The sequence below is a fragment of the Rhinolophus ferrumequinum genome, chromosome 10 (assembly GCF_004115265.2).
Source record: "Rhinolophus ferrumequinum isolate MPI-CBG mRhiFer1 chromosome 10, mRhiFer1_v1.p, whole genome shotgun sequence".
Classification (NCBI taxonomy): domain Eukaryota; kingdom Metazoa; phylum Chordata; class Mammalia; order Chiroptera; family Rhinolophidae; genus Rhinolophus; species Rhinolophus ferrumequinum.
The window spans coordinates 25,521,242-25,593,330 of record NC_046293.1 but is presented as its reverse complement, the minus strand read 5'-3'; the positions used below and the strand labels follow the sequence as shown (position 1 = coordinate 25,593,330).

Below are 72,089 nucleotides of genomic sequence, written 5' to 3'. Positions count from 1 at the left end.
GTAACACAATGGTTTCCCCTGAGTAGTAAGAGTATGGGTAATATTTTTCTTCTCTATGTTTCTTTATAGTTTCAAAATATTCCATGACAAATAGTTATTTTACTCTTAATAAGAAAAGCTTATTTTAAATACACACAAATAAAGGATCATTAAAAAATAATTACATGATTTAAAGTACAACTTTATTTTTTAGTAATCAATTACAAATATTGAAAATGAGTTTCCTTCAAGAATCTGTCCTATGCTAAATTAAATCTTTTGGTTCTCTCCATGTAATGTGTGGCCACTCACAAGCTGCAGTGTCATCTAGTGGCTGGATAAATCATTGTACTTTTTGTTTTGTTTTGTCAGTTTCTTGGTCCAGAGATATATTTAGACTGAGAATAATTGATTTTTTTTCTTTGTAAACACAGTATTATGGATAATCTAATCACGTTATCTATCTATCAGAATAGAACTACCATAATACTCAGCAATCCCTCTCCTGGGTATTCATCCACTAAAAAAATCTGAAAACATTTATTATCTGTAAAGATATATGTACTGTAGTGTATTTTATTATAGAGACATTGTGTTTACTTTATGCCCAACAATAGAGACCAAAAAAACATGATCTGCACTCCAAAACAGTAATACCTAAGATGTATTTTTATTTTGTTTTCTTTTTTTACTGGGGTATAATTTTTATACCAAAACCCACACATAATTAAGGTGTACAATTTGATGAGTTTGAATATATGTATTACCATCACCACAATTCAGGTAATACACATAGCCATCACCTCCAAAAGTTTACTTGTGTTCGTGTGTGTGTGTGTTGTGTGTGTTGTGCAAAGAACACAACATGAAATATAACCTCTTTTTGAATTCAGTAAGGTTGCAGTATACACAATCAACATACAAAAAATCAGTTACATTTCTGCACACCAACAATGGACTAGAAATTAAGAAAATAATTCCATTTACAACGGGACCAAAACGAATAAAATACTTAGAAATAAACCTAACCAAAGATGTAAATGACTTGTACATTGAAAACTTTAAAACACTGATGAAAGAAATTAGAGCAGACATAAATGAACAGAAAGGTATTCTGTGTTCATGGATTAGAAGAATTAATATTATTTAAATGTCCATATTACTCAGTGTAATTCTTGTCAAAATCCCTAGATATTTTTTATAGAAATTTTTTAAAATACTAAAATTTATATGGAATGAGAAAGACCCAATCTTAAATCAGAAGAACAAAGATGGAAGCTTCACACTTCCTTATTTCAAAATGTAATACAGAAAGATACAGTAATCAATACTGGAATAAAAATAGACATATAAGCCAATAGAACTGAATAAAAAGCCAAAAAATAAACCCATACATATATAGTCTACCGGTCTTTGACAAGGGTGTCAAAAATACACAATGGACAAGGATCGTCTCTTGAATAAATGGTGTTGGGAAAACTGGATTTTGACATCCAAAATAATGAAATTAAATCCTTGTCATTTCCCATACACAAAAATTAACTCAAAATAGATTTAAAAATTGAACACAAGATCCGAAGCCATAAAATTCCTAAAAGAAAACTTTCTTGACATTGGTCTTCACAATGATTTCTTGAATGTGACACCAAAATCACAGGCAACAAAAGCAAAACTACATAAATGGGATTACATACATCAAACTAAAAAGCTATGCACAGCAAAGGAAACAACTAGCAGAATGAAAAAGCAACTCATGGAATGAGAAAATATTTGCAAACCATATGTCTGATAGGGATTCATTTCCAAAATATATAAGGAATTCCTCAAACTCGGTAGCAATAAATAAGAAAATACATACATACATACATACATATATACATAAAAGGGAATAACATGCTTAAAAAGTAGGCAAAGAACTTGAACAAACATTTCTCCAAAGAAAAATGCTCTTTGGTTTTGAAAAAGGTTGTCTTGGTTATTCTTTACATCAATATATCCTGGGGGGCGGGGCGGTTAATGACCAATAATATCTCAATCTCAGATTCATGAATGGAAGTAATAATAGTCACCACTCTCTCACCAATACCTTTCATATTTTTCTATTATAAAAGAAATATCTGTAGCCTACAAAAAAATAACTTAATCCTGATAAGACTTCACCCAACCACATTTCTCAATGTCTTTCGTTATAAATAAAAAACCTAATTAAAATAATACATGTAAAGTTACTTGTACATGCTCATCTATATGTACACATATGCTAACACACTTTGTATATGCTAAAGCACTATATTACTGTAAGCCGACATACCTCAGAATTTCCAGTGTTTGAAAACTGAAGGTCACAGTTCTCTTATTATATATTATATACATATATATATATTCTCTTATTATATACATATGTGTATATATATATATGATATATACAATGAACATACAGAAAAGTACATGACATATAATTGTAGAGTTCAGTGATTTTTTTTAAAAAACAAATATCTGTGAAACCTCTACCCAAATCAGGAACCAGAACACTGCTAGCACTAAACACACCCTCCTGCCTCTTCTTAATCTCTATCCCTTTTGTCTTTCACAGAAATAAAGATATATCTATTTTCCTAATTTCTGACATTGATATTTCAGATTTTTTTTGAGCCCTCTGTGAATGGAATCATGTGGTGTGTATATATCTATGTCTAATTTCCTTCGATATAATACCTTAAGTTTAAACTCATGGTAAATATTATGTGGGTGAGTTTCATCCATACTCTTATGTTACTTTTTATTACTATAGTTACTTTTCATTACTATATAGTATTTGTTTGTATGAATAGAAAATATTGATAGCTTTGTAGGTTGTTTCCTGTTTTCTACTATTGCAAATAATGCTGCTATTAGTATTCTTGTACCCTTCTCACTGTATATGTATGTACTAATTTCTGTTGCCTAAGTGTCTGCATCATATTATGTAGGTGTGTTTAATTATAATAGATAATCCTAAATAGATTTCCAAAGTGGTTTTTTGATGGGAATGTGCATTCCAATCAATTGTATATCATTTTTTGTAGCTCCGTGTACCTTGCCAAAATTTGACAGTTTGGCCTTTTGATTTTCAGCTATTTTAATGTGTGTATAGAGATATCTAATTATAGTTTAAATCATTTGCATTTCCTTTATTACTACTGAGATTGAGCACCTTTTCATAGGTTTATTATTCATTTGCCTATTATATTTTGTGTTATGCTTTATCAAGTCTCTTGAATATCTTTCAATCTTTTATTACTGATCTGTGTGAGTTTTCAGAGAGATGGATTGATAAACGATAGATAGATGAAAGAAAGATTCTTTTATCAGTTTCATGTGTTACAATATCTCCAACTCTATAACTTGTCATTTTGGTAATGGTTTCTCTTGAGAAATAGAAGTCTAATTTCAAGGTAATACAGGTAGGCATTTTTCTTTATTTTTGTACTTCTATCTTTTTAAAGAAATTTTTTCCTACCTTGAGATCATGTATTTTCCTGTTATCTTCTAGAGCTTATTGTTTTTTGGTTCATTCACACTTACATGGATAATCCACCTTGAATTATGTTTTTTTGTGTATGGTTTATGGGTAAATTTGCACTTCTTTCCAAACAAATACATAGTTGTAGCAACATCTTTTGGCAAATTGCCCTTTCTCCAATGCACTACAGAGTCCCTGTAATCATTAATCAAGTTGTTTTGTATGCACAGTCATTTTCTAGACTGTCAATTTTGTTTTATTGATATATTTGTCTATTTTTCTGCCAAACTACATTATCTTAATTACCATTACTTTATAATAAGCCTTGAATTTTAGTGGAGAAAATTTCCCCACTTTGTTGTTCTTTATGAATATCTTGATTGTTCTTGACTGTTTTGTTTTTCCATTAAAACTTTAGAATTGTCTTCACAATTTTTGCAAGAAATCTGCTGAGATTTTAGTTGAGATTCAATGAATTGATAAGCCAAGCTGACAAAAACTGACATCTTTATTAAGTCTTTTAACCCCTGCAAGAAGTCTTATATATCTCTTTGAATTTGTTCCTAGATATATTACTTGTGTGATGCCATTATAAATGATATCTGTGGTAGGTAAGATGGCCCCCCAAAAGATATCCACAACCTTGCAAAACGTGAACATGTGATATTACCGGGCAAAAGGGAATTTGCAGATGTAATTAATGTTGCAGACATTCAGATAGAAAGATTATCCTCCTTGTTGTCTGGGTAGTCCCAAACTAATCACATGAGCTCTTAAAAACAAAGAAATTTCTCTGGCTAGAGCTAGAGAGATACAATTGACATATAACATTACATTAGTTTTCAAATGTACAACATAACATGATTAGCTATGTGTGTAATTATGAAATGATCACCATAACATGTCTAGTTAACATCCATCCCTATAATAGTTACAATATTTTTTCCTTTGTGATGAGAACTTTGAGCAACTTTCAAATTTATAACACAATATTATTAACTATAGTCACCATGCTGTATATTACATCCTGATGATTTATTTATTTTATAACTGCAAGTTTGTACCCTTTGATTACCTTCACCCATTTCATTCATTCCCACCGCCACTTTGGGCAACCAGTAATCTGTTCTCTGTATCCATGAGTCTGTTTTTCGTTTTTTGGGGGCTTTTTTTTAAGATTGCACATATAAGTGAGATCATATGGTATTTGTCTTTCTCTGTCTGACTTATTTCACTTAGCATAATAGAGAATTACTCTTTGAGAAAACTGACCTGTATAAAAGACCTAAAAATATTGAAAATAAGAAGATATGAACAATCTCTACCTGAACATCCAAAGTGATGTCCACTGGTCCCAGACACAGAGCTTCCCACTGCTAACTCTTACATATTAATAGACACTTAGTGATCATTAGCCATCCAGGTAGAGCTCTAAAAAATAAAGACCAAAGCAAGCACATATAAGAGGAAGTTCACACTAATATTGAGGACAAAGAACAAAAAAAATTTTTTAATAGTTTTATAATTAATAACCTTGAGGGGGAGAAGTAGAGAAAAAAACTGCATTACTGAAATAAAAATTGTGAACCGGAAAAAAAATTTAAAGAACAAGAAAGAACGCTTGGGAATTAAACTTATAATAAAATAAAGAAAAACAAATTCTATAAAATGAGTGAAGGAAAAACTTGAGAAACTGTCCTAGCTAGTTGAATCTAAAGAGAAAGACTGAAAATTAAGAAAAAGTATAATGGTAGTAGAGCATCAATCCAAGAGCACCAATACCTCACTAAAAGGGATGCCATAAAAAGACATTAGAATAAAAATTGGAAGAAAATTATGAAAGAAATATGAAAAGAAGTTTTCTCATGTGTTAAGAGTATATTTCCGTTTAAAATGTTCCACTGAATGACAAACAGAAAGAGTGAACATAACCAAAAAGACACCGCATTATGGAATTTCAGAATTCAAGAAATAAATCAAAGATTCTTAACGTTTCCAGATAGAAAAATTAGGCCTCAGACACAGGATCAGAAATTGGAATAATATTGTATGTTTTAATAACAATTATATCATCTGACAGAAAGTGCCACTAAAATTAAGAAAAAATATGATTACCAAGCTTAACTTTTACATTCAGTCAAAATGTATTTCAAGCTCACAAGTATAATAAAAACCCATGTCGGACTAAATAATGAAAACTGTAGCCTATCTTTCTTTCTCTCTCTTTCCCTCACTCTTTTATATCATATCTTTTAGACCAAAATCTCTTGCCCCTAATATGAACAACTGTCTGTGTTGACAACTAAGTTAATGTCTCTGAGTTACTTTTCACATCACTTACTAGTTAGAGAATATTGGTTTCCTTTACTTTAGCTTAAGCATCAATTTCTTTATGTGAATATGAAGTTAATGATTGCATGGTTCTTGTAAGCTAAAATGTTCCTCTTTATTTTAAACCATATTTCCCCTTTTCATAACTGTATGACACTCTTGTTTTCAAAACTTCCCTTTTCTTAGACTCCTTTCTAAATATAGTTACTTAATATACTATTGTCTATTCTGTGTCTTTGACATTTTAACACTATTGACTTTTAATCTTTTATTGTGCTGTTGTGTCTTATTTTCCTGCATTGTACTTTAAAGATGTTGTTGGGGAAAGGGACTTTTCAAACTTCTTAAGAATGCTTACGATTTATTATTAACCATTATTCCTTAAGCATTACTATTTTAAGGCCTTTTTCTAAGCACAAAAATGCCTCTTTGTTAGAGATGGTAATCAAGAGTATGCGACCACTGGTTGACCCTCAAGCTTGACCTGGTCAGTTCCAGGTTCCTCACCCTCCTTTCCTGTCCTTGGAATGTACGCTCTGCCTATACTATTCCAAAGTGGGTGCTGTTCCAAGGACAGTCTTGAGAGAATCAGGTGTTGTTGAGACCATCTGGACTGAATATATAATGAACTCAGATAAGGTCTCTATATAAACTTTTGAGATTCTGGTGGAAAGGTCCAAAAATCTACTCGTTTTTCAGTTGCCCAAGATAAGTCTTATAAGTTCCTTTGCTTACTTATAAGATCTAAGCCCCCTATCAATCTGGAGTGTCTGCCTCTTTCTTCAGTCTCTCCTTGTTCTCTGTGTACAGGGACCAGTTTGTCAACTAACAACTGATGAGCCAGCCAGGAGACCAATGAAATAAATCTTGGAAAAGAGTCATCCTCAGGGGAAGTCTCCAACTGGACATCAACCTCTATGTGGAGAAACGTGGCCCATATGTTAGATGTTCATGGATTGCTGCATGAGTACAGGGTCATGCCGAAAACACCAGATGCTTTAATGCACTTATTTAAGCGACTGTGCAGAGCATACTGTACCTAAGAAGCTAATGGATGATGGCCACAGTGGTCTGGTTTCTACTGTGGGCAGTTCAGTTGGCCACTGAAACCCAACTAGAAGCTGAAACTCAAATCAGGAAGTTGGAAGAAGAGCTGAGGTTAGAGATGGATGTGTGGTTGTCCACTAGTCTGCTAGTTTCAGGGCTGACAGACAAGTGAGAGAGCAGGATAAGCTGGAGACCTTAGTGTGCTGCTTTGCAAACCTAAGAAGGTACACATTGCCATGGATTAAGGTCCAAGAGCTTGTGACAAAGACTGATTGTGACATTAAGAGGTGGGATCCCTGGGAAAGTGGGTAGAGGGAAGAAGAGGATGTTGTGATTGACAGTGAAATGGTCTAAATGTCCCATGCCCTCAACCCCTAATGCAAAGGAAAGCAAAAACTCAGCAATAACAACCCCAGCCAGCTGAGCAGCCCCCAATTCAGGAAACATTCATGATGAGAGAATATACTCCTATTGAGTTAGTTGATTGATACAGCTGCCAAGTTCCAGCAAAAGTCCAGGGCAAATGTTCAGGCATGGTTATGGAAGCTATGGGATACGGGGAGAAGAAGGGTGGTAGCATTTTATGACCTGGAAGGAAACAGAGAAAACGGGCATTGTCAACACACACCCTGCATGGTGGTGGGGAGCAAGAGATTCAAGGTGCTTATTTTCTTATAGATTGAATTATTCAGGGAGGTTTGGCCCAGGGAGGGACCTCCCCCTGGGTACATGGGAACCTAGAAATTTATAGAAGAGGTAAACAAACAATTAGGGAACTGGAAATGAGACAAGCCATCTATGCCCCTGCCTTTAAAGACCTGGATCGGGTCACATTCACTGCAGGAATTAAAGCCAAGATAATTCTAGTCTGCCCCCAAAACCTGGTATGGGACGCGGATGTCCATGCTGAGCCCAGTTGTAGTACAAGACAGTTACGCTGTTGGGCCATCCATTGAGGATCTGGGAGAAACTGACTAATCCCAGGAATGGGACAGGCTGTGGGAAAGGCCTGAGACAGAGAGGGAGCTCAGAAAGCCAAAAGGCCATCCCCATAAAAGGTCCAGTAAAAATAGGCCAGAAGCTAATGTGGTTCTTGCTGCGGGGACCCCACCTGAACAAATAGCCTGACGACCCAACGCTGTGTTGTCAGCCTATGCAAAGTCTTCAAACATCAACAACAGTTCAGACCTGCCCCATCTGTCTTATCATCCCTGATGCCCCTTCCTGCTCCAACAGAGGCCTCAGGGTTACAATCCCAAAGAAAATCTCTCCTTTTCCTTGACCCTCCCGAATTGCTTTCTACTTTAGAGAAAATTTTGGATGGTTACATTTCTGCCAGAGGTATGTCTGAACTAAGAAAGGAAGTGGTTTATAGGAGAAAGTGATGCAATATCATCTGTATATATTGAAAGTTAAGAAAGTATTCCAAATTTAAACAAAAAGCTAACCGAAGAGCAAGCAATTATTGTATGGTTAGTAGTTTTCTTCCATAACATGGAAGCATTCAACAATCTATTACCTTGATTGATAACACTGAACATATTGCCTTTTTATCTTATTCGTAGAAGTACGTCAAACCTGGGGGAGCGGAAGGAAATCTTCTGTATCAATTTAGTTAATAGAAGTTTGTTTGCAGAAATACGAGACTCCCTTCAGTGGTCTTCATCATTTGTGGTCATCACTCCCTTTTTAATACATGCAATGACTGAAGATATAGTCTATGCTGATATCAAAACTGCTAGGTCTTTTCATTTAAAACATTCATCTCCGCAGCCAAGATCTGGTAAGTTGGATTTAAGACTCCTTGTAAAGTTAATATTTTTCTTTAAATCTCATTTATTTCTGTCCTGTGTCTGTGTCTTACTGGAAATAGGAAACTGAATTCAAAGTAAAACTTATTAAATGCAAGAATAAGAGTGAATTTTTTCATGAAACAAAACATTCATAAAGCTAATTGTAACTTTAGTTTTAATATATAGAACTTTGCTTTTGCTTTTCATAGCCTCTATCATCTTTATATTTCTCCTGGTGAACATTCATGTCACACAGTGACATCTGTACTCATGACCCCTTTTTGCTCTTCAGCTTTACTCACTCCCTGATCAAATCTGACCTCTTAACGTAAGATGATAAATTCGTTTACACTGAAGAAAATATCCCTGGCAATTATTCACATTGTTATTTATCTTTTTGGAATTTGCATTTTGATAGGATAAAAATGTTAAGTTAAGGAGACATGAAATGTTAGTATTTTATTTCATAAAGTTTAGAATTAATTACTATCTGAGTAATGAAATATTTTTGGAATGTGAAGAGTTAGGCATATCGCTAAAGATAACATTGTACCTTAATCACAAACCACCTCAAAAATGGTAGATTTTCAAATCCAGTGTATTTTCTATTACCTGAAGCATTAGGGAAATTTCCATGTTGCATTTATATTCTTTCGTCTGGGTTAAGAATTTTTTTGTATTATAAAATTTATATAAAATAGTTCAATAATTTAGTCTCTTCATTGCACTTGCCCTTGTGAAACGAATCTGTTTTGCTTTTTTATGTTTCCAAAGAATGACTTTTTTTCTTTTATATTTTTAAGTTTGTAGTTATCATTGAATCTGATGTATGTTTTTCTTTAGTTGCAGGAGCATGTTATTTCTTATTTTTAAACATTACCTCTCTAACTGAACCAATAGAAGCTTATTTGCTTTCTTTTCTCCCTAGACTGGGTGCTTTTATTTTCTGAGATGAGGGAATTTAATTTGAAAAGCAACATGGATTAGAGTTGTATTCTTATTCTTCCACCCCTAAAAAAAATCTCATGCAAATTAGTCCATTCTTATAGAGGTTATTTTCACTCAGTTCAAACAATAAAACCAATATTTTTGATTCTGCCTTTTTTGGGGGTTGGGGGAGAGTTGATTTAATTTCCTTTTAAGGATAGAAATTTACTCCTTTCTTGCTTTAGAGATTTAGGGACATCTTTAATGCTATCTAGTTCAATATTCTAACATTAAGGATGAGGAAACACAAGCATATAACGATTAAATTACTTACCTTTTTAGAACCTCATGTGCGTTGAAACCATCTTGCTAATCTCTTAACCTTTGTATTCCAAGCACCTCACACAGTACTAGGTGCATTAAAAGACATTAATAGATACTTGGTAAGTGAAGGAATGTATAGATGAATGAATATATAAATGGATTTTATTAGATACTCAAAAATATTTTAAGTTCATTGGTTCTGCAAGATGTAAAACAAAGAGGGCTATCACCATGAGATGTAGCAGAATATCAATGAAAACGAAAAAAAGAATATAAATGAAGAATATCAGGGAACATTCCAATGAGAATATCCCAGGCTAAGATTCAGACATTCATGCTTTTCTGAAATCTTACTTCAGGGGCTGTCATTCAGGGCGTCCGGTGGGGTCTCTGGTCCCACTCCCCACATAAGAACGCAGGATATGGCTAGGCCAAAAAGGAACACCCACGGAGCCATAGGTAGGGGAGTCACACCACTATACTCTCACTGGCGGCTGGGTTGGAGACACAGGAACCAGGAGCAACACAATTCTCAACTCTCACTGTGCTGCTTGCAGACTCAGCCACCATCTTCTTGCTAGCTCCCCCCTTTTTCTGCTAGCCTAGCCACGGCAGTTATATTCATGGCCAATGGCTCACTGGTTACAGCTGACGGCCAACTAGCCACAGCTGCTGGCCATTTGATCGCAGTCGATGGCCATTTACTACCTGAGCCAGCACCTTTCTATGTGAGGCCGAGAGCCTGGAAACTGCTTTTTGGGGCTCTGTCCCCACAGGGGCCTAAAAAAAATGACCTAATATCCCTTATGTCAGTGCTTTTATCCAATCTGAAATTTTATTTTGTAAGTTTTTAGGACTCTAACCTCAGTTTTTCACATTAAACACATGTGAAGAGGTAGCGTCACATTTTTCTTATGATTATTGTGACTGGCACAATTTTCATTGTTTTACCTGATAAATATATGGTCACTTTTATGTTCTGAGAATTAATAAATTTCCTGTAAAAATGTTTTACCTGATAATAAGGATGATTTGAACATATGACAAAGCACTCTATAATAATACTCCACTAAATAAATGTTCAGGTTAATTAGTCTTGACACTTGATTTTGTAATTGATTATATTTTAACAACAGTTATTTTAGTACTTTCTCAGCATCATACATATGTGTGTATTAGATATCACATATCTAGTGAAACTGATATACTGCAATTATTTTTGGATTTGTTGGTCCCCTTTTTCACAAACTAGAAAAGCAAGTGTGTGTGTGTGTGTGTGTGTGTGTGTGTGTGTGTGTGTGTGTGAGAAAGGAAGCTGGGTCTATTTCAAAAGAAAGTAACTAAGGAGCATAACTGAGAAAGTTTATTTAGCCCTTTCCCACCTCTCACCACCTAAAGAATTATCTACTGGGCTTACTAGTGAAATCTGTCCGATTTTGTAGATTCTCACCATCATGGAATTTTCCTGAAAGTTGGATGTGCAATGACCATTATCCTCCTTGTAATAGTAATTGTGCTCAGCATTTTTGGTAAGTAATTGGCAATACTGTTCATTTATCCCAAGGTATTATTCTCTCATGACATGCTGTAATTGTGTTTGCTATTCAAGTGGTTCCTAAACAGTATAGTGCAACTTCACAAAAAGTGTGAAATTTGAAACACAATTAAAATTAGAGATTTTCCATAGAATTTCAGCATGTGACATAGTATATATTATAAATTCAGTTCATCAGTAAAGAAAAGAGATGTCAAGATTACATTTACATATATTTTATAATCAAGATCACATATTGGATTTCCCAGTGCAGTTTGATAGTGGGCTATGCACAAGCTTCTCTAAAACCACATTCAGATGAAAGCAAATTAAATTCGAAAGTGTACTTCTGTGAAAATATTCCTATTAACTACTCTTGGGCATTATCAATCTTGTATCCATAAGTGAGAAATTTGTTTCAAATTAATTCAAGCAACCATTTTAAAATTGTACTCATGTACTTTAGACATAACTGAATATAATCTAATTATTCACATGGCAAATACTTTGATATTTTATTGAATAAATGCTTGGAGAAAAGTTATTCATGAATATCTATAGAACTAAGGTAATATACAGATAGTATATATATCCCAAGGAATTTAGATTTCCAGATTAAACTAAACCCTAGAACAGGCCAAAGCATATCTGAACCCTTGCCAATGATAGTAATCATGAATCATTATTATTTAATTATAAGTAAATAGGCAGAGTGATAGAATCCTAGAACTGGAAAGAGCGCTAGAAGTCAAGGTCAAACCTCTAGTAGAGATGAACAATCTAAACCCCAAAGGGGTAAATGGTTTCACTATTTTAAAATAACTAATCAGTGGCCTAACTGAGGCTATAAAAATAGGGAGGAGGGAATCAAAAAACAATTAGCATTAAAATTTTCTTTTATATTTCTTTTTGTTATGTTAAGGTCAATAGATTTGTTACTAAAATAGTAATTTGTTAGTGATAGATATTTGTTTGTTACTAAAATAGATTTAATTGCTTAATACAAACCATTGTGTAAATTACCAAAAGTAACTTCAGTTGTATAAATTACCAAAAGTAATTTCAGTTAAATGGCCATCAGAAAGATATCCGCTTCATTTCAGAAAAAAGGCACCCTACCCTTCTATATGCAGCCTTTACATGCAGAATCTCGAAAGGAACAGAATCATGAATCGAAACCAAAACATAAAATCCCCTGTCAATGAATCAGGTGACACCTGATATAATTAACAGGAACTCACTAAACATAAACTATCTAAATGAGACTTATATCCAGAGCTGGTTATTTTGTGTTTATTAAAATAAGTATGAAAGCTCCAGGGCGGGGAAATATCAAGTGAGTATCCCTCTAATCCCAGATAGTATTTTTCCAATCCCCTTCAAGTTAACATTAATAAGATTAATAAAAAGTGAAAAGTAAATCCAAATCTTAAGAAAAATGTTGTTTTCCCCATAAATTTTAATAATTTAACTTACTACAAATTTTCCACATCAGTGAAATTCTCAGAATCACTAGAACCCAGTGGTTTTGTGCTTTGTAATTAATTAGGAAAATATGTTTTTTTTCTTTCATTAGTTATCCGTTTCAAATCTGCAAGACATAATGAAGTGGATAATGAATCAAAAGAGAAATACTGCCCTGGGAAAAGTGAATCTGGATCAATCACCCCAATGGGTAACATTATTTTATATTGCCTATTTTTTTTTTTTTTTATATTGAGTAACCAAGCCTGAGCAGTGTGGTAGAGACAAATGAAGTAGATAAAAATCAAAGTATGTAGAGGCATAGAGTGTGAGGTTCTATTTTACGTGTAAAAGGCAAGGGAAAACCCCTCTGGGCAAGTGACAGCGGAAGAGTGAGGAAAGGCAAATGAGAAAAATGAGCTAATGTAATGAGTTTTGTTTCTCTATCTTTGATTTTAAGTCTAACTTTTTCATTCTTACATATGATTTTTTTTTCATATTTATCTTGCTTTGGGTTTGCTGAGCTTCTTGAAAGTATAAATTTATGAATTTAAACAATCTGGGGAAACTGTAGCCATTATCTTATTTTTGCTTTGTTTACTCTCTCCTCTGGTTCTAGGACTTTAATTTCATGTATGTTAGATATTTTTACATTGTCCTGCAAATCCTTGAGGTTTTGTATACTTTTTCAACTTCATTTTTGTTATTTTTTTTTTATATTAGACAATTTCAAGTTCACTAACCAGATTTTCTACTAATTCTCTGTGTTTTAAGCTTATCCAATGAAGTTTTTATATCATATGTTGTATTATATTTTTCAATTCTAAATTTCATGTAGTTCTTTTTTATAGTCTGTATTTCTTAGCTGAAGTACCCTATCTTTTCATTAATTAAAAGCATGTTTTCTTTCACAACCTTGAGTATGTTTATAAAAGCTACTTCAAAATACTTGTCTGATAATTCTAACATCTGCATCATTTTCCTGATAGGCTGCATTGATTCCCTTTCTCTTTAGAATTGGTCATATTTTCTTGGTTTTTCTTATGTGAAATGATTTGATACTGTGCTCTGGACATTTTGAAAGTTAGGCCGAGAAGTCTATGGATTCTGACATATTTCTCCAAATAGTGTTGATTTTTCTGTTTTAGCAGGTACTTGGTATAGTTCGAGTCAAATTTAAATTTCTATTTTTTGGACAGCAGCTCAAATCTCAATTCAGTTCTTTGATCCTTAGCTGTAATCTAGCTTTCACACACAAAGACTTGGAAAACTTTACATGCAGAAATTGGTAAAAACCCTTTATGTTTTCTCTTTTATGGGATTCACTCTTCATTTCTAGCATCTGTTGTTTCCCCAAATTCTATTCTCTGGTTATCCAGGCTAGAAATACTACAGAGTGTCTATTTAAATTTTATTCATTCTACATGGCAGCAACATTGGCTGTCTTAGGCTAAAAGTTGTAAAAATTGGCAACTTTTACCTTGCCATACCTTTCAAGCGTCAGCTCCAAAATTTGCCGTTTTTGTTCACTCTCCAATGGTTTGGGTGTATGTACGTATGTGTGTGTTTTCAAAGAATATTTATTTGACAGGACAATAAATTGTTCACATATCTAGGATGCCTGTGTGTTACCATCTAAATCTACTGACAAATATTATAAATGAGAACTATCTGCTACCAGCATGCTTTTGGATGTCAAGACCCTTTTTTGTGTATGGGAGGATTAATCTATCTGAGTTTTACCTATTACACAAATTTTTTCCAAGAAAGATTTTTCCAATGTAATATATGACTTCTAAAATATCCGGTTCATTGGTGGACCACTAAATAAAATCACTAATTTCTATTTTTCCTGTATAATTTAAATCCCTATAGCTTGGAAGTTTTGTTGTTTTTTTTTCGTAGTGTCTGGTGTTTTGCCTACTCATAGAGAAAATGATATATTTCTAAGAGAATGAATTAAATGGAGAAAAAAGAATGAATGAATGAACACACGATTGCACTTTTGTATAATTATACTAGGGCTACAGATCTACTTAATTTAATTACCTTTTTTCTCCTAGTTTCTTCCAACTCTTCAACCGCTCATAAGTCATGTCCCTCTGATGACTGGAAACTACATGGGGGGAAATGCTACTGGGTTGCTGAACATAGGAAATCTTGGAATGAAAGTAAAAATGACTGTGCCATGAAAAATTCACACCTTATGGTGATTCAAGACTTAATTGATATGGTGAGATATGAAACAGAGATTATAGCATCCCCCACAATCACAATGCATTTCTTGTGCTACAAATTTGAAAATTTCTGTAAAATGGTTTTCTGAAACCTCATTGTTATTAACTATAAAATATTGGTTGAATGAATGATTGAACTACATGGCTATTTGAGGCCTCTTTTTGGCAAAGGATCAGAGGAATTTATTTGGAATTGTACACCTAAATTATTCTTTACAAGGGATCCCCCCACTGCTTACCAGATTCCATCTTAAAATGTGAGACCCAAAATATCTTATCTCATCTCCCATGTGTATTGCAACGCTCACAAATTAAGGATGATGTTGGGAGAAAAGAAATATAGCATAGTTCTTCTCATTAGTATTTTGTTATTTGAGGAGAACTACTATTTTGCTAACTCTGGCTAAATTTAAATTTGAATTTTTGCTGCATGAAGGTTGGACACTAAATCCTATACTTAATAAGTCTAATATAGGTATTAATTGGCAAACATCAAATGAGGATTTTCAGTCTCAGTGTTGGGATGTTGGAATCACAAGCTATATGTCAAAGGCTCCATTTCTGAAAAACCAACGAACAGTGGTGCTTTATAATCCTGGTTGAACAGCCCTCTGGGGTGATATACAACAGGGCAGCTATTAAAACTTCCAAGAAAGAAAAAGAGAAAAAAAAAAAAACCTTCCAAGTTTCACAGAAATCCACAACACCAAGAAACACAAAAAGAGAAGTAAACTATCTTGAGTGTAACTACTGCATTTCCCCAAAAATAAAACCTAGTTGGACAATCAGCTCTAATGCATCTTTTGGAGCAAAAATTAATATAACACCCAGTATTATATTATATTATATTATATTATATTATATTATATTATATTATAGCCAGTCTTATATTATAGAAGACCCAGTCTTATGTTATAGTAAAATAAGACTGGGTCTTATATTAATTTTTGCTCCAAAAGACTGGGTTGTCCAGCTTGGGTTGTCCATTAGAGCTCACTGTCCAGCTAGGTCTTCTTTTCGGGGAAACACAGTAACATAACACCAAATACCAAATTGTGAGACTCTTTGTCAGATGCAGTTCAAATTGGTTCAAATATGAACCAAATCTAGGATGGATTAAGAATAGAAAAGAGACCTTTTTTCTTCTTTTAGAGGTCAATTTTAGGACAAGACAAGGGAAGCAGGCTCCGAAATGAATTAAAAATAAATCATTGCATAGAGAAACTGTGCAATGAAAAACTTCACTAAGAACCTCACCTATTTCCTCCTCACCATCAAAGGAAAGAATGCTGGAAAGTAGAAAAGACATGTCTCTCAGACAATCAATAAACCAGATTTTGGAGAACAGTAGACTGATGTATTTTGATGAAAACATTTTTTCTCCAGTTTCGGTTATAACTCTTTACAATATTCCTAAGCAAATGAATGGGTTAGACATAATTGTTCCCTTTCTAGAATAGATAAGAATCTAATAGGAGTCAGCATAGGATTTATGCATAAATATTTCCATTCTAAACCTCTCCAAAAAAGAACAAGTAAAAGTCAGATAAAATATATATTACAGGAGAATAATTATTCCAAGAAACAAAATAAGTTTCAAGCAAATACTTCTCCAGTTCTCAAATAAGTTAAAGATAAAACAACTCCAAAAAAAATGATTATTAGTCCATCTAAAATACCCATGTGTCATCATGGGAAGAGTAAACGACGAATGAAAGGATATGGCCTTACCCTTTAAATGCTTGATAAGAATTTCAGTATCACTTCCATTCGCTTTCATTAGTCAGAAATTAGGTCAGCAGCATTGCCATACCTAGCCAAAAGGAAGGCTAGGGAATGTAGCCTTTATTATGTTTGGTCATATACTTTGGCTCAAGGGTTACATTACTGTAGAAAAGAGATATTAGGAAACTATGAACAATATTTACCACATCAGGTCAGATATTACTTTTTTCTTTAATTTTTTTCTGTATATTCTCTTGTTTTTATGTATTATTTCATACCTGTATTTAATAACAATCACTTACATTTATGTAAAGAATATTTATTATGTGCCAGGCAGTGTTTAATAATATTATTAAATAACAAAACAATAATAGTTCTTTGAGGTAGATACTATTATAATCTGAGTTTGAGATTTGGGAAAACAGAAGTAAGAAGATTTAATAACTGCAAAGATGCACAGTAATAAATAGTAGAGTTGGACTCATATTAGGCTGTCTGACTCCACAACCTTAGTATCTACTACTGCTGTACATAATTCTACTTTAGCTGTCTGCACATTGTAGTAGTTTGAACTTCCACAATCATCTATCAGAAAACATGAAGTGTCTGACTCACCAGTCATTCCCAGCTTCTAGTGCAGTGCCAAGCTCATAGAAAGTACACTCAAGACAGCTTTCTTGTATCAATAAGAATCAATCAGTTGTTTCATAAAACATTTCCTATTCCTTTTAGAGTTTCCTATGGCAGCACCTACATCATCCAGCCACTTTTTGGATTGGCTTGAGCATTCCATCTGGAGGAAAATCTTGGAACTGGGTGGACAACAACTCTTTTGACTCCCGTCTGTAAGTTTACTGGATTTTAGCTTTTTTGTGGTTTAATCCCATATCGTGTGATAACAAAGAGCTGTCTGATATTGTTGGAATTGAACTGAGTGAACCAGTATTAATTTCCTGACTAACTCTTATAATCGGATAAATATTCACATAAAATAGTTCACACCAAGAGTTGAGAAACAAAAGAAATCTCACTCCAGCCACTCAAAAGATTTATGTGTGAAATGGGATTTGCCACTGCTGCCTCATTATCAATTTTTTTGTTGGTGTCACTATCTATTTATTTTATTATTTTATTTAAGGGGTGAATTAGCAAATGTAAATTCTCTTATCAGAGAGCAAAGTTTCGTTCACAAAATATACATTTCTAAGCATTTCTTACAGTGATCAATAATTGTTAAGTGAAAAAAATCAAAGTTGATATTTTAGCATTATCCATATGCATTTTAACTAATACTCATTAACTATTAACTTCTCTAGAGAGAGTTTTTGAGAAATAAAACTGAGTGTGGGAAGAATTACTTTACCTATCATATCATTGCATATTGTTTAAATTGTTTTAATGATCATATTTTCATTAAAAAATATAAAATATTTTCTGAGATCCTCTTTAGTCTCTGGACATATGCATATGTTCCTGGCTGATGTAAAGATAATCATTTGCTTTCTTTCTATAGGTTTTCAACACAAAACAAGCAACGGACCCGGAACATGAAATGTGCCCAGGTATCTCAGATTGGCATAGCTCCAAAAAAATGTGAAGATAATAAACAGTGGATTTGTCAACTGTAATCCACTCTGCATAATAAACAGTGGATAAATTATGTCTCCATTTCTCTGACTGAAAAACACCACATGAAGTTTGAACTCAGATCATAGGTGTTGTCACACAGCAGCCTAGCAGACTGTCCTCCCAAGTCTTTCCTTGTGGAAAGAAAAGTCTGTGAGACTGTGTCTTTTTTGGACGTTGCTTATCTCAATGTTTTACACCTCATGTCTCTCTGTCTGGTCCCCAAAAGGTGGTTTGCAGCCAATGACGAGTAAGATTCCCCACGGGGGAACAACTCAAGCCAGGTGGAATGGAGTGGGGACCCCCCAGTGAGCTTCCTTAGAAGATCCGGGAGGAGCCTTGCCTCCCCTTCCCCCCTGCCTGGGAAAAGCCATTGCTGACTCTGGCTTTCCTCTCTCACCTGATTGTGAGAGAAGTCATGAGGGCTATAAAGATCAGCTCTCTCCACTTATCTTAACAGAATTGTTACAATGTGAGAGACTTGCCCCCCCACGGAGATGCATATCTCACCTAAGTCGTCACAAGACTTTCTGTTCCAGCTGCTTGGGGACAAAGATAATTGGTTTGATTCACTTTTGTAAAATGATGTATGAGATTCACAGACCGTGGAATAGATAATGCTAATTCCTTATGTGACTATCAATAAAAGCCACCAGTTGGCCCAATTTGAGGCTCCAGTCTCTCTGTTCAGGCTGCGAGACCCCCTGGCCTTCTGAGATTTAAACGCATTAAGTCTTTGCTTCTTTCTTTCTTAAAACTTAACCCAAAGCTGCCCCCTTCTCCTTCCCTCACTGCCCGTGTTGCACTGGACACAACAATAGGGTAGTCCAGAGGGTCATTTGTGTCCTAGAGGGCTTTGTGTGTGTGTTTGTGTGTGTTCATTTATGATTCTTATGGTTACAGTACTATTTCTCATAGGTGTGGGAAGGGTGCTAGAAAAAAAAAATTGTTATATAAAATGAGTACATATGCTGAATGTATTTTTTTCATTGGAATTATCAGTTATTTAATCACTAGTTTCATCTTGCCTGTATTTTTGGAATTTCAGTTTTAATGTTCTCTACACCTTCCCTCTATAGTATCCTCAGCTAATCTCTTACATTCTGACAGTTTCAGTTACCAATACAAATCAATACATATCAAATTTATACCTCTAACCCAGATCACCAATCCTATATACCATACTGTGTATTTAATACATCAAATCTAAAACCTCAGATTCTTCGAACTCAACATATAAAAAAAAAAAATTTCGGGGCCGGCCCAGTCGCTCAGGCGGTTAGAGCTCTGTGCTCCTAACTCCGAAGGCTGCAGGTTCAATTCCCACATGGGCCAGTGGGCTCTCAACCACAAGGTTGCCGGTTCAATTCCTCAAGTCCCACAAGGGATGGTGGGCAGCGACCCCTGCAACTAAGATTGAACACAGCACCTTGAGCTGAGCTGCCGCTGAACTTCCAGATGGCTCAGTTAGTTGGAGGGCATCCTCTCAACCACAAGGTTGCCAGTTCGACTCCCGCAAGGGATGGTGGGCTGCGCCCCCTGCAACTAGCAATGGGCAACTGGACCTGGAGCTGAGCTGCGCCCTCCACAACTAAGACTGAAAGGACAACTTGAAGCTGAATGTCACCCTCCACAACTAGGATTGAAAGGACAACAACTTGACTTGGGAAAAAAAAAAAAAAGTCCTGGAAGTACACACTCTTCCCCAATAAAGTCCTGTTTCCCTTCCCCAATAAAATCTTTAAAAAAAAAAAATTCATTAATATTCTTTTTTTTATTTTTAAGATTTTTATTAAAAATATAGCTAACATACAACATTATATGAGTTTTAGGGGTATACCATAGTTGTTCAACACTTATATACCCAAAGAAGTGATCAGTATGATAAGTCCAGCAATTCTGACACCATACCATGTTATCACAATTATTATTGACTGTATTTCCCATGCTGCACGTTACATCCTCATGACTTACTTGTTTTTTACCTGGAAATTTGGACCACTTATTGCCCTTCACCTTTCCTGTCATCCTTTTAATTTTTCAATTACAGTTGACATTCAATATTATTTTATATTAATTTCAGGGGTTTGGCATAGTGGTTAGACATTTACATAATTTAAGAATCCCTCTGTTTAGTCTAGTACCCACCTGGCACTACACATATTTATTGCCATATCAGTGATTATATTTCCTATGCCTTACTTTACATCCCCATGACTATTCTGTAACTACCAATTTGTACTTCTTAATTCCTTTATCTTTTTCACTCTGTTCCCCCAACCCCCTCCTATCTATCACCCCAACAAATCTAGTACCCATCTGATACCATGCATAGTCATTACAATATTATTGACTATATTCCTTATGCTATACCTTACATCACCATGACAAGACAAGTAACAACCAATTTGTACTTCTTAATCCCTTCCCATTTTATCACCCACACTCCCAACCCCCCTCCCATCTGGAAACCATCAAAATGTTCTCTGTATCTATGAGCTTATTTCTGATATGTTTGTTTGTTTATTTTGTTCTTAGATTCACATATAAGTGAAACTGTATTGCATCTGTCCCTCTCTGTCTGACATACTCCATTCAGCACAGTATCCATCAGGTCCATCCATGCTGCCACAGATGGCAAGAACCCGTTCCCTTCCATGGCTGAACAACATTCCATTGCATATATGCTGCACCTCCTCTTTATCCATTCAACCAATGGACACCGAGGAGGCCTACACATGTTGGCCATTGTAAACAATGCTGCAATGAACATATGGATGCACACATCTCCTTGAAGTAGCATTTTGGGTTTCTTCAGATAAATACCCAGAAGTGGGATTACTGGGTCCTTCTTTGTCTCTTGTTACACTTTTATTTTAAAGTCTATTTTGTCTAAGTATGGCTACTTCAGCTTTCTTTTTTCAATGAAAAATCTTTTTCTGTCTATGTGTTTGTCTTTCAATCTGAAGTGATTCTCTTGTAGGCAGCATGTGTAAGTGTTTTGTTTCATTCTCCATTCATCCCTCTTATGTCTTTTGATTGGGGCATTTAATCCCATTACATTGAAAGTAATTGTTGATAGATATGTAGCTATTGCCATTTTATCATTCATAATTTTGATCTTTCTTTTTTTTTTCCAGTCAAAAAAAGACCTTCTAACATTCTTTGTGTACTGGTTTGGTGGTGATGAACTCCCTTATCTTTTTCCTGTCTGGGAAGCTCTTTAGCTGTCCTTTGATTTTAAATGATAGCCTTACTGTGTAGAATACCCTTGGTTGTAGGTCTTTGCTTTTCATCACGTTGAATATTTTGTGCCAATCCCTTCTTACGTGCAGTTTCTGTTGAGAAATCAGCTGACCATCTTATGGGAGCTCCCTTATAAGTTACTAGTTGCTTTTCTTTTGCTGCTTTTTAGATTCTGTGTCTTTAACCTTTGCCATTTTAATTATACGTTAATATGTCTATGTGGGCCTATTTGGGTTCATCTTGTTCACTCTATGTGCTTCTGGGGCCAGTATGTCTATTTCCTTTGAGAGGTTAGGAAAGTTTTCAGTCATTATCTCTTCAAATAGGTTCTCAATATTTGCTCTCTCTCTTCTCCTTCTGGTACCCCTATGATGCAAATGTTGTTATGCTTGATGTTGTCCCAGAGGTCTCTTAAACTATCCTCATTTTTTTTTAATTCTTTTTTCTTTTTGCTATTCCAATTGGGTGCTTTCTGCTACCTTGTCTTCCAAATCACTGATTTGATCCTCTGCTTCATCTAGTCTGCTGGTGATTCCTTCTAGTGCAGTCTTCATTTCAGTTATTGTATTCTTCACTTCTAACTGGTTCTTTTTATGGTTTGTATGTCCCATTTTATGCTTGCTATCTCTTTGTTGAACTTCTCACTAAGTTCCTTGAATATCTTTATAATCAGTGTTTTGAACTCTGTCTCTGGGAAGTTGCTTGCCTTTATTTAGTTTGCTTCTTTTTCTGGAATGTTCTCCTGTTCTTTTATTTGGGATGTATTTCTTTGTTTCCTCATTTGAGCTGCCTCCTTGTGTTTGTTGGGTGTGGTGGGATCCCAATGAGTCAGCAGTGCAAAGCCCTGGAGCTCACTCAACCAATCAAATTCAAATTTGGCCGGAAGTATAGGGGGAAGGCTTGACACATTAAAGGGACTGTCCTTCAGCCCTGGCCTTGAAGCCACAAACCTCAGTCTGCTCCCTGTGTGCCTCTGACACCCCTGAATCACTATCCCTCCACCAGAACCCAAGGTGAGTGCCTGTGAATGAGTCTGTGTGTTGGCCATTTAAGAGGATGTCTGGGTTTCCTGCAGCTTTCCGTCCCACCCAGATGGTTGGAACTGCCACTGTTTTTCACAGCCACATGGTGTGGGGGCTCCTCTTCCTGGCACCAGTACTCTGGGCTAGGGAGCCTTGAGTGGGTTTAGGGTCCTTCTCGTCTCCTGGAGAAACCTCTGCAGCCAAGGTATCCCTCCCAATTTTCATCCTCCACACAGATGTTTGGGGCCAGCTTGATTTGCATCTCTGTTCCTCCTACCAGTCTCAATGTGGCTTTTTCTTTATATCCTTCGTTATAAAACTTCTGTTCAGCCAGACTTCAGATGGTTCTCCAGGTTGATTGTTCTATAATTTTATAATTTTAATGTGTTTCCATTAACTTTCTTCACAAAAGGAATGATCTTTCAGTGTTCCATATATTAATAAATGGCATGCCATACAAGAAAATTATACAATCTATAAACCACCTGTCATCTTGTCATCTCTCTCTCTCTCACCCCTCTACGCTGCTCTCCACTCTTTTTCTCACATCACCAAATCTTGTATTTTTTTCTAAATATCTGTCAAATTTATCCTCTTCTCGCCATCACCACTCTCATGTTATTAATTCAGAGGTACTAAAATATTAAATAATTGCAATAACTAGGTCTTCCAGTTCAGCCTTATTCCATTTCAGTCATTCTCTGCCATGAAACCTAAGTAATATTTTTTAAAAGACACTAACAATAAAATACACGTTTTAAAAAACACTTCACTATGTTTCTTAACATAACAAGAAACTCCATAACATGGCCTTGAAATCCCTGTCATGTCTAACCCTTACTTACTTACTCTATTTCTTCCTAAACCAAACTTACCCGAACTCTCAACACCACATTTTAGGGACTCATACCCTATTTCATATCATTGCCTTAGCAGAAGTTCCCTAGACTTGCCTTCTCTTTCCTTTCATCTCCATCAAGATAACTTCCAAAAATTCTCTAAATATTGGCTCAAATTTTAAGAACCTTTCCTTGAGTTCCATGAAAAGGTCAAATATCCCAATATTATATTCCCCTCCCAGCACTTACCACAATTTTGGTCTTACATAGATCAGTCTTTGAGTGAATATTTGATTAATCCTCCATAAGGGTCCAATATCTTGACTGTAAATCACATAAGAGTCCAATATCTTTTATATTTTCAGTTTTTTATACTTTTCAGTGCCTTTTAAAATACATAATAAATACTAAAAAATATTTATTGTATTAAGTTTTCTGTAAGAAATTGCATAAGTAAAATGCTAATATATAGCTTAAGAGACAGGGTTCAAAAGAAACAGACACTCAGATAATGGATGGCTAATTGGTAGGTCACTGAGTGCCAAGGGAAAACCAAAGTATTTGTCTGCTTGGGTGATTGATATCGAATGAGAATCCTATAAATACCAAAGGAACTTATGTGAAGAAGTAAGTGCTTCAGAGACAACATTTTTATTTTGTGATGTTTATGCTCACCTCTTTCTGGTCACCTCCTTACACATTTTCTTGCACATCATATCATAACATGACAAACCACCTTACATATGCTGCTTTGGACATTGTATATAAACTGGTGAGTAAAGCATTTATGCTATAATGTATTGCATTACATCTCAGCAATTTTTTTTTTTATTTTATAAGCACCAAAATGTTCTTAAATCTACATGAATATTTATTAGACTTATTTTCAAACTAAACTACTTGAAAATACAGACACACTTCAGGGATAATAGTCACCAAGGACTTGTTATGCAAAGGGGATAGATACAAGAATGCCTAACACCATTTATGCTGCAAATGGTCTACAAAGGTCTTCAAATTCAGACCGACATTGCTGATGGCTGCATGTGTTCTCTGGTTTGCATTCAGTTTCCAGAAGGTAATGTGGGTATTGTTTTTTGATCGTGTGATTCTAGGGTGATCTCAGAAGAATTCATTTGATAGTCTTGCCTTACATATTTTGAAAATGATCCCTCCTTACTTTCTTTCTCCTCTCAAATTTGGAAATCTTGATATGTACGAGGTCAGACAATTAAGTTCATGAACTCATCCTAGAAAAAGTGCTACATACCTCATTGCTGAATATCACTTTGGTCACCCTCAAAGTACTCCCCTTGGGAAGCTATGCACCTTCAAAGCAATTTTGGAGCTCTTTTTCTGGAATGGCCATCAAGGCTATCATCGTATTACCCTTGATGTCCTGAATATCATCAAAATATCTTCCTTTCAATATTTCCTTTATCTTCAGGTAAAGAAAGAAGTCATTGGGGGCCAGATCAGGTGAGTAGGGAGGGTGTTCCAATACAGTGATTTGTTTACTGGTTAAAAACTCCCTCACAGACAGTTCTGTGTGAGCTGGTGCATTGTTGTGATGTAAGAGCCATGAATTGCTGGCGAAAAGTCTAACCTTTTCATGCAGCCTTTTCAGCACTTCCAAATAGTAAAGTTGGTTAACTGTTTGTCCAATTAGTACAAATACATAGTAAGTAATCCCTCTGATATCAAAAAAGGTTAGCAACATCATTGCAAACATGAAAAAATCCAAGTCAAATTCTGCTTCTCTGACAACTGAGATGAGAGGGGTGACTGATTAACATTGGTAAAGGATTCTTATCAATATTCTGCAGATATCCTGAACTCTTGTAATAAATTATGGCCATTAAATCATTGTGTTTAGAATTTTACTCTGGAATCCTTTCTCATGCTCAGATAGATGCTCTACGAATTTCTATCCATACTAGCTCCTGCCTTCACCAATCTATCTCCCATAAAAGGTAACATTCTATTATTTTTAAAAGCTTCCATTCTGGTTGTCTCTCTATGCTTACATAATTGATGTAGAAAAGTGGGAAGAGTACAGAAACAAAATAGAATTAATTTCTGCTACTGGTTGGGCCTATCTTGCCTACTTAACAAATATTAGCAAAAAATGACACTGTTTTCAGGGTGACATATATGGGGAAAGAATTTGCATCACACTTCAGTGCAAACAAATTAAAAATGACCCCTTAGTAATTCTTTCCCCAAAATCTTTTTTGGATTAGTTGCCCTTGAGGACCTTAACACTGCCATCTCCATCCATGCAGTTCCCCACACTTCTGGCCCATTGCTTTTTCAAGTTTCCATCTTTCCCCTAACATATTTTATTCTTCTCATTTATTTTATAGAGAAATTGACCTCCCCCTAGTCCCTATTACAACCTGAGCCCAAACATCCATCATTTTGGGGGGAGATTAAGTGGGGAATCTTTGCTAACATAATCCAATATTTTACAAGAGCAGCTGATATTATATTTAACAACGTATTTTGGTTACTTCTACTAAGAAGCGTTCTTTCATTTTTTTCCCCATATGCTTTCCATATTTTCACAAAAATTATTTTACCTCTCAATACTTATTTTTCAGACAGCAAGTACTAACAGATTTAAATCCAAACACATTAGTAATTAAGTTGAATGTAAGTGAACAAATGCTGCAAATAAAACAAGATTAGTAGGATGTGTTTAAAAACAAGGAAAACAAATAAAAACTGATCTCTCTCAACAATGAACAGAACAAACAGAAAAATATTGGGAAACAAACAGGAAAAAAAATGGTAAGCATGTAAAAGAATTGAAAAACAAAATTAACAAACCTGATCCAAGAGGAGTGCATGAAACTATTTCATTTTTCTTTTCAATTATACAATGGATAGTTACAAACCTCCACAAATTACAATCGACTGAAATCATACATTATATATCTTAGAAATTGGTAATACTCAGAAAGGGAAAAAAATAACAAAAATATAAAAAGAAAAAAATTATTTGTTTGGCAATAGTTCGGATCATATAAAAAAAATCAATGATAATTACAAAATATTTTGAACTAAGTGATGATACAAATATACATCAAAATGTAGAGATTATAGAGTATGTTTATAGAGAAATGTATGTCATAAATGCTATGTTGAAAATGCTGAAAATCAGTGTTCTGAGCACTTGCACAAAGATGTTAAAAACAGCAAATTAAATCCTTAATAAAGGAGAAAATAAGAAGAAAATTTCAAAATAAAGAGCAAAAATAATGAATTTAACATAAACTAGAGACAACAAAATACAGTACTATTTTTAAGGCCAATTCAATTGTTAAAGTTGCACTAGATTTATAAAGGTAAAAAGATGGAAAGTACATATGAGCAATACCAAAAATAAAAAAGGGTACATCTCAGCAGATTTTGTAAATGTTAAAAAGATAAAAGATTAATATGACAATATATTTGAAAATTCAAATGAAACAGTTTCTAGGAAAATAAACACAACTTACAAAATTTTATACCAGGAGAAACTTAAAATATTTTTCCTTAACTATAGTAAAATCAAATCAATAAAGCTTCCCACAAAATCCCAGGCCCATTTAAGAAGGAAATAAAACATATCTTAATCTCTTTCAGAGACTATTGGAAAAGCACACACATCCCAAATTGTTTTATAAGGCCAAAATAATTGACACCCAACATAAAAGGATATAAAGAAATAAAAAATAAGAGGCAACCTCAGTCACAAATATAAATGCCAAAATTCTAACCAATTTAATAATATAAAAAAGATTACTACTTCTAACCAAATTTAACTTATTCAAAAATCTTATGTCACCCTCTAGTGGCAGCCTGAAAGGATAGATGGGGCCCCGTAACAGTGACTCAACAGAGTTACAGATTCTACTTGTTCCCAATTGAGGCTTTGTGGAAACAACAGAAAGGATCATTGGGCCATCCATAGCATAAAAGACATTCTTTTTGTGGTGAATAAAAGTCACTAGAAAAAATCAATGAAGAGTTGTATCAGCCAGGTTCCACCAGAGAAGTAGAACCAGTAGGACAGATAGACAGATGACAGATGATAGATTATGATTGATGGCAAACAGATAGATGATAGATTAGATAGATAGATAGATAGATAGATAGATAGATAGATAGATAGATAGATAGATAGATAGATAGATAGATAGAACCTGTTGTAAATAATTTGCTTATGCACTGAGAGAGAAAGAAAGAGAGAGAGAGAGAGAGAGAGAGAGAGAGAGAGAGAGAGAGAGAGAGAGAGAGAGAGATTGATACTGAATACAAAGAATCAATCAAGGTTACACAATTATGGGAGCTGATGATGCAAATCCAAAATCCACAAATCAGGACATAGCAAGGACATTTTGGAAACTCTCTAGCAAAAGCTGATGCTTCAGTCCATATATAGGATTTCTCCTTTCTTAGAAAACCTCTTGCGCTCTTAAAGCCTTTCAACTGATTGAATTAGGCCCACCCAGATTATCCAGGATAATCTCAACATAAACTCAACTACTTGTAGATGTTAATCGCATTTACAAAATACCTTCCCAGCAACACCTAGGTTAGTGTTTGATTGAATAACTGGTTACTAGGTATAGTCTAGTTAAGTTGACTATAAAACTGACCATCACACTCCACACTTTGTCAATTTGGCACCTATATTTAATCTTCTTAAACCATATTTAGTCTTCAAATAAAGACAATAACAGAGTCATACTTCTGCCTATTGTGATATAGCTATTTTACATACAACAGAAAACATGTTAAATATTTCCCCAGGAGAGGATGGGAAATCCTTGGGTAATGTTCATTCTTCTTGATAATTCTGTAACTTATATACTGAGATGAAAGTTAACTATTATTAATATATCTTATCTTAGATAATATGGGAATAAAAAAGGAGGGAAACAAAATATATATATACATATAGATACGTATGTATGTATACATAAACATATAAATACATTCTCATATTCATAACAAAAACAACAAAGAAATACTCATAAGTTAGAGTCTTCATTTTTACAACTGGTTACATGATCTAGTTAGTATTTACTACTACCTTCTTCCACTATGCATTCCATATTCCCTTAGCCCTCAGCAAGCACCACAGCTGGTTGTGATTTTTTGCCTAGTGGAGTGAGCCAAACATTCATTCCTGAAGGGTCTGGAACATTATATTTCTGCCTGAATTGAGTTGTTGCAATTTTCCATTAACTTCAATCACAGGACATGGTAGTAGTAAGAGGTGTCCTAAGGGATCGCCTATATCCCAGACATACTCTTCCTTACTTCCAATGTGGAGTAGCAGTTCAATTTCCTCTTGCAATCTGTATCAATTACCCCAGCCAGTATAGTAACTACCTTTTTTACCTGTTGATTCAGAGGCATGAGGAGCCCAAAGTGGCCAGTTCTTAACTTCCAGTTCAATGAAATCATTATTGCAGTCTCAGTGGAAGCTTTCCTCCTTTTGGAACTAAAACTCCTAGACTAGCAAAGCATAAGGTCACAGAAAGCAAAAATTTTCCAATGGATCAATGGAGGTAATAGTGAGTGGTGCCACTCCTTATTCCTCTACGTGAGTCCTGAGCCCTTGAATCCTAGCTATGGGAAAACACAGGACTATATTTATAAGCTGATTTGGAGCATACACTGCCTCTAAAATAGATTGTTGGAGGGTCTAGATGCAATAAATTATCCTTCACCTTAGAAAAGATATCTTGACATGTCCCATACAACTAGACTCTTAGAAATGTCATTAAAGAAGAAGGTCTCCCATATTTTTGTTGGATTAATTTACCTTCTGACATGCATATTTCTTAGAAATATGTCTAGATTAATTGCTACCTCTTGCTCACTAGGTCCTATCAGCAAAACATCATCAATGTAATGGACTGGTATGATGTCCTGTGGAACAGAAAGTTGATCAAGATCCCTGCAGACTAAATTATAATATAGGTCTAGAGGGTCGATATATCTCTGAGGTAGGACAGTGAAGGTAAACTGCTGTCCTTGCCAGCTGAAAGCAAGCTGCATCTGTAGTCTTTGCTAGCAAGTATTGAGAAAGAAAGAAAAAGAAAAAGGAAAAGAAAAAGCATTTGACAGATAAATAGATGCATACCAGGTACCAAGCGACGTGTTAATTTTCTCAAGCAAAAAATCCATGTCTGGACCAGTAGCTGCATAGGAATCATTACCTGGTGACATTTACAATACTTTACTGTCATTCTCCAAGATTCATCTCTTTTCTTCACAGGTCAAATAGGTTAGTTGAATGGGTATTTTTGGAAATCACCACTCCTGTTTCTTTCAAGTACTTGAAGGGGATACTAATCTCCATTTACTCCAGGAATGTGGTAATGCTCTTGGTTTACTATTCTCCTTGGTAGAGGCAGTTCTAGTGCCTTCCACTTGGTCTTTCCTACCTTAAAAACTCTCACTCCAAGGTCTCTGAACCAATGTTGGCATTTTGCCTGTTTTTAAGTATGCTTATTTCAATTATACATTCTAGAACTGGGGGAATAACCAAATGGTTGGTTCAGGGACCCACTGGACTCACTGTGAGGCAGACTTAAGCCAAAACTCCATTGATTATCTAATCTCCTTATGCCCCTACTCTGACTACTGGAATCAATAATGTTCCAAGTTTCCTCAACTTAGTGACAGTTCAGAGCCAGTGCCCAATAACTTCAAAAGTCTTATCAGTTCCCTCTCCTCAGCGCAGTCACCCAAGTAAATGATCATAGACCTTTTTGAGGAAGAGTAAGAAAAAGACTAATTACACTTTAGCAGAGGCCTTCCCTGAGGTACTTGCCCCTCACTCTTAATTAAAGAGGTTCTAGGTCTATAAACTGGCTCAAGTCTGGAAACTGATTGAGGGGACATGACCTCTGCTTTTAAGATTCGGGTTAGACTTCTGTTAACTTGACCTAGAATACTTCTACTTAAGGGTGCACATTACAGTTTCTTCAAGCAAAACAAGGTTAACCTCCTCAGATAAGGGTGGAGGGCTACTTTTACTGGCAAAGGGCTCAATAAAATTTACGGTTCTTGACTGGAATCTTTCCATATCCCCCATTTCAGTTTTTAAGATCTCATTCCTTCCCAATCAGTGCCCTCACTTTAACAAAACACATCCTGCAATGTTGAGAATCCAGAACATCCCTCTCTTCAACCCCTCACAATGCAGCAAATAGTGGTTTTATCTTAGGCTAAATTCCCTGGAAATTGTCTAGATATTTCTAGGGATTTGCGTCCCTTGTCCCTAGCACATTGTGTCTGGTAACAAAAAACAAGTAGTGCAGACTCTCTCCAGCAGATGGAGCCGTTGGGAAAGCATCATTAGAAAACTTTTCCTGTTTTCTCTATGGTCTTCTGAGATATTGAGAGCAACTGTTCACATCAATAAATAACTTACTATCGCTTACTGATGAATAAGGAAAAAGAAAAAAACAATAAGTATCATAAGATATCATATAAGAAGCGAAGAAAATAAGAGAAAAGAATTTAACTTTTACCCGTTTTAAAAACCCTGAAAACAGCAGAGGAAAGCTGATGTAGAGGCTAGAGCACCAAAGCATGAGCTGACCTATCTTCAGAGCTTGGTGACACGTTGTGGTCTCTGGTAATTTCCAGAAATTACAGGAGGAAGGTGTGTAAGTATGTTGTAAGGACTGGGGTGGGAGGGGGTAGGGAAGAGGTTTTTAGGTCCTCATAGCCAGGCAAGCTGTTTACTGATAATGCCAAAACTAAACCTGTACCCCAAAACTATAAAAACTGAGATATATGAGGATTCTCAACGAAGCCCAAACAATGCAAGAGAATTGGATGCATGGCAATGTGCCAACCAAATTTTGTATTCTCTTGGTCCGTTTACTTCACAGTGTTTTACAAACCTGTTCCATCTTGCTATGCAATGTCAGTATTTGCCATTTTAGAGGTATACTATATTAATTTGAGTGATGGTCAACACTATGTTACCACTCATCTATTTTTGGACACAGTGTTCATTACTAATTTTTTTCTACTATAAAGAGAGTTGAAATTAAAACAAATGTCCCTCCATTATGAACAATTGATTAATTTATCAGTTATATATTTTCTAGTAATATAAATCATTTCTCTCAAATGCTTCTAAGAAGAAAACTGATTTGACTTCAAGGACCAAACTAACTCATTAGTCTGTCAGATAAAAAGAGGTCTTAAGATTAATATTAGAATATGATCTGCTTAATAAAGTATTATGAATTCAATCTCAGGTACTGTTTAAACTAAATTATATTGAATGAGTGAAGACTAAATGAAAATGTGAAACAAATCTGACTTTTACAGAGCCCTATAAGTGACAACCACTCAGTAGTAATGTGATTTTTATGTTAGAAAATTATCAAGTAAACATAATCTACCATATATCTAGTGGAAAAATAATAAATAACAAAATTGCAGGTTCTGAAGGAATTTTCATTCAATTAGATTATACTAAACTCTTTTTCTCGATTTTGGTACTAATCAGAAGTACCCATGTGATTATCAATTGTATGTGATCATTTGGGTATGTGATCCCTTCAAAGGAAGTCCAAATACATCAATCCCTTAATAAGTTTAACACCAATTTACAATAGTTTCAAAATTCAAATTGAGGATTTACTGAGATTTGGAGAGAAGTGATTCTGAGCTCCCAAATTATAAACATATTGAGAAAACACAGAGCTCACTTGTCACTAGCTAGATCCCCATTTGCTCATCTCCGCAATTCATCTGATTCCTTTTACAGCCCAAAGTTAAATTAGCCTTAAATTTTGAAAAAGAGACAAGCGTTGAAAACATGTAAGTAAATTAGTCTTAACACATCTCATTTCTGTTTTCATTATTCATAAAATCATACTTCCCCACTCTAAATGTAGAAGTGAACTAGAAAACTCACACATAGACCATGGTAATTAGGCTGCATATTAGGAACAGTGGAGACAGAACCAGGACTGAGAATTTGAGCTACACCAGCTGTGGGAGCGGGGGGAACAGATCAAGGTACTATGAGATCGATATGGACACTAAAAATTGGATAGTTTTATGAAAAATAATTGACCTCAGAGATATGAATTAGAAATTCATTTCATCAAGATGGTTGGAAGAGTTGAAGTGAACAGTTATCTCAGGTATAAATTAAACAAATAGAAGATAACAATGCAAAGTAATCACATATATGTTTTAAATAAGTCATTCTCTGAAGTCCTAACATCAAATACTAAAAAAAAGAAAAATTTAAAAATTTAAAAAATAATTTAAAAACTCACCCCTTAAATATGTACTTACTATTTGTTAAGCATAGTTCTAAGTGCTTTAAAAACATTAAATATATTTGAATCTCATCAAAAAGCTACTAGTCATTGTTGTTATTACTATTTTAAAGGTAAAGAAACTTATTCTTCTGGAGAATTTGAATAAATTTTACAGAGTCTTGTATCTAGTAATTGTCAGAGCTGAAATTTAAACTCAGGCAATCTGGTTTCAGAGTCCATGCTTAACTACTCAATTATATTGTACTTAAGGGCCAGATAGTAAAGTTAGTCAAGTGAAGATACAAGTTTTAGACATCGATGAACTTGGGCAGACATTCAAAATGAGCACTGGTGTTGCCTATCTAAACCTCCTCTGTGATAAAAAGCCCACAATCATTAACCAAATACCCTGACTGAACCTGGTATACAGTCTTCCTTGGACCAGTATTGTATAAATGTTATCATGTGTGTCATACATACGTCTTAGCCCACAAATATTAACAACAGCCATCCTTAACAATTATCTGGAGGAAACATTTGTGTTTCTGAGACCATGTGTCAGTCAAATATAAGTGTGTCTGTGGTCTAATATATGTCAATACAGAAAATTCCATGTAAGAAATATACTTTTGAATATTTGAAAAATAAATTTCACAACCCCTAAGGAATTGATATGCTTCATGATCTTAATAGTGAGAGATATGTAAAGAATCATGCTTTCCTTTCAGTTCTGGCTACCAGAAATCTCAAAGTTAAATTCAACATTTGATCCTCACAAGTTTGCTTAGCTTCCTGGCAATATCTTAAGTTGCCTCTCTCTCTTTGGTCCTGATAATTAAAAATATTTCTCTAAGTGTACATATTTTTTTGTAAGTCCATTCAAAAACTTTTAAAATAAATTTTAGTAGAAATAAATTTTGTGGGTTTTGTTGTTGTTGTTGTTGTAGTTGTTGTTGTTTTGACGTCATCTCTGTTGGCAGCTGTCTGGATTTGGATTCATACCAAAGTATCTTCTAGGATGTTTTTACATCAAGTTACTGAAGGCCAAGAGCCTTGCTTTACACTCACTACTCTCTCCTGAGGAGCTGTCTATTTTGCATCTCCTGTAGCACTAGGCACAGTGCTATGAATGGAGTAGGTATTTGAATGAATATATTAATAAGTGAGTGAACGAAGTTAATATCCTCATTATCAAGATGCTTGAAAACACCAGTTAAACCTTTAACTCTCCTTTTTTAGGATCCAGGCAACAATTCTATAAGTTAAGAAGATTCAGTTTTATCTCAAGTTTTCTATCAGAAAAGTTCTAGGAGTACATATACATAATTTGTCTAAGAGTACATACAAATAATTGGTCTAGGAATTGAGCCAGTCATCAATTTATTGCTTCTTAGCTCCAAATCTACCCTTCATTGTCTGCTCTGTTATAACGGAGATAGGCTCTAAATGTTTCTCATTTGCCAGCTGGCATAACATTAAATTTTGTCAGTCGAGGGTACTGGAGAGACTCTGGAAGAGGCAGGCGTTTCTTTCCTGATTCCAGCGTGCTTTGTTCATCAGGCTACTGCAGTTTGAGTTTTCTTTAGTACCCAATGGCCCGCTGAATGTAGTACCTCCCCCTGGGCAACTTCTAATAGCTCCCTTTCCGGTCACAATGGAGTAGTCCCAGCAGGGCAGCTCCATTGATAGGCTTCCCCTCACATACCCTCTAGAGATTCTAGAGTGAGTTCCCATTTGTAGCACCTTCCTGTGTATACCTTCCCCAGCACAGAGGGCAGATATGCAGATTTGCTGACATGGCACGTCAGCTAACGTCTCCATCATCTACTGAGCCATGCTTGTGCCCTCTCTACGAAGGTCTGGATTTCAGTCCACAGTTTAGAATGGGGGAGGCCTCTCCCTTGAGTGTTTTGTCTCACCCAAGGGATAGTGGCTACTCCCTGTGTCTGATATTCTGTATTTTTTAGAGTTTTTTTTAACCTCCTTTTAACCAATGCCCCATTACTCCAATCCTCTATTAATAACTTTTTTATATTAAATCTTCCTAGTTCAAATTGTTGTAAGTTCCAGTCCCCTGATTAGACCCTGAGTGAGGGATATAGTTAATTCAACTGTAATTTTACTTGATCTATTTTTCTCACCTCCAATACTACTAGAATTTTCCTCTAATTCAGTGTATACAAACTTTTTAAGTAGTGGAATACTGTTTGGACACAAAACCCCATGTGGAATACAAATGGGTATAAGACATGAAAAATAAAGGTGCTTTGATTTAAATGGGGATAGATCGCAAGATACCCCACATCCCCCCTCCTCCTCAACCTCTCTCTCTGCACATGGTAGTCTTGAAACACCTCTCTGGAGCCTAAAAGATTCTCAGGACTTGGTGTCTCAGCTGGTTAGGGCTGCTATAACAAAATAGCAGAGACAGAGAGTCTTATAAACAACAGAGATTTATTTTACAGAGTTCTAGACACTGAAAGTCTGAGATCCAGTGCCAGCATTGTCAGGTGAGGACCCTCTTCCAGGATACAGACTTCTGGTTGTATCCTTACATGATGGTAGGGGCTAGGGAGCTCTGTGAAGTCGCTCTTTTAAGACACTAATCCCATTCATGAGCCTCATGAATGAGCCTCCACCCTCATGAGCCTCCACCCTCATGACCTAATCACTCTCAAAGCCCCATGTCCTAATACTATCACATTATTAATTAGGATTTAAATATATACATATAGGGGGCCACACACATTCAGTTCATAGCACACAGGTTGAGAAACAGAGCTGTGTATCCATTTTATGTATGATAAAGTTAAGAATCTTCCTCTAAATTTTACAAATTATATTGATATAGTCATTATAGTCAATGTGCACTGAATGGATATCTAGTTCCTATTTTATTCAAGAAATAAAATAATGTCCTTTTAGAATGATCCAATTATCCAACCTGAAGCAAGAAGGTATAGTGGAAGGAACTTAAGGATCGCAGAAGTAAATGTGTTTATTTCTATCAAACCAGACAGTTGAGTCATAATGAAAGGAGATGGTGGGATGGAATGGAATTGGGTTGTTAGTGGAGAATAGATTGTTAAACTCAATTCTCAATATTTTCACTCTTTTCAACTCTTGTCTTCACTAAAGACTAAGAAGTTGTCGTTGTCTCTCTGGAAAGTCCCTGATGTCAGAAAGGGAAACACCAGGAGAGGCAGCTTTTCCTTTCATAGAGGACTGTTTCTTTAATAGTAGACATACTTTTTCAGTGGAGTCCTCAGTCAGACAAACCCTCATCTCAAATCTGCACATTAACTTAATATCATACCACCTTTAATTCAGAAAATGACTGAATATAAGCTATACTATAGAATTCTACACAATTAACATAAAAGGATCACAACCTGCCAAGCTAATCAATATTGTGAAATAAAATGAAATAAAACTATCTTCACAATTGCTTGCTTTCCTGACATCAGTATGAAATAAACTTGATTTTCAAAATGGGTATGGAGAGGGTTAAAGATGTAGTGACCATACAGTACAGATTTGTTGTTCTGGAAGAATTTCATGGAAGGAGGAATGTATAAAATGAGTAAAAAATATTACAAAAGTAAGATAATATTCTCCTGAGCCTTCCATGTAATTGGTAGGTTCTGGAAACAAGATACCACTAGGTTTCATTTCTTTTGTTAGTAGGCTTGTTGTTTGTGTTAAATGTAATTATCCACAAAAACAAAAACAAAAAAACACACATAAAACACTCCTGCCCAGCTCTATTATAAAGAGAACTATAATAAGAAAGCTTATATAATTTCCAGACTACTCATTGATTATTTCTAATTTGAGATCCCACATTTGAAAGGATGACAATTTTCTGAGTAGGTACAATTAAAACTAATGAGTTTTAGATTGTTGGAATCAGAAGTCCAAATTCTCAGTTGAGTTTCTGAGTGGAGAATGTGATTAAACAGAGTTGACACACACAAACTTCTACAAAGGTCTGCAGGTCATGTGAGGGAAGAGGGCGCAGTAAAAACTGTGACAAACTGAAGAACACATACCCGATGTCTAACAATGATTGCACAAGAATTTCCTGTGACTGAGCCTCCATTCAGAGATTATGATGGAGTTGGTCACAAGTGGAAACCAAGTATGTGTGTGTTTTAAAATCAAAGTATTTCTAATGTAATTGAGCTCAATTAGCTTAATTGAGGAACCCTGTCCTCTTCTATTTCATCCCTCAGCTCCCATCGAAATTGTTGCTAGGAAGGACTGCAGGCATGATGATGACATATTTTAGAATTTTAGGAAACCCAGCTTTTTGTGCAACAGCTTCTGATTTTCAAATGTCACCAAATGTTGCAAAAATGTTTTTTAAAACATTGTTTGTGCAAACAAAGAAATTATAAATGCTGAATCCAACCGATAAATCACCAGGTTGTAGATTTTGAATTGGAGATTTCTTTTCCCAAGGAAATATAAAATATTCTAAAGGGAATTTGGCTTTTGAAGAGAAGTCCAGTAGAAAAAATATGAGTTTTGGATTCAGACGATCTAGTTTTAGCTGTGTGAAACTGAGTTGTTTAATCTTTTGATTCCTGATCTGGAAAAAGCATGTAATAAAATATGGTCTACCTACAAAGCACAGGATTTTCATGAGGATTGATTATGCAATGCCCTAGAAAGCACATTGCTTAATCAGCTCTGTCTTCAGGCGCAATGTGGGGGCACAGCTGGTTTTTTCCAGGGTCAGCATTTCTCTTCATCTTTTTATTTTCTTATTCTGTGAGTCTGGGCTTCATTTGTAGGTTACTTCCTCCATGAGACTAGAAAACATCTTCAACATAGAGACTCTTTGCACCTCCTAATTCCAGAGGAAGAGAGATACGTTCCCTCTCCCAGTGCCCATATGTTGTTACACATCAGGTAAGAAACTTAAGAAAGACTCAGTTATAGGACAACATCTATTTCTGAAATAATTTTGTGTTACGGAAGATGAAATCATGTATGACAGTCCAATGGGTTCAGATTAGGTTTAGGAGAGATTTTTCCCAAAGGAAAATTAAAATGCTGAAAGCTATTACTAGATAGCTGTGGGGAAAAAAAGTGCCTTTAAAAAAATTAAAAGAAAAATAGATTTTAGTACAGAGAGTAATTAAAGAAATGGCTTCAATTACTGTGTACAAAAAATTGCTGTGTAACAAAGAGTAACAACTAGTCTTTCTATGTCCACTGAAAACGAAAGAAAAAAAATAGCTAAAAGCATGTAATGTAGGATTTGGAGAAAAAATAATTTCTAAACGTGAGGAATTCATGCTAAATGTATTTCGAAACTCCGAGAAATTTTTTTAGGTTTTGGGTTATGCACCACACTTTTGACCTCAAACTTATTTTTTTTCTTTTGGAAAAGAGGAAATGTAAAGAAAAGCCCTGTTGTGAGATTTTCTTCTCTTCTTCAAGGCAATCATCATCTGAACCATAACTCTTTAAAATTATTTACCACTCTCCTCTGTATAAACTTAAACCCCAGCTAGGCCACTCTCTTTTCTGTTAATTAAAAAAGACATAGGCATAATTATTCCAAAGAAAAGGGTTTGTGGGCTTTGCCTAGGTCTGGATTAGAAGAACAATTGTTTCAGGGAAGGTAAGAAATTGTGATCTGTGAACACGTTGGCAGAAGCACCTGCTCCCTTCAGGAAAATTAGAAATGAGGTAGCAAAGGAAACCTGCAGTGCTAGATGAGGGCCGCATGCCAGTGAAACGTTAGCCCTATATGATGTATATGAGGGCCTGAATTGGGGAGCACAAAGATATTGATAGAAACCGCTTCTGGAAAAGGAAAAGACCTTCATCTGTAATAACTTTAGTCTAAGGCCAGGGTATTAAAAAGCTCAGGATGATGAAAACAGCAAGGACAAAAATTCTGGTTACTTTCTTATGAAGGATCCACATATCTGTGTCTTCCTGGCCATCAGTGTACATCATCCAGTAGAATGATGCCAGCTGATACAAACTCCTTTGTACAGACAGAACCCTCCCCCTCATTCAATGAATCAGAATTCAAATACTCCATTCTTTCATTTCCAATCACAAAAACAGAAAATTGGATCCTTGATTACCCAAAGGTCAATGCTGTGAAATAAGGAAAGCCTAGCACCTGTACTAAACAGGTGAAATCTACTCCCATTACACTTCTATAATGAGAAACTAAACACATTAAAATAAAAGTTAAACTAGTTCTTGTCTGCTTTCACGTATATCAATCAAGCATCTAGTGCCATTTAGTAAATTAGCAAATAGCCCTTCACACATCAAATGTCTTAATGAATGCTGAGTTAAAGGAAAGTAAAAAATTAGTATTCATAACAATATATTTGGGCTAAAAGAAAAAATAAATTGTTTCATATTTTATACATGACTTTTAAAATACAGTGCAGTACATATTGCCTTTTCAAAATTGCATTTAATGCATTTATATACATGTTGATTCTTATATATAAAAGTTAAAGTTATTTAGAAATTTTTATGTACAAAATGCTTAATTCTACATTAATAAGTAAATAAATACCTTGTAATAGAAACACAGTTATAAATAATTCTATCAAAATGAAAATATTGTATTTGTTATGTTGAGAAGTAGATATTGAATTAGGTCAGTGAGGATTAAATTTTCATTATGTGCAGTTGCTTTGAAAGAATCCACAGTATTCACAAATACAAATGTAATGGTAAAAGTATTTGCTCTTCTTATCAGTTTGTTCAATTCACTTATAGATTGAAACTGAATTTGTGCAAAATAGATTGAACTGAATTATTGTTGGGTAGAGGTTAGCTGTGACCTGGGACTCAGGTTTCACATGGAAGAAACCACCTAATAAAGCAGTGAGAGTGAGGAGAAAGAGACTAAAGAATAAGTCTTGTCAACATGTTAGGAGAGGGTAAAGAAAATTTTCTTTAAAAATTGAAAGAGTTTTTGAATGAAAAAAGTTTAATTATTACATGAATTATATGCTACTACTATACAAAATTTTTGTTCTGACTTGGCATATGTTCTTATTCCATACACTATTTATATGTAGTTTCTTCCATACCCAAAACTTCTATTGGCTCATACATGCTGACAATCTCATCTTTAGCTCCCATTAATATCTCTTCCCTAAAATCTGGAATCCTATATACATATACCTACTAGAAACTCTATGTAGATGTTCACAAACTTTAATATAAATGATTTTGTAGAGTCCATACTCTGAAACTTCTCCAATAAATGTAGAATACAGATAACAGGATCACAGAGCCAGATGTAGTTTAAATAGCTCTGGAAGGACTGCAGAGAGAATTTCTGTGAGTACAGGGGCCTGCCAGGTAAGGAATGGAACTGGAAGGAAAAGTTCTCTTGAACAATAAAGGGGGTCAAATATATGGTGATGGAAGGAGAACTGACTCTGGGTGGTGAGCACACAATATGATACTAGTATATAGAAGATGTATTATAGAAATATACACTGCAGACCTATATAATATTACTAACCATTGTCACCCCAATACATTTAATTTTAAAAAACCTAAAATAAAAGAATTTATTGGGTCACAGAGCAACGATAAAAACACTCAGCGGTGTAAAGTATAGGGAACATAGTCAATGCTATTCTAGTAACTATATGGTGTCAGATGGGTACGAGAGTTATCAGGGTGATCACTTCATACGTTACATAAATGTCTAATCACTATGCTGTACACCTGAAACTAATATAATATTGACTGTCAAGTATAATTGAAAGATTACAAAAATTATTTAAAAAGAGAGAAAGTCTGAGTTCAATGAAGGAGTTTAGAGAAGATTTAGCAGTTTCAATGTAAAAAAAAATAAGGGATACATTCCAAATGTATACAACCAGATGGAGGTTGTGGGATCATTCAGTAATATAATTAACTTTGTGATCTGCCAATTATTAAGTGTTCCTGTTCATTCATTATTTAACAAGAGATGATTTTCTGGTTACTCCAAAAGAGATACATCAAGCAATAGATTAATGGAAGACCCGAGTGATCAGGTAAGAAATTAAGGGCAAGTACCGAAAAGAAAAATAGTGTTAGTTTGATCTAAGTTGTTTTTAAGGAAAGTCATACTTTCTTGGCTCCTGGGGAAATAATGTCAATAACTTAGCTTGAGGAAGGGGGAGTGGCCAGGAAACAAAACCAGGGAGGGACAGGGTAAAGAGGAACTGATCCTCATTTTGTAATTAAAAGAGATTTGTTTTTAGAAAATGTGGATGAGTCCAACTATGCTCAACCAAACATTTTATAAAAAGGATCAAGAACATTAATTTATTGATTCATCATATATTGAAATTATCATTTGAAGTATGCTGAATTGGTTGGGTTTACTCTCTCAACACTTCCGATACCTCCATAAAAGGAAGAGCCTTCCGGAAAAGCTTCCTTTTGAACCTGGATCCCAAATAAAGCCAGACTCACAGCTTGAAACGCATGTTCGCCAGCTTCTATCAGACATCTCTCAGCCAGCGCAGCACAGACTGGTGAGTGAGAAAAGCTTTTGGATATAGTTTGTAATTAGTACTAATGTGACCATAGCTAACTAGTACACAAGCAAAATTTATGGTTTTAAAATAGCATATAAACTTTTGGGAAAATTTGTACTATAAATGAAGCCTTGAAAAAAAAAATCTCTCCATAGGTTTCCCCAATATGTAATTTTCTTCCTTCCTTCCTTCCTTCCTTCCTTCCTTCCTTCCTTCCTTCCTTCCTTCCTTCCTTCCTTCCTTCCTTCCTTCCTTCCTCTCTCTCTCTCTCTCTCTCTCTCTCTCTCTCTCTCTCTCTCTCTCTCTCTTTCTTCTTTCTTTCTTTCTTTCTTTCTTCTCTCTCTCTCTCTCTCTCTCTCCCCCTTCCCCCCTCCCTCTCACTCCCTTCCCCCTCTCACAGACACACACACAGACACACACACATAGACATATACGTATACACACAATCTACTTGGCTCCCAAAATAATTTCTTTGGAAATGTGATGTAATATTCATATATTAAAAACTTCAACATACAAAATTAGAGAGACTTCTATACCTTATAGTCCAGCTTAAAAATAATACCAACCATTATTTTCTGTTCGTGTCTCAAGGAGGTGACTTTGAAATATAGACTGTCGTGTATTCACCCTCACCTATGGCAAGTGATACTACATGATTATAATCATCTTAGCAGGATGCAAATAGCATTTTTTGTTGTTGAACTTGAGGTCTGCTTTCAGTATCTGGAAGTAGAAGTTCAGCATATCAGAACACTTATGGCAATGTCACGAAATAGAAAAGCAGAACATAGCAGAGTGATTAAATGAACAGAGCCAACTAGTATCTAATCTCTGGCACGTATTGGCTGTATTACTTGAAGAAAGTTTTTAACATCTCTGTTACTTTAAGGAAGTTGCCTCATCTGTAAATTAATAATAATAATAAGCTCCTATTTGATAATGTTATTGTGAGTTTAAATAAGTCATAAAAGTTAAGAGCTCAGAAATAGGCCTCCTACAGAGTTAACACACAATAAATATTAGATATTACTTTTCCTATTATTATTATTAAAAAAAATTCATGTTCTCTTCAGTGAAGTCTAAGTTACCGTTTCATGCTCAAATCCCTTAGATTGGATGTTTGACTGGGATCCATAGTGGTCAACATTAACTAAACATTTTGGGAAGTAAGGGTGATGTTGTGAACACTCAAACTTTTCGCTTTATAAACCACTGAATCTCAATTCCTTTCCACTGACTCTGACAGTCAAAAGAATTATTTCAGTCTTTACCTCTAGTGGTTCCTCAAACTGCAGTGAAATAGAATGATTTCTGGATGGCTATGTGACAAAAGGGAAAGAGTTATGTGAGTGGTCAGATTTCTGAGGAACTTTTGTCATAATTTTTATATTAATGTTATATTTTCAACTTAGATTGTCTTAACATTGTATTCTATTGTAGATTGTCTTCCTTTATATTATTGAAGTTAAAACCAAGTAGTGGGCAGGGATCTTGAATCCAGTTTGTGCATTACGACGAGTCTGTATTTTTACTCGAAGAGAGACATGAATGATGATATAAGGCTGACAAATGCAGGAGATTCCCAGTCTCCAGGTAAGAAGCATACCTGACAGGCTCCAGATGCTCATGAAGTAAACAAATTTATATGTGGTGAGTCCCTGCCATCTACTCTGAATCCTTACCTTCCTGGAGAGTCAGTGTCTATGCTCTTCATCTCGTCTACACATGCCAAATTATTTCAGCTATCTATCCAAGATATCTTACAAAAAGATCCACACTTTGTGAATAAAAGATAACTGATCTTTGTACTATTTTTAACACCTTTATTTAAATATAATTGACATACCTTAAAATGCACATATTTAAAGTGTACAATTTAAAAAATGTTGACCTATATGGTGAACATCCATGAAACCACAACTATGTTCAAGGTAATAAACATATCCATCAACACCCAAAGTTTCCTCATGCACTATTGTAGTCTTTCTTTGCTGCCACTTTCCCCATGTCTTCCTTGAGACAATTGCAGATTACCTTTGTGTCACTGTAGATAGATTTGCATTTTCTGATATTTTATATAGATGGAATCACACAGTATGTACTCAGTTTTGTTTGGCTTCTACTATTCAGCATAATTATTTTAACATTGATCCATGTTTTGTAGGTATCAATAGTTTATTTCTTTTTTTTTATTTTCCTGACTAATATTTCCTCATATAGATGTACCACAACCTATTTATGCATTCACCCATTAACGAGCATTTGGATTATTTCCATTTGGGTTATTACAAATAAAGCTGTTATAAAAATTTATGTACCAGTCTTTGTATGGACCTATGCTTCCATTTCTCTTGAGGAATTCCCCTGAGTAGAATGGCTGAGTCATATGGTAGATATACACTTAGTTGTTTAAGAAACATCTGCACTGCTTTCCAAAATGTTTGTACCATTTTACATTGTCTACCAACAATAGATGAGAGTTCCAGTTTCATATCCTCATCAACATTTGATGTGGTCAGACGTTTTAATTGTAATCATTCTAATAGGTATGCAGTAGTTTGTAAATTTGGTTTTAATTTGCCTTTTCTTTATGACTAGTGATGATGAGCAACTTTTTATGTTCAAATTGCCATCGAAATATTTTATTTCATGAAGTGTCCAACTCTTTTGCTCAGATTTCTTAATGTGTTTGTTTTCTTTTAAGTGTTAAGAGTTTTTTCTATATATTATAGACACAAGTCCTTTTTCAGTCATTTGATTTGCAAATATTTTCTCCCAGTCTTTAGCTTGTCTTTTCATTTTGTTAACACTATCCTTTGAGGAGCAGACATTATTAGTTTTTAGGAAGCCCAATTTATTATTTTTTAATGGGTTATTCTTTTTGGATTGGATTGAGGAAATGTTTGTCTAACCCAAGATAACAAAGAATTTGTCCAGTTTTCTTCTATAAGTTTTATAGTTTTAGGTTTTACATTCGTTAATTTCAAATGGATCATAGAAATGAATGTATTTGAAATTAACTTTTGTATACGGGATGTGGTATGGATCTAAAATCTGTTTTGTTGGGGTTTTTTTTGCACATGGATATCCAATTATTCCAGCACCATTTATCAAAATGACTATCATTTTTGTGTGTCTTTTCTAAAAATCTGGTGTCCATGTTTGTGTAAGTCTACTTCTCGACTCTCTGTCTATTTTTACACCATTACCATGCTGTACTGGCAATTGTATCTTTATAATAAGTCTTTAAACCAGGTAATGTTCATCCTCCAACTTAGTTCTCTTTAAAATCTGGCTATTCTAGTTTTTTGCATTCTTTTTTTTTAAAGATTTTATTGGGGAAAGGGAACAGGACTTTACTGAGGAACAGTGTATATTTCAAGGACTTTTTTTTATTGGGGAACAGTAGTGTATTTTTCCCAGGACTCATCAGCTCCATCCAAGTCAAGTCATTGTCCTTTCGACCTTAGTTGTGGAGGGCGCAGCTCAGCTCCAGGTTTAGTCGCTGTCGTTAGTTGCAGGGAGTGCAGCCCACCATCCCCTGGGGGAGTCAAACCAGCAACCTTTTGGTGAGAGCGCGCGCTCCAACCAACTGAGCGACCCATCCGCCCCAGTTCCTTTGCATTTTCATATAAATTTTACAGTTTGCCAATTTCTACAAAAGAAAAAAGCCTGCTTAGAATTTTACCTGGTATTGTGATGAATCTATAGATTACTTTGGGTAGAATTGACATCTTACCAATATTGTGTCTTCTGACTCATAAAAATAGCATCTCTCTCCATTTATTTATGTTTGCAATTTCTTTCAGCAATGTTTTAGAATCTTCAGAGTACAAGTTTTACATGTCTTTTATCAGATTTATCTCTGAGTATTTAATATTTATGCTATTGTAAGTTTTATGTTATATTTTAATTTCCTATGGATAATTGCTAGTATATAGAAATATTATTAGTTTGTATATATTGATATTGAATCCTACAACATTCTAAACTCACTAATTAGTAATGAAACTGATTAATTTTTCTATAGGAAATGATTCCTCTTCCAATCGTAGTATATGGTCACAAGAACACATAAAAAGGAATAAAAAGAGACTTTGTATCTCTAAAATCATCATCACCATCATAATCTTCTTTCTGGTGGTTCTAATAATTACTCTAGCCACAATTTTAGCAGGTGAGTTTTCCATTTCCCAAATATGCTCATGTTAACTCTTCTATAAAATATTTCATCATAGGTATGTCTTTCATATTTTAGGTCAGGATTGAGAATAATTTCAGGTATCTTTGTACACAGAATAATTATATAGTCCCTCTTCTATAGCATGAGGATAATATCTACACTAAATATTGTAAGGATAAAAATAATTTAATGGATATGAAATTTCCTTCAAAACCAGTATTACTTATAGTTCTTACAAGGCAAGGAGCTTGAGGTAAAATGTAAATCACCACACTGCTTCCTTCACCAAGAAAGTCTCATTTGAAGAAATATCAGAACTAAATATGGTATTTGGTGACATAATTAACACTGTCACAAACTCATGTCTCACCATGGGCTGATAGCAAACAGTTTGTGGAACATTATGTAACTATAGACTACCTCACCCTAATCTATATGTCTCTATATAAATGGTAGTATTTTTTCCTAAGCTATTTCTAGTTGATACCTATGCTTATAAGAATGAAAATTTCAAAGTGCAAAACATTTTATTTCCTTCTGGTTATGCAGCTTGAAATGATGTGGTCAGATTTCCAAGTCTTATTCATAATTCACAACCAAATGCATAGGTTATAAAGAACTAGGCAAAAAAAAATTGCTGCTATACTAATGACCATATTTTTTACACAAAATATTGATTACTTTTAGATCCAAAAAGAAGCATGACACATTTCCTCTTTATGATAGTGAACTATGGACATATATTCTACAAATAACTTGAAACAAATTTAATGAGATATTTGAAATTATATACATAAGTATATAAGAGATAGACATGCATATATAAATGTGTATATGATTTATAGATGATGTATATATTAGAAATGTGTATATAATATATACGTGTATAAAGTAATATAGAAATTAATGTGCACATACGTACATATGTATACATATATGTGCATATATGTATGTATAAATGAGTTTATATAGAATAGATATTATTAATCAACTTTATTCTGTGAACCAGGCAGTAAAATATATATATAAATATATGAATATACTTGATATCTCATATGCCCCTATGCATATAACTGTATATGTGTATATATAATATATATATACATATAGTTAATATGATATGATATATATATAGTTTATAGGTATATAGTTAATTTCATGAGAATGAATGTGATCACCTAGGAGAAGAATGTCACTTGAGAAGAGCAGCAAGCCTTGAGTCTGAGCAATAATATCTACATGAGTGGCATTCATCAAGAATTTCTTTTAACCTAGCAAGAAAATAAGTACAAAAAACTAGGAGTTGTCCTCACTTTGGGAAAAATATAAAGAGTGATTAATGAAGTCTTTCAGATTGAAGGAACAAAGCAATTCTAGTGGTTTTCATTCACATGGATAACTGTTTTAAATGTAGGGCTTTTTACCACTTCAGTACTTAATATATTATTAAATCATTTTTAGTAGAAAAACACAAATCTTCCACTGAACACACATCATGCTTGGATGACTGGATTGGTTACCTAGGAAAGTGCTTCTATTTTTCTGAAAATACAACAACCTGGGCAGCAAGCCAGAACTTCTGTGTCTCTCACGTAGCAACTCTTGCTGTGTTCAACACCACAAAAGAACTGGTAAGGCAATACTTTTGGACTCTAATTATCTTTTCAGAAGTTATAGCCAAAATGGGAATGGTCCAGGAAAGACCCTCTTATTCAGCATAAAGGAGGCCCTATTTTCCACATCAACTCAGACATAGAAAGTAGCTCACATCAGGGTCAGAACACATTCACCTCACAGGTTAGTTCAAGTCAACCCTCATGGTACAAATTATCAAGCAACATTTAGATGACTTCTCCCCCTTGACTTTTCAACTGGGAGTAGGAGTATTTAGAAATAAGTTACATACTAAGCATTTTCCCTATGCCCTCTATAGAACAATTTATATATTATTGTCCACCAGAAAGACCCCAAATGTCTTCAAAAAAGTTTCACCATATGATTACCTAGCTCTACATTTTCAAGTGGAAATAGAACACCAAAATCCAGGGAAAGTCCAAAAACATTTCCATAGTTCAGACCTGGAAAATCAAAATAAAGCCCCAGGTAATGGATTGTTGTTCACCTACCTATTTTACACCAAATGAAAGTTGCCTTTTGTGGGATTATATTTAAAAGGAAAAAAATCTGAAAGTCATGACAAACCATTTGTCAAAAATGCTGAAAAGAATTATAAAAATGAATCAGTATAAGCAAGAAGATCTGGGAACTTTGGGGTACAAAAAGGATAAATGAAGAAAATTAAGAGCGTGCAGTACAAACTGCCCCAACACCAGAAATAATGGAGATGTCAGAGGTGGCAAGAGACAGAAAATTTAAGATCTTAAGGAGCATACGGATATATTTAACATTTATTAAATACTTACTCTACGAGGAATAGTCAGAAGAGGAATTGACCCAAGTTGAAATTAAGTTTGTAGAAGATTCTGATAAAGATTTTTAAATTAGTACATTTGGGTGGCTGAAAAACATAAATGAAGTCATACATTTCATTCATTAAAATAATAAATTCCGACACTAAAACAGGAAAAACACGGGAAAATATCAGATGGATATGAAAACATAACAAAGAAAAGAAATAGTTTAACAAAAAAGCATAGTCATTGAAATCATTTTTGAAATAAACAAAAGTGAAAAAGTAGAAAAAGAGAGTACAACAAAATAATCAATGAGGAAATACAAAAGCAAAAATGCTTCTCTGAATAGACAGTCACAAAAGGAAAAAAGACCAACCCACCCTAATTAATGTAATTGCAAACAGCAGAGATTCTAAAGCATAAAATATTAAAAGTAACTTTATGCCAATAAATTTTAAAACTTAAAAAAAAAGAATAATTTATAAACAATTAAATAATTGTTTAGACAACCTAAAAGTTGGAATATGTATAGACAGGCATATTTCTTAAAAATTAAATGGTAAACATGAAAGAGTAAAAAAATGTTCAAATAAAATAAGACAGAAAAATATCAATCCAACTGAATTCAGAAAAGGTAAAAGAAAAAAATAGTGAAAAAAAACACTGATTAATCCAAATATAACAAAAATTGTGATAAAATGTAAATGTTTTTAATTTATCTCTTAAAAGACAAATATTATCAGATTGGATTTAAAAAGCAACAAAGTCCAGTTACATGTTACTTATACAGACATAACTAAGTACTTAGATATTCATGCACACACACACACACACACACACATATATGAAAGAGATAACGTGAAAGGAAAAGTTATGCAAAGCAACTATTAACAAAACAAAACAAAAAAACTAGGTTAGTGGTAATAATGTCAGAAAATATAATGTATCAGAATAATTTATGAACATATATAAAACCTGAATAACTATTCAATGTATTTTACTGCTAACTGAAATGCTCCCATCCGAAGACACCAAACCTAGAAAGATATACAGGCAAATTTGACCAAGCCTTTACAGAACAGATAATAACTCTCGTATAAAAACTCTTAAAAAATACAAAAGAGAAAAAGTTAATCAATGAGATTTACTACAGAAGTTGTTACAGAAGTAACACAACCCATAAACTAATACATGCACCAGATAAGGACAGTGTCACCTCTAAGATTATTTCCAAATCTGAAAGTCTGTATTTCTGTAAAGAATATTATGAATTAGTTGAAGAAAACCAAAAAGAATGAGGCATTTGCTCTTTATCTTATAAATATCCTTTATTAAAGGATTTCCTGAAGCGATACTCTGACCATTCTCAATATTGGATTGGACTGAGACGAAAACCCGGACAGACCTGGAAGTGGATAGATGGAACCACATACAGTGGCTGGTAAGTCGTGGGTATATATAATTTAAACACCTATAGCTGGGACTCCAAGCTTTTCCCACCATGGAGAATTCTGAGTTATAATACATACACACCAATCTGGAAGCTTCCTTTGTGGTGGAGAATAAAATGAACCTATAGAAAAAGTGGTAATACAAATTGTTATACAAATTATTTAATACTTAGAATATTCCAAGCACAATGCTTCATAATCATTATATTCTTTGACGTCTACAACAACTATGGGAGGTGAGTATATTTATCTCCATTTTATAGATGAAAAGGCTGATGTTCAAAGATGTTGAATGGGCTATATTGCAACACGCATTTAAAAGTATTTGACAATAATTCCTGCACTTCTCTGTCATATAGGTTACATTTTAGACCACACAAAGCTTAAGAATTCAATTTGCTTTATATTCAAACAATACGGTGTAAGGTTAGAGTAAAAGCTCACATCAGAGGAAATTTTTTTCTCTAACTAGAAGAGTTCATTCGTTCTGTGACGTTTTTCTTTTTTTGTGTTTTGTTTCAGGTTTAAAATATTGGGAATTGGAGAATGTGCCTATCTACACAAAATTGGAATTAGCAGCGCTAGTACCCATTTGGTTAGAAAATGGATTTGCAGCAAACCAGACACATATATTCCAAGAAGTTAAGACATCATAGACCTAAGATATTTTATAAAATTTAGTTTTTATTCCTCTTGAAAGAAATATATTAATATGAAAGCAAATGAAATTCATGCTTAGAAATTTCAATTGATGTTTCACTCCAAATCTAAATCCATTTTTAAAATAAATCTAATAGATTCTTGGCATTTAAGAAGTATATGCCCCATCATATTTAAAAGTTCCCAAATCTCTTATAGAATAAAATTTCTAACATGTAATACATTAAAATATGAATGAAAAATTTAAATGACATTTAAAGATATTTAATCATATGAATTCAGACTAATGTCATTTAAAATTACTTTTTTAAAAAAAAAACTCTGATATTTAGCTCCTTGCTTTTATTATCAATACCCATTGGTTGGTTTTCTTTTAGTTTTTAGTTTTGTAATATTTGCATTACTTTATGAGATTTACTCATAAATATAGTGTAATACAAACCCAAGAACAGTTATTTAAAAGTGTTGATTTACTAGCTAAATGAATCTTTTTCACTTATACCAACCTCATGTAAAAAAGATTTCACATTCAGAACATCATATGAGGGGCTTTTAAGATTATGAGTAAACAATTGGAACTATCAGTGTTCTGTTTGTGAATGCCAAGGACCTATTGCATAACGGACAATATGAATAGTAAAACTTTGGTGAGATGTGGGTGAGGGAGTTGTTTGAACTTTGCTGCTCCAGCTTCTCTCTAGTTAGAGAAATTATGTTCTGTGTCAGAATGTATACTTCCTTGGAGGATATTGTCTTTATGTTTACTCAACATTGACAATGTCTCTAAAATATCATTATTTTCTTGAAGTTATTGTGAAATCCGTGATATGCATCCTATGGATGCTTAATATACTCATTAATAGAAATTTAAATAGTTTTAATAGGAGAATGAATGTTGAAGAATGGGACTAGTAAGAAAAGTAAAGTCTAATTCTTTTATCTTTTATTATAGACCACCCCAAATTTTCCATCTTTTCACCCTCTCTCCTCACTCTCATTTTCACTTTCTTTTTCCTCCCTATACTTCCCCCTCCCCCATTCTCTATAAAGACTCATTTGATTATTTTAAACTCAACATGAATAGAGGAAATAACTGTCCACAGTCAAATAAGTGCTAGGACAGTAAAAGACTAAAAGAAGAAATTTCTAATTAAAACTGACCATTTTATGGGTCTTTAGAAAACTCAGGACCTTGTTCTTAAGGTCTTTATTTTAGCAGACTGTATTGTATTATTACTTTCATTGTTCTCCTGTATCAGGAGTAAATAAAAGTATTTTTATTGAAAATTAAAATATAAAATGTTGACAAGGAACTTAGCATTAAATCTACAATTAGTTTAGAAAATAGAGTCTGGATAGATGAACCTTCAACATTTAATTACCAAACAGAGAAAGAAGTGCAAAAACATGTACATGTGATGTAGAAAAGTTTCAGTGATAACACAAGGAAGAAAATGTCCAAAATTTGAGACAGAGGTACCTAGCAAAATTCTTACACAGAAAATATTTTTAAATTGTCAAGTAAAGGAAGTCAGGGCTTTCCTACTTAAAAGCAGAAAAAATTAATAAGAAGAATATTGCCAGCAGATGGAAAAGCATATGTGAGGGTACCAAGTGTTGCACAACTGAGAAATTAAAATAGTCTGGAAGCACTGGAAGGAAAGTTGTGAGATGGGAAAGAATAAGAGTTGGGGTTGAGGACAGGAGTGGGAGAGGGAAGGAGGGAAGGCCCAGCCAGATTTAGGGGAAATTATACTTCATGCTAAGGGAAGTTTAGCCTTGATGCTTTTTTTTTTCTTTATAGAAAGAAAAGGATATTTAAGAATTACTGAGTTTCAGTTGTCTGTAGGAAATCCAGGTAGAAATATTTAACAGGAAGTAGGTTGTACAGTTCTGGAACTAAGGAGCAAGTCTGGGCTGGATATATGAAATAATTCATACAGAGCTACAGAGATCTGAGGTATAAGTTTATGAAACAAAAGGAGAAAGTTACATGGTAGCAAAGACCAGGCAATTATTTGCTTAACGAAAAAATCATTTTCTTCTATATATACTTATTTCTTAATTTTTAAAAAAAATTTAGGTGAGTTCTAAATTAAGCTCATTTAGACTTGGTCACAGCTAAATCTGTGCCTATAAGAGTAGAACAATAGTATAACTTCAGACATGTGTATTTAATTCATGTGTATTTTCAGAAGCATTAAAACTAATGCATATTTTTTAGAAGATAGAGATGCTACAATACTCTGAAATGTCACAGCTGTAAAACTTCTTTCTTTTTTTAATTATAGTTTATTGGGGTGACAATTGTTAGTAAAGTTACATAGATTTCAGGTATACAATTCTGTATTATATCATCTATAAATCCCATTGTGTGTTCACCACCCAGAGTCAGTTCTCCTTCCATCACCATATATTTGACCCTTTACCCTCATCTACCACCTCCCTCCTCCCTTACTTTCTGGTAACCACTAAACTATTGTCTATGTCTATGAGGTTTTGTTTCTCATTTGTTTCTCTTGTTCTTTTGTTGTTTTTGGCTTATATACCACATATCAGTGAAATCATATGGTTCTCTGCTTTTTCTGTCTGACTTATTTCGCTTAGCAAAATCTTCTAATACTGAATAGAGTCCAAAATCAAGTAGGAAAATATACTAATGTTTTTTTGTTCATTCAAGTTGTCATTTTAAGAATTATATCTTCATTGTGTTAGCCCTCTCTAATAATAGAGCAATAACGTCAAGAATCTTTTTGTATGACTCATGGCTTTTACGGTACCTAATGCTATTTCATACTTAATAACATAGATTGTAAAATGTCAGTCTCAAATTTATTAATTAATACTAAAATAGAGTTGTTACTTTAAAAATAAATTGAGAGTTTTTGTGTGTTTTAAATAAAATCACAAATATTCTCAAATCTCTCTTGCAGGATAATAATGGATAGTTATGCCTAGAAGTGCATATCTCTAAAATTCTGGAAAGACAATTTTAAGAGTTAAAACATTTTTATACTCGATTAAAATTTTTGTTATACTTTTAAGTATAATATATATATATATATATTCACCTAAATATAAATGTATATATATGTATATATATATGTGTTATATATATACATATATATACTATTAAGTATAAAATATGAAAGTAGCATGTTAACTTTTTAAATGGTTAGTTGGAAAGCCAAAGTATCCCAAACAATTGAGTATACATAAATCAGGTAAAAAGATATTCAGGCATATAATATCATTTTTTGGAAATTAAATATGTGATACTTCATTGACTTAAGAGATGCTTATTTGGAAGTGGGAATGCTAAATGAATTGATATATGGTATCTATGGACATATATTTCCAGAATATCAATTTAATATTTATGAACAATTTGATATTAAGGATTTATTGATTGATTTGTTTATCGTCTTGGAGTTCTGCTTTTGGTTTGGTGTAAAGCAATACCCAACATGCATCTCAGGTCTACAATCCTTGAGTTACCATATCATCCAATATGCATTTTAACTATTGAAACACTGCAACTTGTTTGTCTTTGTCTTTTGGGAAGTAATCAAACTATTTTCTGAGAATTAAAAAAAAATTCAATGGGAAAATAATGATACAGCAGAAAGGGAGCCCACGAAAGAGTAAAGAAGAAAAATAGTATGGAGAGTCGTGCTCCTTAGCCAAGGGTGTTCAACATGTCCACTCTGCTGAACTGGCTGCTCAGCAAATCAACAAACCAGTGCTGTAAAAGGCATCATTCTGTAAGGTGCACCTCACTGTGTTAACATAATGTCAGAGAGGAACATGTTGGGAGTGGCAAGTGTGCGGGTACAACTTGTCCTTTTTGTACTTTCACACTTCTAGCCTACTTAATGTTACTTCTTTTTTGGTTGTTAGAAGTAATGCATCAGATAAAGTGAAAAAATAGTTCACATCATATAAAACTTTTCAAAGATGGGAAATAAGAGTCAGGGGCAATGAGAGAGGGCAGGAAATGACATAAAAAAGACTTCGGGAGCAAAGGAATCTTAAGTTGTTTTTCCTTTCTGGTGGAGTGAGGCAGATGCAGCTCTCAACTGTAACGGGGATGTTCAGTGGGAAGCTGAAAGTGATCTAATCAAAGCCCTTAGCTAGTGAAACAATAATTTTCCCCAACTGCAAACAAACACAAAAACACACATATACACATACATTCTAAAAGAAGTATAAAGTTTAAGGACAAAAACTTGTGCCATAAATTATAATTGTCCCATTTACTCCTGAAACTTTTTCCCCTAAGAATCTTCTAATTAACATTATTTAATATGCTTCTTTCCCAACAACTAGGATCACTATATAATTTAAAATATTAATTTAGAGGAGTACGTGATCTAAAAATAACTTTAGCTCTTGTGATTTGGGCAATTTAATCCCTCAGGAATATATATATATATAGAGATATATAGTGGAAATAATAAGACAAGCTTTGATTTTTATTAGGACTTTCAGGACTGGGTAATTAAATTCACAGTAGTTTTTAGAATTCTCATATCTGAAGTTCACGGGTAAAATATAATATTTCTTTATGTGCAAACACAAATTTTAGAATTTAACGGGGAATATTATTTCATGAATAATCCTCAAATAAGAATAAAAAAGAAAGAAATGCAGCTAAACTAATTGTTTAAACTGATAAAACTTCATGCTTTAATATTTAATTATTTAAATGCTTAAATGTTTAAGTCAAAATTAGTGTTTCAAAGAGCATTGATAACTTGGCTTTGAATATTAGAGATCCTCAGATTTCTTCATCTTCCATTATTTTTTCTCTCCCCTTCAATTGTAACTTTTTTCCAATAATGTTTTTCCACATTTCTTAAATGTTCACATTAATAAAATGTACATATACTAAATAAACGTGGTTTTGTGTTCCTTGTTTAATTTTTTTAAGTGAGTTGGTTTTATATTTCACTCCCTATAAGCTATAATTACTTCTCTTCATACATATGTTTTTGAAATAAATATATTTTTTAAAATAAATATATTTTTTAAAATTCTTTAAGTTTTAGTCTTAGTGGATCTGAGACCTTAAAGTAAGTTTGCCATTGGTGAACTTATATTTAATTAAGAAATATTAATATAGTAAACTCTGTGCTCCTAAGTTAAAAACAAAAACAAACAAACAGCAAACCAGGAAACTTTTATTTATTAGCCCATGTCAACCTAACACTGACCTTTATTTAAAAAAAAAAAAAAAAAGAGTAGTTTATTTTTCTATATGCAGGTTATGATTATGTAAACTAGAGGAAGATCTGCATAACCAGTAAAAGTTGTGCTGGGGAAATCATATAACATGTTACAAATACATACTGAACAACATAAAAGGTACTTATTTATCATCCATTGTGCATCATCGGCCCAAACAATGATGAGGATTATTTACCTTACAGAGCTTACAGTGCATTAGGAAACACAATTAATTAAACAATGGCCAAAAAAGAGGGCACTAGATGTTAAGATTAGATAAGTACAGGAAGCTATTATAGCCATATAATTTAGTCTGGAGTGGAAAACGTTCAAGGAAGTATTTTCCTCCAAATGACATTAACTAGCCACCTGAAAAACAAGCAAGAGTTAAAAAGGTGAGTAAGACGGGTTGGGGAGGGGGGGGGTTGAAATATTTGTTAAGCTGAGGCAAACAATATATGATGAGATTGGAGGCCTGAGAAAGCATGATGAATTTGAGGAACTGAACAAAGTTTAGTGTGTCTGTATCACTACATACATAGAAGTGGGGGAGGAATGTAGAGGAGCCAAGACACAAAGTGTCTGGTAGGAGCTGGCAAAAGTTTTAAGCAATGAAAAGCCACTGAAGGGAATTAGGTTGTGAGAAATGTAGTCTGATAAGAGGTTTCGAGAGTCACTATGTCACAATATGGAGAATGGACTTTGGCAGACAAAACTAAAAGCAGACAAAAAGATTATTGCAATAATCCAGGATGATAGTGTGGGTGTGAAGATATGTAGATGAATTCCAGAAATATTTATGTGATAAAATTGACAGAACTTAAATAAATGTTTGAATATTGAGGGTGAAAACATGGGAGAAGAAGTCATGGTTGACTCCAAGGACTCTGGCTTGGATTACCGTGGGCATGTTGCTGTCATTTACTAAATTAATGAGCTTAATTTTTACCATATGAAGACTGAAGGGCCTTCAGATGTTCAAATAGTTATACTCAATGAGTAATCCACTGTAATAAGGTCTGGGCTAGATATAAAGGTTTGGGTGTTCCCAACAAATTGATGGCAATTGAAATTATAGAGTGGATGATTTCAGCCAAGAATTGTGTATGATAGGGAGCCCACACAATACTCTGAGGAACATCAATATTTAAGAGATCAGAGAAAGAAAGAGACACTGCAGAGAAGACTGAGGAGAAATGGCTGGAGAGGTAGAAGTTCAAGAGAGTTTTGTGTCACAGATGCTGAGGTTAGAGACTATTTCAAGAAGAAAGGATAAGTCAATAAGGAGCAAACTTGCTGAGAGTTAAAATGAATCCTAGAAAGTTCTCATTGCATTTTGCCAGAAGAAAGTCATTGGTGACATGGTGAAAACACTTGAGCGAAATAGTAAGAAAAGCAGAAGTCAGGTTTTAGAACCTGAGTGGGAGGTAGAAAGAGGAAAAAGCTAACATCAACATTTTTTAGGAAGTTTGACTTGTAAGAAGTGGGGAAAAAATGGACAGAAACTAGAAGCCACGTGTGGTTGAGGGAAAATTTTCTTGTTGCTCTCTCATGTTTAGTTGCAGATAGAAAAAGAAAGCATAAGAAGAAAGAAGTTAGAAGGTAATCAAGGAAGGGATTTTCTTGAAAAAATTTAAAGAGATGCAGTCCTGACTACAGACTTGGAGATTTGATTTAGACAGGAAGAGGGATACAGCTTTGATTGGAAACAAGAGAGGAAAAAGTAACAAGTAAGATGCAGACAAATGTGTAGAATCAATGGTAGAAAGTTCAGGAATGTGGTGTCTTCTCTTTAAAAAAAAGAAAACAAACAAACAAGTTCCTCTGCTCATGGTGAATGAGAGGTGCAGAGAGAGAATTATTGAGGCGACAAAAGGATAGTTTCTGTCTGAAATAGCCATTATCATGAATGGGAGATGACTATGGAAATACAGTGTAAGTGACCAGGTAGAGCTAAGGACGTAGTTGAGGTTAATTGCCCGGGTTTGTAGAGACACAAATCTACACCATTATCGTCATTATTACCATATATTTGTTGTAAAAAGGAAGTGTTTCTACAAAAATACATAAAGAGTATTCGTGAACTTTTTTTAATGGAAAAGATACCTGTGATCAATTTAGAGGTCATCGTCTGAAGAAATCACATTTTGACAAATCCAGTAACTCTCAATGTGACACTTTTCAGAAAAAACACCTGTCTTTGTTATCATAGCACAGGCATGATCTTCAATTTCAACGTGGCCCCTGACTTGAAATCTGTAGAGGAAAAGGCAACACCATCCTCATTCTGCTGAAAGAACGATGGTGTGTATTTTGTGTGTTTTCTCTCTTCTTAGAAAGAATTTACTACTTTCCAAGCTGGAGATCTAAGCATTGTAATATTCGGACAAGAAATGCACGTCAAACGATTTATTTAATAAAGGATTTACTCCAAATAGTTTTTTAACCAAAAATGCTCATTTATAAATAGAAATACTGCATGGAATCAAAATGGAATAAAAAACACTGGCTTCCCAATACCGTATGATCATATAAAAACAACGGTCTTAGAGGACTGCTATTGTCTGAACGCTTTAACCCCTAAAAGTAATGGTATTAGGAAGTGGGGCCTTTAGGAGGTGCTTAAGTTATGAGGGTGGAGCCCTCGTGAATGGGATTTATTCCTTATATTAATAAATGTATTATAATAAAAGAGGTTCCAGAGAGATTCCCTAGCCCTTCCACCATATGACCACATGAAGATATAATGGGAAGTCTCCAGCTACGAACCAGGAAGAGGACCCTCATCAAAACATGGTCATGGTGGCACCTTGATCCTGGAATCCAACCTACCAGAACTATGAGAAATAAATTTCTGTAATTTATAAACTACCCCGCCTGTGGTATTTTGTTAGAGCAGTCCAGACTATGAGAACAATCTTTGCATTTGAGTAGAAAAGTTCGTTTTGTTACTCCAAAAATTTCTGATTCAAGCTTTTAGAGTATCTACAACAATGAAATGATACCAACTCTACAGCATACAATATCATATTTATCATTTTAAGATTTAGAAATATCAACACCTCCAAAAATAAACACGGTTTTCAAAAAATATTGAACGAATTTTCTGCAGAATAAATCAAACTATTAGCCTTTTCATCTTCCATACCTAAATCCCAAATGTCACAAAAATCTTCCCTCATTATTTGTGTATAAGGAGCCTCCTTGCTTCTACAAAATATCCTAAGAAGAATAGTCTTTGGTACGTCTAGACTTCACATGCTAAAGACGGCAACAGTAACCCCAGATAGAATTGAAGGAAGGAGTAAGAGTTAGAGTGAGGAATACGGAAGAAACCCTGTCCCCTTTTAAATTGTTTAAACTCACATAGAAACCTTAACAAGAAGATCTCTGTGTATATGTGTATATATGGGAATACCCAAATGCTTCACCCTTAACACAAAAGAGGAAAACTTCATTCTTTTTTTCCATGATGTTTAAACCAATTTATTCTTTCTTAGACAAATAAATGAAAAGACATCTAAAAAAAATTTTTAAATTCTCAATTTTAAAAACCAGATTACAAAATAATAATTTTAAGCAAATTCACATGTGGGTTGGAAGAACATAACTTCAAAACTATGTTTATAGATTTTTATTAGAAATAATAGGCAAAAATTTTTTAATTAATTTAGTGTGTGTGCCATAAAAAGAGTATGGCATGGGTAGGTATAGAATGTAATATTGTAAATAATTACTGTATAAGAATATTCATCTGTATAATGACTTTCTGTTCAGAGCATTTTTTTACTATCCCTCAACCGACCCAGTGTGCCTGCTGTATCACTTGAGAACATCTGTATTCTTCCTTATCTCCTTAACGTCACATCTGTTTGAAAGCCACCACAAAAACCAAAATTTTCAAGAAGTTTAATTCACTTTTGATGATCCCTGAAACCTTGATACTGTGAAGAGAAGATTTCACCATGAATCCCCAGATCTTCTGGCTGTGTTTTGGGGAATAGCACATAATCCCCCAAGGATTCAGTGCTCTCTACACATAGAATTTAAGCAGAAATGAATGAGGTACATAAAAATAGAAACAGATATTGTTTGGGGGGGGGGTAACAAAACTTAAAAAGAGTCAAATAGCAATTTGTTGCATTATTTATAACTCATTCCTTAGTATTTCTTAATAACTGACGTCCTTTTAATCAAAATAAAGATTATTCTGTAAACCTTTAAGAAACATTTCATAAGAACTTAAATTTAGAGAATTTTATATTTATACCTCTAGAATTATAGGTAAACAAAAAGAAAGCCCAAATATGAAAATAAATGAGCTTAGGAGCCTTATTTCTCTAAGGAAAATATACTACCTACACATTAACAAAAATCAAAGTCTTCGATCTATAGGAACAAATTGGTTTCCTAGAGTTTCAGGAAGCCCCCAGTAGGGATTGGCTGCTGAGCTTTCATATTTCCCCAATGGTACTCAAATGCCAAATACTCACAACTGTGGATTTAATGGGGTGCCATCCAGCCAGGTCCATGTCTTTTGTGGATGTGTAATGTTCAATGCAATCCAATAGTAGATTCCATCTCGTATCCTATTCTGCACAAAATCCTGTGAAAGGGGATCCAGAGGAAATTAACTGAGTTATACCTATTAAAATAGCCTCTTCTGACTTTTTTCCAGATTTTAAAAGGTTTTGATATTTATCTTCATAATCAAGAAAATCTTAAGAAGGCTGAAGAGGTTTTCTACATATTTAGACAAGGAAATCAATATAGGAAGGTATTCAAAATGCATGACATACATTATATGAAGGCAGGTTCTGCTTAATGTAATAAATACATGAGGATGGTGATATAAACAGCAACTGATGAAAGGGTGCAAAGGGGATGTGAAGCAAAAACTAGGAATGGAGTAAGTCTGCCAAAAGGAGCAACAACTATGCATGGATTGCTTTGTCTACCAATAGGCAATCTTGAAGAAAACTGGTGCTATGGTGAAGCTACACACAAATGAAACTAAAGAGCCCCATCTTTCCTACCTAAAACACTAGGGTTATTGCCAGATACTGGTAATGCTTTTGATGAGTATCCCAAGTAGCTCCCATCTTTCTCTCCAAGAGGTAATGTGGAAGGATGACATAGATGTTCTAGCTTTAGAATTTACTTAGAGCATGAAATAGGCAAGTTTATACAACCTGTCAAGTTCTGCAGATTCCTCTTATGGAAATGGGGAAAATATTGCCTATGTCATAAGGTTATTGTGAGCACTAAGTTATGTAAATTTGTAACATGCCTACCACAGTGTCTGCCATACGGCAGGAATTCAATAAATGGCAGTAATTATTAATACTATAATTCTTGGATTATAGAATGCACCTATTTCTCCCAGTTTTGAATGGGCTAATTTTTATAGTAAATTAGCTCTTACCAGTTCAGCCTTGTCTCGGATCATCAAGAGATGTGATTTCATTATTGAACATGATTTTTGGCTATCTATCCATGATTTAAAAGTTTCAAAAAATTCATAAAATTTCCCTTTCTTCTGCACCCAGTCATTACGGCATAAGTTTAGTCTAGGGTTTGCTGAAATGGAAAAATAGGAAGAAATAGGAATGAGAACAAGGTTTGAATATCAGAAACAATTTTTGCATATAAAATATAATTTTATAATTATAAAATTATATAAAAATATAATATATATATAATTATAAAATTACATATAATGTATAATAATAAAATATATAGTTTTTGAATATAAAAATTAATTTTATAAACTGTTTCCTTAAAAGTAAAGATTTTGCCCCACTTTTAAGAAATGAACTCCTCTTCCATTAATGAATAGTCTTTCGAAGAGATAACTGCAAGAAATAATGTTATTTATTGAGTAATCACTACATCAAATAATTTTCTGAATTCTTTGTGCACATGAATATATAAAATGTTTTCCTCATAAAAAACTTATGAAATCCATAAAATGATGAACTCCATGTTCCTCATTTTGTAAATAATCATACTAAAGCTAAGGTTAAGTAAAGTATAAACCGGGAAACTAAAGGTTAACTGACTTACTCAAGGTCATATAGCTAATAAGTGGTAGGGCACAGGGAAATGTAAAGTAAAACAGAGAGCTTAAAAAGCATCAGGAGAAAACTGCTATGGAAAAAAAAGTCATTTTTCAGAGTCCCTTTTTGATGCAGAAGTATATATTTCACAACACAGTTTATCAGTAACTTTGTAAAACAAATTGTTTCACATGACCCCAGTATCTACACGCCTCAATGACCACCAGACTTATCTCTATAAAAGGACAGACTTGAAATAGGTATTAAAATAAACTTATATTCAGAAATGGGTACACACCGGTTTCAAATAAACTAATTTTTTTAAATATTTTAAGCTGAATAGTAGGTATTGATTGCATTTTACTTAAATTTTTATATATCTTAAATATTGCACATTATTTTTTTAAATATCCACAAATTTGTGTAAAAACTTGTCTGATATGCTTATATTAAATAGGATGAACATAAAAATATAAAGTATAAAATACTCTATACAAAAGTTAGTTATTATCATTAGATACTGTTGGAGTTCTTTGAGAGAGAGTATGAGGAATCATATTATTTGGGGAAAATGTCACATATTAAGTTTCTGTTTTGAATCAGCAAAGTATCCTAATTCTTTACAACCCTCTTCAGAGCATTTTATTTTATAGGTAAAAACAACAAAGTGGTCATTGAAATAGTGTATTAATAAGCTAGGTTTTATCTACATTGATCAGGAAAAACATCGAACAATACACCTGGAGACAAACTTTAATTTTGCTAAAATTCAGTATCATAAATTATTGACAGAAATAAATGACTTTAAGCTCTCGTGCTTCTTCAGAGGTTCATCATGATATGCGCTTTGCTATGGTAGCATTTAGCCTCTAAAATAAAGCATGAATTATTCACTTAATTCTTCTTTTTATTTGCTTGGAAGTCACATGCCACAGCAATAAAGAAGCCCAGGCTTCTGCCAGTCCCGTAAAATGGAAAGAAATTAATCTATTGAAAATTATAGTTATTTAGAGCATGGGGAACTATTATTGATATGCCAAAGATAAGATGATGGAAATAGTCAACAAATAATTCTTCAGTGCCATCGTGCTGGGACCCCCATCGAAAGAAGGCCTCCGAGCAATCCAGAGAAGCTAGAAAAGTACATGTATAGGGAGGAATATAGAAAAGACTATAATAAGGAAGTATTTTGTTGACCTATTAAAGATGTGATATGAAGACTGAAGTCTTAAGGCAAAAGGGCGATCACAACAACCATGCAAATTATTATATTTTCATATTGTAGTCTATCACTCTTATGACCATCAGTATTTAATTAGAATGCATTTATTACTTATCCAAACTTAACATAAGGACTAGAAATATATTTTAGTATAATCCTTTGTATTTAAACTATGCAAAAGTTTATAGTTTGGGGTAGATTATTGCTTTAAAATTAGTTGCAACTTGTGAGAAAAGGTTAATTTTTTTATTCTACAATAAGCACTTTTAAATAAGAAAAAATAAGCACCTTAATTTTTAAAAAATGGAGGGCAAAGATGATGAACAGGCAGTTTACAGAATAAAAAATACAAATATCCAATACATGTGATTTTACATGTAATTTCTCTATTATATAAGAAATTCAACTAAAATCAACTATGTGTATTTTTATCATATTAACATATATAATCTGAACTCTGTGTGTGTGTGTGTGTGTGTGTGTGTGTGTGTTAGAAGTGTTCAGAGGGTAAGAAGTTGCAATGGAATAATAAATATTCAAAAGGAATGGATTGGATTGATATGAATAGACTCAAAGTAGAGACACTATGCTGCCTTTTAATACTCTATAGAACTTTGTTTTGCTGGAGGCTAGAGTACAAAGGAGGGCACTGTGAGAAATGAGACCGTTATTGTAGGAAATCAAGACTCAGAGGACATTACAGAATATGTTAAAGTGCTTAGACTTTATTCTAAGGATTAGAGAAAAACATTGTAGAGTTTTAAGCACAGGAATGGCCTGGCCACGGATCTGCATTTTACAAAGATCCTGGTGGCTTCAGCATGGAGGATGAATGGAGATCTACAGAACGTTAGTAAAGCACAAACTCCCTTCTTCAGGGACATACTGGTCTCCAAATGCCTTACAATTCAGACTTTTGACATATTTATTTTAAAAGAATGATCTAAAACACCTTAATCACATATTATAACAAATAATAATTACAAAAGCAGCAATCACTATAATATAGAAGTCTCATCTAATAGATAAAAATGATAATACAAAATGCTAGTATAATGTCCTTGGGTAGAAGAGTGAAAGGCAATCTATCAACAAAACTAATGTAGACCAACGCACTTCACAGTTTTCCACCAAATCATGTCCAATTTTAAAGGACAATGAACTTGTTCCTTAACATCCTAAGCACAATTTCCTGAAAATTTTCATCTTAAATTTTCATGTAGCTGTTATATTCTAATCCTTAATGTATTTGTGAGTTTGATTTAATACGATACTATCTAGATTCCTTTCCATCAAATAAAATAGATATTCCAGCAATATGATTCTACTGTCATCAAATCATTATTATCACATCATCCTTAACCTACACTTCACCTCCTGTACACACCTTACCTTTAGAGATACTAATGCCTCATGCAAGAAGCTACTCTAGACCTCTGTTACGAAAGATTTTATTAGTTCAAACCACATGTGGCGGTGCCATTTGACTCTATCTTTACTGTCTCACACATTGATCATGAGATTCTTTTTATTTTTTTTTAGATTTTTATTAAAAAATATAGCTAACATACAACATTATATCTGTTTCAGGTGTACACCATAGTTATTCAACATTTATACATCTAAAGAAGTGATCACCATCAGGCCAGCAACCATCTGACACCATCCATACTATCACAATGTTACGAACAATATTCCCCATGTTGTATGTTACATTTCCATGACTTATTTGTTTTATACCTGAAAATTTGAACCTCTATTCCCCTTCACCTTTCCCCCACTTTTTAATTTTTCAATTACAGTTAACACTCAATATTATTTTGTATTAATTTCAGGTGCACAGCATAGTGGTTAGACATTTGTATAATTTAAGAAGTGACTAGTCTAGTACGCACCTGGCACGATACATAGCTATTACCATATTATTGACTATATTCCCTGTGCTTTACTTTACATCATCATGATTATTTTGTAACTACCAATTGGTACTTCTTAATCCCTTCACCTTTTCATACTGTCCCCCAACCACCTCCCGTCTATCACCTCCATAAATCTAGTACCCACCTGACACAATACATAGTTATTACAATATTATTGACTCTATTCCTCGTGTTATACCCTACATCCCCATGACTACTTTGTAACTACCAATTTGTACTTCTTAATACCTACCTCTTTTTCACCTACCCCCTCAACCTCTCCTCCCATCTGTAAACCATAAAAATGTTCTTTGTATCTGTGAGTGTGTTTCTGTTTTGTTTCATTATTTTGTTCTTAGATTCCACATATAAGTGAAATCACATTGCATCTGTCTTTCTCTGTCTGACATACTCCATTCAGCACAGTGCCCTCCAGGTCCAACCATGCAGCTGCAGATGGCAAGAACCCATTCCCTTCCATGGCAGAGCAATATTCCCATGTATATGTACCACCTTCTCGTCATCCATCCATTCATCCATCTCTGGACACACAGGCTGCCTCCATATCTTGGTTATTGTAAATAATGCTGCAATGAGCATATAAATGCACATGTCCCCTCAAAGTAGCATTTTGGGTTTCTTCAGATAAATACCCAGACGTTCGGGATTACTGGGTCCTTCTTTGTCTCTTGTTATAGCCTTTGTTTTAAAGTCTACTTTGTCAGGTATAGGTATTGCTACCCGGCTTTTTTTTTTTTTTTTTTTCATTTCCATTTTCATCAAATAACTTTTTCCATCCCTTTACTTTCAGTCTGTGTGTGTCTTTCAGTCTGAAGTATCTTGTAGGCAGCATATGTAAGGGTTTTGTTTTCTTATCCATTCATTTTTGATCAGAGCATTTAATCCATTTACTTCAAAAGTAATTGTTGATAAATATGTAGTTATTGGCATTTTATTATTAATGTTTTTGATCATGATTTTTTTTTTTCATCTTAAAGAAGTCCCTCTAACATTCCTTGTAATACTGGTTTGGTGGTGATGAACACCTTTAGCTTTTTCTTGTCTGGGAAGCTCTTTACCTGTCCTTCTATTTTAAATGACAGCCTTGCTAGGTAAAGTAGTTTTGGTTGTAGGTCTTTACTTTTCATCATGATGAATATTCCCTGCCAATCTCTTCTGGCATATAAAGTTTCTGTTGAGAAATCAGTTGAAAATCTTACAGGAGCCCCCTTGTAAGTTACTAATTGCCTTTCTCTTGCTGCTGTTAGGATTCTCTCTGTCTTTAATCTTTGCCATTTTAATTATAATGTGTCTTGTTGTGGGCCTTGTTGTTTGGGTTCATCTTGCTTGGGACTCCCTAAGCTTCCTGGATTTGTATGTCTATTTCCTTCACCAGGTCAGGGAAGTTTTCAGTCATTACTTCTTCAAATAGGTTCTCAATCCCTTGCTCTCTCTCTTCTCCTTCAGGTGCCCCTATGATGCAAATTTTGTTATGCTTGATACTGTCTCAGAGGTTTCTTAAATTATCCTCATTTTTTTTTAATTCTTTTTTTTCCTTTTGGTATTCTACTTCGGTATTTTCTGCTACCATGTCTTCCAAATTGTTTAATCGATCCTCTGTTTCATTTAGTCAGCTGGTGATTTCTTCTAGTACATTCTACATTTCAGTTATTGTATTCTTCATTTCTGACTGGTTCTTTTTTATGGTTTCTATGTCTATTTTTATGCTTGCTATCTCTTTGTTGAAGCTCCCACTAAGTTGCTTGAGTATCCTCATAGGCAGTGTTTTGAACTTTGTCTCTGCTAGTTAGCTTGCCTCCATTGTTTGTAGTTCTTTTTCTGGAATTTTCTCTTATGTCATTTGGAGTGTATTTCTCTGTTTACTCATTTTGGCTGCCTCTGTGTTTGTTTCTTTGTATTAGGTAGATCTACTATGTCTCCTAGGTGACCTTAAGTAGTAGGTGCTCTGTGGGGCTCAGAGAGTCTCCCTGGTCACCTGCACTGGGTGTTCCAGTGTCTCTTGTGTGGGTTGTGTGTGCCCTCCTGTTATTTTTGAGCATTTATTGCTACTGGCACATCAGTGGGTGGGATTGACCCTCAAGTTGACTGGCTGTGGGGTTTGGCCATAACCAAAGCTTACTGGCTGCTGTGTGGGGGCAGGGCTTACTACACAAAATGGGATTCCCCACAGAGGGCTCTTGCACCTGTTGAGACTGCCATTTGTGTGTGTCTCTTGTGGGGCTAATTGGGCAGTGCTCTGCTTTACTCTGAAGCCAAACTCTGTAGCCTCCCGGGAGGGGCTCTGGTAGAGGCCCAAGTCATCCACTGCCTGTGACCAGACAGGGACTACCTGATAGGAGCTACAAAGCAATCTGCAGTTTTTCACTGCTTGTGTTAAATGTGGAGGCACATGAGAGAAGCCACTCTGCAAACTGAGGACGGCTGTCACCAGTACCAGGCATGGGTAGCTCTGCAAAAACTGAGAATACCCCAAGTCCTGCTGACACCTGCTGGCTCCCTTAAAGTTCAGTCACTGATAAAGCCTCATGTGGTACACAAGTTGGGTAAGGCATGGTCTCAGGAAGTCACTACAGTGGGAAGTGCTGTGGTTACCAGGTTAATGTAAACTCTGGTTTGGTGCCAGTGCTAAGCCTGGGGCTTCTCAGAAAAAGTGTCAGAGCACACCACGGACAGGTATTGCCCACCTGCCTACTTGGATAGTTTTCCAGGAAAGAGGGCAATGTCAGTAGGGCTCGCTGCTCTCAGAGAAAGAGCCTCCAGCGTTGGGGGAGTTGGGTGGAACGGGGTCCCGGTGAGTCAGCAGGGCAGAGCTCTGGAGTTTACCTGACCAATCAGATTCAGATTTGGCCTGAAGTGTAGGGGGAGTGCACAACACATTAAAGATGGCAAGTGCCTGCTTCCTGCATGGAAGGACCACTCACCAGGAAAATGGGACTGTCCTTCAGCCCTGCCTTGAAGCCACACACTTCAATCTGCTCCCTGTATACCTCTGATGCCCCCTGAGTCACCGTGCCTCCACCAGAGCCATGGTGAGTGCCTGTGTGCAAGTGAAGCTGTGCACGGGCCTTTTAAGAGGATGTCTAGGTTCCTTGCCACCTTCCATCCCACCCAGATGGTTGGAATCCCCACTCATTTTCACATCCAGATGTTTTGGGGGCTCCTCTTCCTGGCAGCAGTACTTCAGGATGGGGAGTCTGGTGTGGGGGGCTGGGGTCCTTCTCTTCTCTGGGGGGAACCTCTGTGGCCATGGTATCCCTCCCAATTTTCATCCACTGCACAGAGATTTGGAAACAGTCTCTTTCACGCCTCCACTCCTCCTACCAGTCTTGAAGTGGCTTCTTCTTTATATCCTTAGTTACAAAACTTCTGTTCAGCTAGATTTCAAATGTTTCTCCAAGTTGATGATTCTGTAATTTACTTGTAATTTTGATTACAGCGTTTATCTACTGCTCCATCTTGGATCTTCCTGATTATGAAATCCTTGAGTGGGGACTTTTCCTCAAAGTCTTTGCCATCTCATCAGTAAACCAAGTACTTTTTATATGCCTAATATGTATATAAAGTCAAATAAATAAACTAAGAATTTGAGAATTGGGAAGAGATTGCCAGTGATATGTAATTCCGTAGTAAGGGAATTACAACACTTGAAGTAGTGGTAAGTTGGCTATTGGAGACAATGCTTTTTGAGAAGTGTTTTAACAGCAGTAAGGTAAACAAGTCAGCAGTTAAGGACTCTAAGCATTCAACCAGAACAGGTTAACAAGAAACAGAATTGGAGGTAAAGAATTGAAATAAGAAAATCATCTTCAAAATATTGAAAAGGGTCTGAATATGCTAGCCCAAAATATTTCATTTTGGTATAAGGATTATTTTAAGATGAAGACATTTGAGATTCAGAAGCTGCTCCCCTGACCTTCCCTTACCTGAATAAAAACAGAAACTTCTTTTTCTTTTAGGTAAAGTTTTTTGCAGTGTCAGTGGTTAATAAAGTTACCTCGGTTTCAAGTGTACAATTCTGTAATATGTCATCTATATATTACATTGTGTGTTCACTACCAAGAGTCACTTCTCCTTCCATTACCATATATTTGACCCCTTTTACCCTCATCTATCACCCCTGGCCCCCCTTACCCTCTGGTAACCACTCAACTATTGTCTATGTCTATGAGTTTTTGTTTCTTTGTTTGTTTCTCTTGTTCCTTTGTTTCTTTCAGTTTTATGTGCCACATATCAGTGAAATCATAATGGTTCTCGACTTTTTCTGGTTCTGACTTATTTCGCTTAGCATAATAATTTCAAGATCCATCCATGTTGTCACAAATGGTACTATTTCATCTTTTCTTATGGCAGAATAGTATTCCATTGTGTATATGTACCACAACTTCTTTATCCAATCACCTATAGAAGGAACTTCTGAAAAAGGAGGCTGCCATAAATTTCCTCTTTGAATTTGTTTATTACCAGGAGAAAGATTAAGAGGAAACCCACCATAAATCCCCTCTCTGGAAGAATTATATGGCGATGAAAAAGAGAGAATGACTACTTACATCTGTATAAACAGACATTATCACAAACTTTTCATTTGTTCTCTTTAAAAAGACACTTATCTTTCTTAAAGAAATGTATTTTCCCCACAGAAGTCATTTCTTCCTCCTTCTTTTTCCCTACTAAGTTTGGTATATAAACCTTTAAGTTTAAGCATTTTATGCAAGCTACTTCTTTTGCTAGCTCTGGTATGCATACAAATAAACATTTTTCTCTTGTTAATTTTTCTTTTGTCAATTTAATTCACAGGCATCCAGGCACTAAACTTAAAAGGATAGGAGAAAATATTTTTCTCCCCTATAATATAATGAAATAAAACGACTTACTTGTAAAGTTTGTATTGCCCTGCTTTTTCCTGGGAGGAATATTTATACAATTGCAATCTTTGGTTCCATTCCCACTACTAAGAATCTCCATGCTGTGGTTATCAGTTAAGGAATGCATGCTTAGGTGACATACTAAGAAATAAGGAAAAGTAATAAGACTAATTAGATTTCTACAAACATAAGACTGTGCCTTTTAATTATCTATTAAAATGAAACTGCAGGTGAAAGCACAAGCTGCTGGTTGAGAGGGGGTCTGTTTATGAGCATTTCAACCCTCTAATTTGATAAAGAATAAATAAACTTAGAGACAGGAGATTTCCATTTACAAAAAAGTAAGTAGACACAAAAAATAAAAGCAAATTGTCTAAATAAAATTAAAATATATTTAAATTTGCATCTGTTTAATATGATAGCTTAGAATTCTGTGTTATCTTTAAGTAGTTATGAAGACTCTCTGTTCATTTTTTTTTCATATATAAAAGGTGGAGTGCTTAACAAACTTAGAGTTGTAATGCTAAATAATAATGTATACCAGGGGTGACAAAAAATGTATACATATGACTTGTACTCACCTTTTGTTATTGGTATATATTGAGTATTACAATTTTAATACAGGTTTTTCCTTTCTTAAAATGTATATACATTTTTTTGGCACCCTTTGTATAAACTGTTTATCCCAGCTCCTACTATTTAGAAGGTCACAACAAATATTATAGAAACAATAACAAATGCAGTTAGCCATGGTTCTTTTTGAAGTAAAGCTCATTTTAGGACTAGATCTTAAATTTAACTGAGACTTAAATTTTCAAGGCTGATAAATTTTGTCAAAACTTCAAAATATCAAGTCACTTGTGAAATCCAAAAGTTTTATTTACAGGGCCAAATAAGCTTTCATAAAACTAAGTGCTTTCACCAAAATATAAAACTTCAGTTCATAGATGTGACTGCCAAACCCACACCATTTACCAATTAGTTAAAATTATGACTTTATAAATTAACAAGTTTGTTGCCTCCTCTCTATAGGGAAAAACTTCTAACTATTAATGAAATCACAAACCATGTCATTTAGTGCCAACGTAATTAAAATAATGATGAAAGAAAATATAAGGCAAATGTAAAATGATTCTGAAAAAGCTAGAGAAACAAAGGTAAACTCCAAAGGAAATACATATAGTTGAACATATAACTTTCAATCTACTCACCCCAAATAGTTAATCCTATCACTGTGGCAACGAGTAGAACCAGGGCGATGCTGGTCAGTCTCAGAGCAGTCTGATGCCACTTTGGACATTCAGGGTAATCTGTAATGATTAATTTTTCCTTCTGAAACATTTCAACATTCTAAATGAACTTGAAAATGTGTCATAGAAATGTAAATTCTGAGGGTACACATTGACTTAAAATGGGGGAAGAAATCTACTGTCTCTACCAAAATTACCTTGACATGAACACATACTTAATTATCTTTAAAGAATCATATTTATTGATTCTAAATAAAAGGCCAATATGCTTTATTTACTATTTATTAAATACCTTTCTTATCTTAATACTTCTGTTTCAAAACTATAATTCATACAACAATCAATAGGTGGATATTAGTTGATCAACTGGTTAGTCAAAATATTTCCACAAATAATTTGTCATTTACTTTTATTTACATCTTGACTGAATTAAACAGATAATATTCAGTGAGATTGAGGCTCAGGAAGGTAAAATACAAATCGTACCAAAATCACCGAATAATAATAAAAATGAGTGTCCCATGGAGAAACATAAGCAAGATTGAATATTGTAGCCATCTTACCAAATGTTGTGTGAAGTAAATGTTGTATATTTACCAATTCATAAAACAAAATTCAGATACTAACAATTATATACTGTGCTTCAATAAAACAAGCATTATAACACCTTCACAATCTTCAACCCAGATCAAGTCAAAATGATCCATTGCATTCTATTTAACAGTATTTATAAATATGTAACTACATGCCAGGAACTGGGTTGGATATAAAGGTTAAAGGGATAGGAAACCACAAAATCTTGACGGGAAACATCTATGTAAACATATTATTTCAAAACAAGATAACAAATTTTCTGGATAAAAGACTCTAGTTCATACTCTTAAAAGCTCTCATTAAAAACCTAGGATTAAGAGACCCACAGAAAATCCTAGCTATATAATCTGTGATCTAATGGAGAGTTATGGATTCCTACCTTTGCATGTCCACTTGTGTTGACAATGATAGGGATGCTTAGTTGGCTTCTGCTTCATGGAGCTCTCTGTGTTTTGCACCTGTCCAAACACCCTATAAATAGAATAATCCATCTTTGAATTAGATGGAAAGAAAGGCATCACCTAATCAAAAGCAGAGAACCTGTGTGGCCTTGTGTCGCTAAAACAAACCCTAAAGCGGTAAAACCACAAAGGATATGGTTAAAGAGTAAGGGAAACTATTTTTTAAATAAACTTTTCTTTTTTTAGGATAGTTTTAGGGTCACAAAAAAATTGTGAAGACAGTACAGAGTTCTGATGTACCCAACACCCAACTTTTCCCATTATTATCATGTTACATTAGTATGGTACATTTGTCAAAATTAATAAATCAACAGTGATGCATTATTATTAAC

General features: G+C 34.3%; 3 protein-coding genes across 4 annotated transcripts; 2 read left to right on the top strand and 1 right to left on the bottom strand.

The window, feature by feature from the left end:
* The first annotated feature begins 11,350 nt into the window (after window positions 1–11,350).
* On the top strand, window positions 11,351–19,804 carry CLECL1P (C-type lectin-like domain family 1). 2 transcript variants are annotated; one of them, XM_033117563.1, is made up of 6 exons: window positions 11,351–11,432; window positions 13,014–13,112; window positions 14,965–15,134; window positions 17,596–17,708; window positions 18,377–18,425; window positions 18,719–19,804. In XM_033117563.1, exons 1-6 carry the CDS (start codon window positions 11,387–11,389, stop codon window positions 18,734–18,736), a joined length of 495 nt encoding a protein of 164 aa, XP_032973454.1. In that variant the 5' UTR covers window positions 11,351–11,386; the 3' UTR covers window positions 18,737–19,804. The 2 variants fall into 2 exon arrangements, with proteins under 2 accessions (XP_032973454.1, XP_032973453.1); XM_033117562.1 differs by having other exon boundaries at window positions 18,377–19,804.
* A 23,118-nt stretch (window positions 19,805–42,922) lies between these two features.
* Window positions 42,923–50,136, top strand: LOC117029128 (C-type lectin domain family 2 member A-like). The gene is made up of 5 exons (XM_033118155.1): window positions 42,923–43,025; window positions 45,463–45,609; window positions 47,077–47,246; window positions 49,367–49,470; window positions 50,003–50,136. Exons 1-5 carry the CDS (start codon window positions 42,977–42,979, stop codon window positions 50,124–50,126), a joined length of 594 nt encoding a protein of 197 aa, XP_032974046.1. The 5' UTR covers window positions 42,923–42,976; the 3' UTR covers window positions 50,127–50,136.
* On the bottom strand, window positions 49,479–71,787 carry LOC117028754 (killer cell lectin-like receptor subfamily F member 1). The gene is made up of 7 exons (XM_033117642.1): window positions 71,676–71,787; window positions 70,664–70,762; window positions 69,462–69,593; window positions 60,795–60,949; window positions 59,863–59,975; window positions 57,476–57,625; window positions 49,479–49,602 (listed from the first exon to the last, which is right to left on the bottom strand). The coding sequence occupies exons 1-6, from the start codon at window positions 71,785–71,787 to the stop codon at window positions 57,487–57,489; spliced, it is 750 nt and encodes a 249-aa protein (XP_032973533.1). The 3' UTR covers window positions 49,479–49,602; window positions 57,476–57,486.
* Between the last annotated feature and the right edge of the window lie 302 nt (window positions 71,788–72,089).

Bases quoted from the DNA above. Each gene is read 5' to 3' on its own strand.
- CLECL1P (XM_033117562.1), top strand. From the start codon at position 11,387: ATGACCATTATCCTCCTTGTAATAGTAATTGTGCTCAGCATTTTTG. The intron at 11,433-13,013 runs GTAAGTAATTGG...TTCTTTCATTAG, and splicing joins AATTGTGCTCAGCATTTTTG to TTATCCGTTTCAAATCTGCA. The intron at 15,135-17,595 runs GTGAGATATGAA...TATTCCTTTTAG, and splicing joins TTCAAGACTTAATTGATATG to AGTTTCCTATGGCAGCACCT.
- LOC117029128 (XM_033118155.1), top strand. From the start codon at position 42,977: ATGAATGATGATATAAGGCTGACAAATGCAGGAGATTCCCAGTCTCCA. The intron at 43,026-45,462 runs GTAAGAAGCATA...ATTTTTCTATAG, and splicing joins AGGAGATTCCCAGTCTCCAG to GAAATGATTCCTCTTCCAAT. The intron at 45,610-47,076 runs GTGAGTTTTCCA...AATCATTTTTAG, and splicing joins TCTAGCCACAATTTTAGCAG to TAGAAAAACACAAATCTTCC.
- LOC117028754 (XM_033117642.1), bottom strand. From the start codon at position 71,787: ATGGATTATTCTATTTATAGGGTGTTTGGACAGGTGCAAAACACAGAG. The intron at 69,594-70,663 runs GTGAGTAGATTG...CTTATTTCTTAG, and splicing joins GATAGGATTAACTATTTGGG to TATGTCACCTAAGCATGCAT. The intron at 59,976-60,794 runs GTAAGAGCTAAT...CCCCTTTCACAG, and splicing joins TCCGAGACAAGGCTGAACTG to GATTTTGTGCAGAATAGGAT.